Genomic DNA, 72,089 nt, shown 5'->3' with positions numbered 1-72,089 from the left:
GTCTCTCTTGTCCAGAAATTATGCAGCTAAATAAAGAGTTTATAGCTCAAAACCGAAAAATATACAGGCTTTTCATGCTTATTGTATGAAGAGTGTGCTGATGGTGATTTATCATCAAAATTAGTTACCTGTACTGTATACGTAGCCAGATTTTAACTCTTATTTTGAATGGTTAACAAAATATTGTACAAAGAAAAGAATTCTTTGGAAGTGCTCAGATGAGGTAATATTACATGATGTCATACTGTAGAATGAAAAAGGTGAAAATAACGAACAGTGATCGATCTCAAAATATCTATAAACAATACAAATCTGTGAAGAGGACATAAAACACGGACCCCTGGAAATTCCAGAGGTAGGATCAGGTGCCTAGGAGGAGTAAGTATCCCCTGTTGTATTAATTGTAATAATCAATATATATTTAAAATTTCTGTTTGGATTATCATGAACAGCAACTTCTTTTTTACCTTAGCCTATTGTAGGACTGAAATCGAGGTATTCTTGCAAAAACTTAGATCCTGTATCACCATAGAAAATTTGAAGTTTCTTTGTCATAAGCTTTCAGATGTTATACACACTCTAAGGTCTGACAACAACATCCATTCTAGGTTCACCTTGAGTTTGTGGAAAATAGTCTGAGACAGACTGTGATAAGTATCCTGATCATGTTCTTGTGTACACGCCTTTCATGCATTACTTATTTAATCATTTAAGTATCTAAAAAAACTTGAAAACTATAAATACTTGTTAATTTGTTAATCATAAAGGTGTGTTGAGTATCACTAGAGAAAGGAGGATGTCTTTGTCGCTAGGAAATTTGTAGCATTAGTTGAGGATCAAATTACCGGATGATAGCTAAGTTGGCATTCGTTCTAGGTGAAAATACTGGATGATTATAGAAAATAGCACATTATTTTTAAGATTATGTAATGCTTTTGAACTCTACCAATCGATAAAAAAAATAAAGAATACTTAAAAAATTCACAGTTCAATCATATTAGCATTTGCATTTGATAATTCAAGGATTTTGCCAGAAAGTTTAATCTTCATATTTTAATCAGTAATGAATTATGATAAAATGGAAAACTCTTACCGCTGCCTAAAGTTTGCATGGAATCTAAATTCAGAGTAGATTTTTTAAGTGTCTATAAATTGGAATCACTTTACTGTCATAATTGAAGGACTAGTGCTTTCAAAAAATATCTCCAAATAAGGCACTATTCTCGAAATAATTCATTGACAATAAGAATATCATTCAGATTTGGAGAAAAGAAGCCTGACGTACATAAGTTGACTCTAAGATCGGTTGGTGAAGATGTACAGTTATCTCATGGAGAAGGTTGTTAGGTTTTCAGAGTTCCAATCATTAACATCCAATTTAATAATATACTTCGGTCGCTAAGTATGATTTCAATGTGAAGACTGTGATGTGCACAAGGTTGTATGCCTCGAATCTTTGATTTATCTCCATCTTAAGATGAACAAGATAGGCGGCATTTACAAGTAAAGAACCTCTACATCATGAAATATATGGAGATAACGAACAGTATTCAAGCTCAAAAGTCCATTAAACATTACAAAATAGGTGCAGAGCAAACACGGACCTCCAAAACATCAGAGGTGGGATCAGGTGCCATGGAGGAGTGAGCATCCCCTGTCGACCGGTCACACCCACCGTGTGCTCCTTATCATGATCGGGAAATAACAGAAAAATCCGTCGATAATTCAGTATGTAAATAATGGCCTAACAATTAGTATGAAAAAGTCAGTCAGCATTTGACTCAGTGGTCATTGTATCGACCATAGAGCTTACGAAATGATGACTTTAAACGAGACTGCTGATATTCTTGTTTCATCAACTTGTTTGTCAATAATTTATCTCGTTTTGAAAATTGTACATATATAGAGCGTGCTCTTGCGTATCGAATCAACTGAGAGATATAAACCCCGTATGCAGGTGATGAAGGTATATTGCTGCATATGTAAGGGAAGTTGACGATTGAAAAGTTAAAGTCATCACGTTTATCATAAAGCTTGGTTGTTAGATTACCATTAACATCTTTTTCAAGGTATATTGCTGCATAAGAAAGGGAAGTTGACGATTGAAAAGTTAAAGTCATCACGTTTATCATAAAGCTTGGTTGTTAGATTACCATTAACGTCTTTTTCAAGTAAAATATCTAAATATGAAACAGATGTGTCAAACTCTGTAGTATCTTTTATCTCAAGCTCAACGGGATATATCGTATCGACATAAGAATGGATATAACCATTGTTAATTGACAATACGTCGTCGATATATCTAAATGTCGAGTTGAAGGCCACAGCAAGTGTTTTCTTCTTATCATTTATAAGATTTTAGACAAATTCTGCTTCATATGAATACAAAACAGGTCTGCTAATAACGGGGCGCAATTGGTACCCAGGGGAATTCCAATAGATTGTTGGAAGGCCTGGTCTCCAAAAACTACATAGATATTGTCAATCAGAAACTCAAGCATTTTTTAATGTCAACTGCAGAGTACTTGTGTGTACAATCAAAATGTTTTTTTAACAAAATAATTTTGCAAATGACCAATGACAAGGTAAGTAAATTTACGAGTTCCATTTTTATTGAAAAAGCAGATGTCAATGATATCAAAAAGCCTGGATTTTAATTTATCGTGGGGAATGGTTGTGTATAAAGTTGAAAAGTCGTAAGTTTTTAAGCTGTTGATTTGGTAAAATCTTGAGATTTCAAATTTTCGTAAAGTTCCTTGGAATTTTTGAGTATCCACTTCTGATTTACACTACTTCTCGAATATATTGTTGCACAGTTTTCTTGAAGTTTCCCCTTCACTACTGTTAATATCTTAGTGGGGAGTAAAGAAAGAGGCTTGGTTGAACATTTTCTGGAACCCGCAATGTATCTTTGTTTGTAAGGATTTTTATGAAGTTTCGGAATCCAATATAGATATGGTAATTCAAATTCATTTTGGTTGTCTGGAATATTAAAATATTCAAAACTGACATATGATTTTGAAGAATTTCTTCCTTAGAATGAGAACTATGAGTAGAAGTTGGATTACCACTTGTAGAATTTAATCCTAGTTCCTCTTAAATATATTTAATATAATGAGCCTTATAAACAAAGACATTGTTGTTACCTGCTTTGTCAGCAGGAACCAGTACGTACTGATCATGTAATCTATCTAATTCTTTTCTCACTTCTGGATTATTGAATACAGAAGGTCCTTTTTTCATATCTGGCCCATCGTCTGGCGTAATCCTCTACAGAATCCATAATATTTATGAAATTCCGACGCCAGTTGAAGGATCGGGGTTCCCTATATTTAGGACCTTTTAAAATTAGTGATCTATTATTATCTCATTATTAACTATATTAACGTCACCAGTAATAACGTGTCCAGCAGGACTATAGTTATAGGGTGAAGAAGAACATGAACACGATGGAGGAATATGTTTCAGATATTCGATATCCAGGCCCTGTAAAGTTTTTTTTGTAATTAAAAAGTTTGGAAGCAATAGTCGATGTATATTTGTAGGAAATACAAGGTGTAGTCTTTAACTTGAAATATAATGGAATACAAGACTGGACCCTTTTGTGAATAAGAATATTACTTATATTAACCGCGTCAATTCCTTTGTTGGCATATTGAAGTTAAGGAAAAAATGGACTGTTTTAGCTGCTTCTTCTTCAGTAAAACATGGGGGTTTAAAAAGCCTATGATTTGCAATATCCATAATCACAGATGCGAGCCTATATTCTGGTGTCGAGGAATCAAAAAATGGACTTTCCTTGACCTTTTCAAGAAGACAATGTAAAAGTTTCAAAGGGACAGAGTAAAGTTTGGTGCAAATATGATGTAGACCTAACTGTTGATTTACGTAAGGTAGTATTGAATCAAAAGAGACATCGTGTATTAAAGGTTTATTGTAAGACCGATGCCCACGACTACGCTTACGTCTCTGTGTATGGTTAAAACGTTCCACACGCTTTGAGCCCTATGTATAGATCAGGTAGACCGCAAAATTCGTCGTCTAATTAAGTATAAAAACAATTGCCTAACCATTGGTTTGAAACATGTCAGGCAAAACAAGACCAAATGAAAAGTTGTATTTAAAAACAAGGTCTTCATATGACCTGAGAATTTTAGGAATTCTAATATAAAAATCAAGGCTTTTGAAATCCCTGTATCATCAATGACTTTAAATAAAGGTTGTGACGATTACTCCTGGAAAGCCAATGTCGACTTCAGCTGCGTCTCGGTTAGCAAGGTTTCTTGGGGTGAAAATGTTCAATATTACCCTCAACTACATGAAATATTGATATAATGATATTTTCATAAAGGGAAGGAAAATCCATAATTTTGTCGCATATCTGAGATATTTTTACAGAGAATCATTTTTATTCTATGCATCAATTACGGTATTTCACTGTTGAAGATCATGATTATAACAGAATCAAATTATGATAGATAACCAATTTGCAATTGCACAGTATGCAAAAGTTTTATTTGAGAATAATTTTTTTAAAGAGTCATAACTGAATTTTCATCTTTCTTTCCTCAGACAAATTTAGATTGGGGATTTTGGTTTGTATTTTTGTGTCCTGAAGTTTTACTTCCACATTCACCAATTAAATATATGTAGTCCTAGATGTTGAACTTTTGTAAAGTGTAGAGCGGAACAGGAACACAGGACTGTTTTTGATTAATGTTTATTGTGTGAAATAATAGAAGATTGTACATAAAGTGCTTGTGCAAAATATGAATATACAATATCACATACAGCGACAGAATCTAACATCGTCAAAAAACTATGGTGCTATTAAGTTATGAGATATTGAAGCGTGCTGGAGAATTTTCACTCTTGACTTTAAACAAAGAATATATAAATATATCTCTAAATATTCGCTTTCTATTAATAAATAATAAAAGTATAATAATATACCATATTGTAGGTGTGGTTCCATCTCTAATTAATGAAATTCACTTGTTTATGTATATTGTGTTTATGTATGTTTTTGTTAGGGATTATCTACAAGTGTGAATCCATCTTCAATTAATAAAAGACTTTACTTATTTAATTGTTTACGATTCATAAACATAATTATCTTTTGTGTCATGAAATATAGGAATTTATCATAAATCTTTAAAGATACTGGTTAATAAACTTTGTCAATTTTCTATTCCGGAGTAAAAAAACTAAATGATTTTTTTTTGTATAAATTTTTCATTCAAACAATTATTAATATAAATCTAGAATGCATTGATATAAAAGCAGAGTGTCAATAAATCAACTTACTATCAGTGATTTTATAAAACACTAAGACAACTCTTTCATCAATGATAATCTGGACGTTCTGGACAAAAATATAAATGATTGGGTATTTTTACTCATTTTTTTTTTAAATTTATTTTCCGCCATTTAATTACAATAAGTATGAAATTATATAACATTGTTCTTACTTATTGTAATTAAATGGCGAAAAATAAATTTTATATAATTATGTAACATTGCAGATTTTTATTTAACATTCACTCACTGATCCTCTGTTCTCTCACTTTTTGTTACTAATTTATTTAATCAATTAAGGTGTACTTTTAAGTTTTGTGTGAGTTATTTGTGTGTAAATCACAAAAACTTGTCACGTAGGCATATTTCATGAAGCGAGCTATGCCTACGTGCAAGTCTGTGTGATTTACACACCAATAACTCACACAAAACCTAAAAACATTCCTTATATTTACATTTTACATGTTTAAAAGCACCAAAAGGATACTCAATGTTTGAATTATTCGCTGCCCTATATCGTTATATTTTATTAACGTCTCTGTAGCGTCATTGTGACGTCACTTTAGTGCGAGTTTCTCCATGCATATTTCTACGCGTGAGTATACACGAAAATGGCATTCAAATCAATTTCACAATTGGCTTAGTAGAAAAACACAGCAAATGTAAATATTGTGAAAAATTTATGATTCTTGAACTTTAGAAATTTCTAGATAGGGTTAGGGTTAGGGTTAGGGTTATTAATTTCAGGTAGCCTTTGAACCTTTTTGAATGATTAATATTTTATCAGACCTATCTATGGACAAAAATTTATGAAAACAAAAATATCACAAAAGCAAAGCGTCATTCAGAAAATTTGATATGAGATAAAATTATACTAGATTATTATAAACTGTAGAAGGTTAAATTTTACAAATATCTGTAATTTTCTGAAAACATTTACCAACTGCGTTCTTGAAATCCCGGTGTTCTCATTTCTGTTGCTGTTTCTGTTTGTATTTGGTGATATGGCTTTTGTCTGAGAGATTGTTGGAATGAGCACAGATCATCCTAGAGGTTCCTTGTCACTTGCTGACAAATCTGCAGAATCTTCCAGGATATGTCCCTGTAATCTAAAGGTATAAGTTGTCCCTGATCATAGTGAAATAGGGTATGTAGATCATCTAGAGCTGTTTGTGCTCTCAATGACTCTACGTATCTATAGCACAAGACCTCTAGCATGTGCAACATTATAAAGGATGGGACATATAATGAAGTCCCATTGTTTTGTAGAGAAGAAGACTGTTGTGCCGGTACTAATTCATTGATGTAATTGATTCTATTCTCGAGTGTGATATAGCATGCTATAGCTTGTCTCATCTTTGTAGACCAGGTCTGTCCCCCTACAGCTTCAATATACTTCTCTGCATCTACATTTGGCCTGTTCATCACATATGGCTGTGCTAATGTGACCTTCATCATCTCTATAATAGATAAAGCTTCCATGTATCTAAGTGTCTTGTAATAATACATGGCTATGTACATCATGTCAGTAATACAACCAAATTTGGCTGCTAATTTCAGCATGTGATGGGAGATTTTATTAGCTTTATACCTAAGTTTGTTTTCATGAGAGTAAGTCTCCATATTTAATATAAAAGCAGTTTGCTGTAGGAAAGAAGCTGCAAGTCTCTGTAGCATAATGACTTGATACTGTGTCAGGAGGGGTGAACTTATCATATGTTCTAATGTCAGTAGATACTTCATACAATCGTTTAATTTGAGTGACGAATTATAGGTACGTATTTCATAAAAGAGTTCGACATCAAACTCAATCTCAGAAATTAGAGCGTGTTCATTTGTACAGATGGAGAGTCTGGGGTTATGAAGGACATCAATAATGTAGGAACTGATGGAGGTAATGTATAACAGGGACACAAAACCCTTCTCATACAACCCATACAGTCTGATGAATAATAGTTTTTGTGCTTCACCATAAATTTTACTCAGAAACATGTTGTTATTTGGAATGAAAAAGTTAGGACAGACACCCTCATACAGCCATTTAAGGATGGTTCATTGTATACACAATTTTTTTTTCTGCAAGGGAGAAAGAAATTCTCCATTCATGGTCTTCATGTCTTCCTAACTTATGTCCAATTGCTACAAAGTGACATCCATTTTTTACTATATCATCAACAACATGAGGCTGGGGCCATGAGTGACATCTGTCTATCCATGAGGAGGCAGATGGAGGCCAAAAGTCACAAACAAAACAGTGGGCTTCATCATATTTTATTTCTCCATCAATCCCACTAACGCAGGGTCCATGTGGAGTGTCATTAAATGGTGATTCAGAACACTTGCTCTGTGTATACTTAGAACTAGATCTCTGTTGTTCATTCTAACACAGGCCCCCTCGATGTCTACGTACCTGCTTGGTGACAGTAAATATAACAAAGTAAATCCTAGTGGACTACCAGAACAGTCACAGAGGATCAGTGTTTCTATGTGTGTTTTGTAATATTGAGCTTGAGATAATGTCCAAATCACACGGTGATTATTTGGCCAGAAGATAGTATCCATATCTGATCCTTTCAGTCTAAATCCTTCTCTCTGACTTCCACTCAACATTTCACTGTTCTCATCACTTGTTCTCATTTGATTTTCCACCATTTCACTGATGTCCGCCAAATCTCTCCTCATCGCCACCAGTTGTGAGGTACCAACTTCATCACATAGTCCCACGAACAATGACTCCGATATATGTTGTATAGCTGTTTGACTGTCAATGATTAAAGTCAATTTTGTGTATTTTATTAGTATAGTATGCCATTTTTTAAAATTAAAAATACCTTTTATTAATAAATTTATCTATTTCTACTTAAGAAAAAATATTAGTGTAAATTCACTCGTAATCAAAATGAATTGTTTCCTCTGATCATCAGAACATAGCTTGCTTCTTCATCTAATCAGCGATGGCTAAATGTTCTTTCTACGTGCTTCATTTAATTATAAAGAATATTCTATGTGCACAGTCACGTCAGATTTCATAAAAATTAAATTTGATTAAATAATTAATAAAATTATTGACAAAATTAAATGAAAGAAACTTGTAAGATTATTTTTTGTGCATCATGGTTACTGGAAGTTAATAAATATGTCTTTTCGTGTACAGGCACATGTTCTATATTTACATTAACTTTCAGTACCTATGATTTGTTTTTGTTCTAAGAATTGTGAAAATGCACTTATTCAAATAATGCAGGTGGTTTTAAGAGTAATATATTGCTGTCAGTAAAACTTACACATTTGAAGTTGTATCAGAGTCCATTTTTACAAGGAAGATTTGAAAAATTTCAGGGGTTATAATTAGTGCAAAAAATCACACTATATTTACTTTCATTTTATCTAAAGTGTTATCTTTATTTGTCATTCATGATATGTACAATTACAAAGTTGGAATGGTATTTATTACCATCTATTGCATGTTTTCACAATCATTGAACAAATATTCAGTATATTATAAATAATTGAAAGTTCGTTTCTAGAACAAGAGATTTTTATTGCCTAGGTAAGCATCCCCTGTCTAAAGGTCACACCCGCCATGAGCCCTATGTATTGATCAGGTAGAAGTAGTAATCCGTAGTCAAATTAAGCATAAAACAATGGCTTAACAATAGGTATGATACATGTCAGTCAAAATACGACCAAATGATTTATGTACAAAAAAATGTGCAAAGTGACCTCCATTTTCTATAAAATCGTGAATCATATGAGGCCGGGGCCATGTTTTCCATCTGTCTTACTGTGAGATGTCAGATGGAGGCCAAAAGTTTGTTAACAAAACTGTGGGTATTATAGTATTTAATTGTTTAGTAATGTGTTGTGTGGAACACCTTTTCTATCAATTTAGAACTAGACACATAATGCATTCTATTCATTCTTTTTCTCTGTCTTAGAGAAAGAAATTCTCCATTCATTGTCTTCATGACTTCCTAATTTATGTCCTATTTCTACAAAGTGATATCCATTTTGTACTATATCATCAACAGTATGAGGCTGGAGCGATGAATGGCATATGTATATCCAGGAGGAGGCAAATGGAGGCCAGAAGTCACAAAAAAGAAAATAAGCAATAGACATGATCATATTCTAATGTTGCACAAATTCCACAAACATAGGGTTCCATGTGTAATGGAGTGATGTGATGTTACAGAACATATGATCTGTCTGTATGTAGAACTAGATATAAATTGTGTGTTATTCATACAGTGAAACAATTTGATATATATTGTATGTTATTCTTTCAATTTCTTAATTCTTTCTGAATTCTGCTGTCCATTGTTTGGAGACAGCAAATATAACAAAGTGAAGCAAAGTAGACTGTAATATCAGTCAGGGAGGATCAGTGGGTTTTTTTTCGTTCTTTGATGTTTCTTTAAACTTGTATCAATAAAAAGCTCATAAAAATAACAACATGTGCGACGTTTGACCCGAGACGAACAGGTGGTCAGTAAGGTGTCTACAGAGTGTTCCTTGAACAGGTTTGTAATAAAATATAAAATTTAAAGATTTTTCTCTCTTCTAGTTAAAAAGTTTTGCAAATAAAATTATAAATAAAAATAAAATAAAATTATAAAATTAATGCAAGTGTTTTTTGTAGATGGCAACAGCATTCGGTTGTCACCCCAAGGCAATTGCAATATTGTTCCACAAAAAGTGGGCAACCGGAGGTACTGTACGTGTACATAAATTGGTGTATTCAACATTTAGTACAATCACTGTATATAGAGTTGTTGGCGAACTCATAAATTAGCACTATACATGTCCTTGCCGTATATTGTATTTATAAATGATTTCTTAGCGGTATTCATGAATTAGCGCGTCGTTGTCTGCGCAAAAGCCGCTAAAATATGAAGCCCGCTTTTTTAAGTACATATACAGTATGTTGGTCTAGGTATGCACGACAAAGCACTAGGAGATAAAAAGGTGATATGATAGACAAATTGTCTTATATCATTTTATTTTTGAATGGAAGACCGCTCTTGTTACAACATCACTGACTACCACTGGCAACCACCAGCTTCATATCAGAGCAAAAATGGTGAGCAGTAGATTTTGAAAAATTGGTTTCCGGGCATGAAGGTCAGTTGACGATCTTGTCATTACACTAAGATATTTGCCAGTTATACTGAATTAGGCAAGAATGGATATCAATATGGATATCAGATTCACAGGACTCGATTTAGCAAATGTTCAATAAAATTATTGAGCTGCGCGTTTGCAATTTTATCCAGTGTACCTGTAACATGGATAAAAAAGAAATATATTTTTATGTAAACAATTTGCGAAGAAAGGCAGTATACACTTATGACAGTATTTTAAACTAATCTACTGATGCAGCCAAGAAAACAAAAATATTGATGACAAATAGGGTGCTTTTCGTCATGGAAGATTTAAGAGCAGTATAAAAAAAAATTTTCCATTTCATCTTTTTATGTTTGTTTGGACTTGCTATTTGGATATTATTATCGGCACTTCTATTTATTTTGATTTTTTATGAATAGAATAATTATCTGCCAATTATGCGAAGTTGCACTTCTGACAAAATAGAAAGATTAAAAATACTTTAAATAAAGGGACATCTACAAGTACGATGCTGAATTTTATATCCATCAAAATTGTTGAGAAATTTTCCTGGTTCATATTTCGCAACATTGTCAAGATGAAAAAGGTGAAGATAACGAACAGTGATTGGTAAAAAAAAAACTACAAACAATACAAATCCGTAAACTGCCCATGCCATTATATCAAAGCACTTGTAACACAGAATTTAGCAAATAAGGATTTGTATTTCATAGGGCTTTTTAAATGTACTTGCATAATGTTAATGACGTTATGGAAGAACAATGCAAGTACTTATTCCGATACAACAGGAAATTTAAGTTCAAAATACTGATGAGTTTCAAATTTTATCATTCTCTTTCGTTCGTTGCTTTACGCTTCCAAGTAATTTCAGTACTTTGATTACTTCAACTACTATTTAAAACGGCCTGGTCACAGTTGCATATCCGTTTTGTATGAGTTGCCGTTTTGGTATTTATTGCCATTTAGTGATATCACCTATTCAAAATGAATAGGTGATATCACCTATTCGAATAGGAAATATCACTTATTTGAATAGGTGATATCACGTTTTTAAATTGGTGATATCACCTGTTGGAAATAATATCACCCATTAGAAACCTATTCGAATGGGGGATAACACCTATTAGAATTGAATAAATGATAGTACCTATTCGAATAGGTGATATCAGCTTTTCCTTCTGAATCGGTGATATCTCCAATTCGAGTAGGTGATATCACGTATTTGCATTTCTGACAACATTAAATAATGAATGCTACCTTCCTCAAGGCAATCTATCTTCAATGCAAAGTAAAGAATGGAATTTTAAATGTCTTTCAAAGAAGTTTAAAGTGCTTAAAGAGGGGGAGGGGTACTGTTATTAAGGTATAATGTATATGTACACAAAAAGGGCCGTAGAAAAAAACCGATTTGCATATGAAAAACTAGATTTTTAGTTACCCTTAGCAAATTCGGGTTGTCCTTTTCCCCTGTGTTATAGTCTGAGACATTTCAAACACCATGTTATCGATCCCTGTGAAGTCATATGAATTTTACCTGCAGTCAGTTTTGCGTTATTTACTGAAACCTTTCTCTCCGTTATTATTATTTATGTACAATGGAACTGAAATGTTTATTTTCTGTGTAAAGTAAGTACACATGTATATGCAGTACATGTATAATATTGGGAGCAGTTGTTATTTCATGCATAATTTGAATAGGTGATATCACCTAATCGAAAAAATGATATCATCTATTCAAAATAAATAGATGATATCCCCTATTTGATTTGAAATGGTGATATGAGCATTTCGAATTGGTGATGTCATCTATTTGTTTTGAATAGGTGATATTACCCATTCGAATAGGCGATCTCACTATTTCAAATCAAATAGGTGACATCACCTTTTAAGGTGATATCGCTTATTCGGATAGATGATATCACCAATTCAAATTAAATAGGTGATATCACCTATTCGAAAAGTTGATATCACCTCTTCGATTAGATGATATCACATAATGGCAGTAAATACCAAAACGGTCCCTCATAGTTTTGTTTACAAATTTAAATTTCTACTTTTGTTAAAAAAAATTCAGTTAATAAATTAAACTGTCTTGAAATTCTTAAATTTCAATGAAACGGACATTCTTCATAATTTACATCAAACATCTTTGTTTGTAAACATTGTTATTGCTCACGTTTTACCGGTTTGATCAATTTGTTTACTTTGCACACATCACTGTACACGGAATGACAATACAAGTGAGATGGATTTGCTTTCTCCCTTTTTACTGCGAATTTTCTGTATTATAGTTTTGAATTTGTTCATTAAAACACAAAAAAATTCTCCACTTTCCTTAAGTATTTAGGATAAAGTTTACTTCGTCGATGTGCCAGGAAATGTGTCAATCAAACGCGTCCCGAAATTCGTAGCTTTAACGATTTCCAGATTACAGAAGTTTCTTAACACACATTATAACAACCTGGTGTGAAATGCTCTAGCAACATGTAGGTCATTATAATATACTGTAAATTTTGAAAATATTTACTTGAAATCTGTGTCCAAGCACCTTTAAGACGATGCATATAATGCGTAAATGTCAGTGTAACTGACCATGTACGAAAGTGCATGAAGGTGGAACAGTCCTCTGAAAAGAGAGATAGCTTCTCATCAACATAATGCTTAAGAACAAATGATACAAACAAACCTTTTTTTCAAAAATGATGAAAATAACAACTTTAATCATGTTGATATAAGTTAATTGAATAAGTTTTGTGTGAAAAAAAAGTAGGTTTAAAAAGATTGCATATATTTATATAAGGTGGTTGCAAAAAAGGTAGAATATTGAACATCATAGAAAGTTCACAATTTCTTAACATTTTAGAAATGTGATATTTTCCTCATTTACAACCAAAATAGGTTCAAAAATATATAATAGTCCAGGCATCCATTTTTGGGTTTGTATCATCTGTCCTAAAGCGTCATTTTCTCTTCCCAAAAGACAAGAAAAAAATGATAAACTTCATTATCTTAACCTATACACATGTTTGAGATTTATATAAATAATTTATTGATTTCATCGACAAATTTCCTGCATTCTCATTTCTGTAGCTGTTTGTATTTTGTTGAATGGTTCTTGTCTGAGAGATTGTTGGTATGAGTAAAGAGCAGCCTGGAGGTTCCCTGTCACCTGTTGTAATAATATACATGGCTATATACAGCATGTCAGTAATACAACCAAACTTGGCTGCTAATTTCAGCATGTGACAGGAGATTTTCTCAGCTTTATATCTCAGTTTGTTTTCATGTGTGTAATTTTTCATGTATTATATAAAAGCAGTTTTTTTGAAGGACAGAGGTTACAATTTTCTATAGCATAAGGACTTGATACTGTGACAGGAGGGGTGAACCTATCATCTGTTCTATTGTACGTAGATATCTCATAGAGCTTTTTACGTTAGAATTATATAATGTGTCATGGCTGTGTATTTCTTTACATATGTTTACATCAAACTCAGCCTCAGAAATCAGAGTAGTTTTATCCCTAAAGAAAGAACGCTTGGGGTTATGAAGGAGATTTATAAACCTAATGGAGGGACTGTGTAGCAGGAATGCTAAACTCTTCTCATACAACCCATAAAGTCTAATAAATAAATGATGTTGTACGTGCTTCACCATGAAGTTTAGTTAGAAACATGTTGTTACCTGGAATGAAAAAGTTAGGACAGACCCCTTCATACACCAATTTTAGGATGAGTTTAAAAATCCTCCAGAAGATTTTGTGGACACCAATGAGGTATTGTGTTCTGTTGAATTACCCACAAAACTGCTATCTTCCTTTGATAGGAACACAGAAATTTATCATCATCACCTAATCCGTTGTTTAACTATTTCTGTTAAAAACAATTTAAGTAAGCCATAAGTCGGAAACTGACAATGGTTCATTGCATACACAAGTTTTTGTTCTGCCAGGGAGAAAGAAATTCTCCATTCATTGTCTTCTTGACTTCATAGCTTATGTCCGATTGCTATAAAATGACATCCATTTTGTACTTTTTTATGAACAACATTAGGCTGAGGCCATCCTAATCAATGATTATAAATATATTTGATTGGTTAATTTTGCTTGTGGACTGCAGCAAGTTTTCAAAAAAAAAAAAAAAAAAAAAAAAAAATAGAAAATAAGGCATTTCCGTATGGTTGCAAAGACCACATAAATAATATAGGAAATCTTTCAAACCCACAGTGTGCGAATGTGAGGGTGATGGGACTTTTTAACAATACACCTACAGGCCCCGCCCCCCCCCCTCACCCCCACTTTTTCTGAGTATAGTACTTTCTTAAGGCAAATTTTCCTTTACATGCTTTTTGACCCCCCTCCCCCCCCCCACACACACACTTTTTGTTGCTGTAAGGTTGAACACTGGCAATTTTTTTGCTTGTCAGATTTTCTTTTGGAAGTTGCCCCCCCCCCTCTCCACTTTTGAAATCGTTGCAACAGGCCTGACCCAGACGTAAGCGTAACGGTCATTCAGGAATGTTTTTTGTATTATTTGGGAGCGAAATATTTTATACTTTTGATTAACATCTTAATGCAAACTTTAATTTTATCTATTTTTTATCTATTGCCGAAAATTTCAACTTTTTCCCTAGAAATTAACTTCTGTAACGATAAACTTCCGTAACGATTATTTTCCCAAAATTTTATTTTTATATCGAATTCATGCGAGATTTCAAAAATCATACTTAAGCGCTCTATACTGAACATCAGAAAACGAAAAATTCGTCAAATTCAGCGTTATTCAAAAAATGATAAGGCCTGTTCAAGCATTAACTTCCGTAACATTACTTTAAAACAAATGGTATATTGAAATTGTCGCAAAAAAATAACGATACCAGATTTGTAGATACATGTAATTTCTTTTCAAGTGTACTGATAGATTCTTTAGTGAATTATATTGTTCAACTGGCTATTTGAAATACTTATTTTTCATGTTATATACCCTGCATTGGTTCTTTTATCGTAGAATGACCGATTTAGATATATCGATGTGGTTTATCAATTAACAATATTTATTTTCATTTACACGTTGATTTTCTACATCCAATTGAACTTGAAATAAAAGACACCATCGAGTCTGACACATCCAATTCGTGTTTGAATATTTTACTAGATAAAGATGTTGATGCCAAACTAACAACTGCAGTTAATAATAATTAATGCAATGACTTTCCAGAGAAGCAGTGATGCCCGGGTTAGGCAAGTTTTACTGTTTTACAACTTCTGTGGAATATACTTATTTTTTTATTCTTTGTTCTCCTTTATTTGCGTATTTTTCAGATTTTTACCTATTTGTTATGAAATTTCAAGGTAATGACATTGTTTTAAAACCTTAAAAAGCACTTTAAAAATTTTTATATACTTCCTTTTTATGAGTTATTGATAGGTAGTTCTCTCTCATTCTCTCTCACACACACACACACACACACACACACACCTACACACCCTCACACACACACACACACATACACACACACACACACACACACACACAGGTTTGACAAATTGACAAATTATATTCGTCAGACAATAGCTACACATTGAATTTGTTTCACATTAAAAAGATTATCTTAAATTACTCATTTCCAAAGTTATAGAGGTTAAAAGGACAAGATAGGCTAAGACCTCCTTTTGGCCCCTGCTCTGGGGTATCTTTTAGAATGATGCAACAGTTTATCAATGAAAACCTAGCTGTTGTCACCCCCTGCCACAAAATAAGTACTGGTTCTAAGTTATGGGATACACAGAGGTCACAGGAAGGTAAGAAAATATGCCATTTTCCGAATTTTCTAATCTGTATGCAAATTTTCATCGATTTTAACACATTTTGTTTCAGAAAATAGAGAGCACAAGCTTGCCTATCTGCCAAATTTATATATTTCATACACTAGCATCAGATGCATCTTATATATAAAAATCTCAGATAGGCAAGCTTGTGCTCTATGTTTCCCGAAGTCAAAAGTATCTCAAATTTGACGAAATTCCACCAGAATTGAGGAAATTCGGGAAATTGGCCTACTTCTGCACCCTCTTGTGGCCTTCATGTAAGCTTTATATCAAAATTAGTGCTAGTGTTAAAACAAGTATCATTTTAAGTTCCTAACTACAAATTATCACAATTTTAACTGTTTTCTGATTTTTACATCAAATAAGGGGTCAGATTCGGCTGTTACCATACCTTGTCCTTTCAGGGAATTTTAAAGCATTTTTTTCAATGTTTGAAATTACTAGAACCACTAAATCATCTTATCAAACAGGGGCTGGCTCTTAAAATTTTAGATCATTTTAGCTCACCTTACCCCAAAACTTCATTGTCTTGATTTTAAATGCCAACAAGAGACCCATGGGCCATATTGCTCACCTGAGTCAATATGGCCCTGCTGCTCTTCATCAGCAGCTTTTTTTTCTAGTAAATATTCCTATGTAAAACTTTGTTCTCTTTCGTGACCCCACCCTACCCCCAAGTGTCATGGCATCAGACAGTACTTGATTTAGCCAAGGCTTGTTGGTCAGGTCGTTCAATAGAATTCTTGTGATTACTTGATCTTGGAAACTTCATACTACCTTAACTGTCAATTTGAGGAGTAATGGAAACATGCTTAACACCCAAACAAGCCAGAGCGTTGGACCTGATGTCATTATTATCATATTATACATTACAGGTTACATAACATTTGGCCATTCTCGAATGCATCATTCATGTCCAGCAAAACAGCAGGAATGAAGCTTGTAATGTCAACACTAAAGTATTGTCGAATGTCTTTATCAGATTAGTTTATGGATATTTATTTTAAATGCATAGTAAGTCTCTTTATCCCACCTTTCGATTTTGGGAATTTTTATGCCCCCGTATCGAAAATTCGGAGCTATATAATTTTTGCCCTGTCCGTCCGTCTGTCTGTTTTTCTGTTTATCTGTTTGTCCCCAAAAACTTTAACATTGCTCATAACTTTTGATTGGTTGGAGCTATGGCTTTCATATTTCACATGTGTATTCCTTGTGAAAAGACCTTTCTTTGGATACCTTCATATTTGACCTTTTGATCTTGACCTTGGAGTCTGACCCAGTTTTACAAAATTTTACCCAACTTTAACCTTGGCCATAACTTTTGAACAGTTGGTGCTAAGGTTTTCATTCTTCACATGTGTAATCCTTGTGACAAGACCTTCCTCCTGAGACCAACAACTCTGATCCTTTGACCTTGACCTAGGAGTTTGACCTACTTTTGGAAAACTTTAACCTTGGCCATAACTTTTGAACAGTTGGTGCTAGGGTTTTCATTTTTCACAAGTGTAATTCTTGTGACAAGACCTTCCTTTAGATACCAACAACTTTGACGCTTTGATCTTGACCTTGGATTTTGTCCTACTTTCAGAACACTTTAACTTTAGCCATAACTTTTGAACAGTTGGTGCTAGGGCATTCTTACGTCACATGTGTATTCCTTGTGACAAGACCTTCCTTTGAATACCAATAACTTTGATCCTTTGACCTTGACCTTGGAGTTTGACACTTTTGAAAAACTTTAACCTTGGCAATAACTTTTGAATGGTTGGTGCTATGGCTTTCATACTTTACATGTGTTATCCTTGTGACAAGACCTTCCTTTGGATATAAATAACTTTGACGCTTTGATCTTGACCTTGGAATTTGACCTACTTTTGGAAAACTTTGACCTTGAACAGAACTTTTGAGCAGTTGGTGCTAGGGCTTTCACCTTTAATATGGCTCTTCCTTGTGACAAGTCCTTCCTTTGGATACCAACAATTGTAATCCATTGACCTTGACCTGGGAGTTTGATCTACTTTTGGAAATATTTAACCTTGGTCATAACTTTCGAATGATTGGTGCTTCGGCTTTTATATTTCACCTGTGTATTTCTTGGAAGAAGGCCTTTCCTTGGACACCATTAATTTTGACCATTTGACCTTGACCTTGATGTTTGACATACCTTTTGAAAAACCTTTAACCTTTTCCATATCTATTCAATGGCTGTTGCTAGGGCTTTCATATTTCACAGGTATATTCACTTTGCTATCTGTAGGAAAGGCAATTTTAAAATATTTCCATATTATAAGATGCACAATGACTGTGAAATATCCAGAGTAGCAAAGGAGGACTACTTTATTAAATTATTAGACCCAAAACTTAACAGAAAATAATTGCTTCAGAGTCATTTTTCTATTAAATTTTCTACTTGTTTTTGAATTTTGAAATAAAATTTTAACTGCTTACTGCCAACTGCTCACTGTTTATTGGCAACTGCCAGATGCTTACTGTCGACTGCTCACTGCTTAATGCCAACTGCCACTGTTCATAGATGATATTGCCTGTTTTGTTATCTTTAATATCTTCAATACTCATGCTTGAATAAATCCTATGAGAGCAAGAATATTACAATAATAACAAAAATTGGTGGATTCGGGAATTTTTAAACGGTGAAGGCGAGGAAGGAATAAATAGGAGGAAGGTGGTATTTCTTCTTAATTGCGAAACATTTAATTTCTACATTTGCAGGTAAATAATTCAATAGCTTTTTTGACGGGGGAGAAATTGAATGCTTATATAACGTCAGAAAAATGGGGGAGGGGGGCTTTAAGTAGGATCCTGAGTAATATTTGTTGGTATAAGCATTTACACCATGCAGAAATACTAATGAAAAATCATAATACAATGCATTAATTTTACTCCATGTAAAAACAGTTGACCTTATAAGGCGAGGAATCAATTTCCGTGCGGGGGGGGGGGGGGGGGGAGGGGGGGGAGACAACCCAACAGAAATCCCTTAAGTTATGTATACATTAATTCGAGTAGTTAGTTTGCAAAAAAATTAGCGATAATTAGCCATATAATCGATCAAAATTTAGGCCCCGATTTAAGAATTGTCACGTACGTATTACTGTGACGTCATATACGACCTTGTACAGTAACTGTATATTATATGTTGGCAATTTATTGGGGACACCCACAACCATCTCCACTATTTTTTTAAAACAAATTACAAGATTATCCATTAAAACGATTTAAATAAGACACGTATAAAAAAAAATCACAAATACAAGTACCTTTCATAGGGTACCAAGTAGCACTAACAGATATTACTAGATATTTTACCCTAGGTAAAAGTGATGTTTTTTTCAGTAATATTTCTAGTATAAATACATATACCAACAAATGTAACCTCCAAATTATGAAGACCCTACTCAGGGTTTGTTCTTTTGTCGTAGGTGACCCCCCCCCCCCCCCAGCTATTGAATTATTTGCCAGCAAGGGAATATGGGAATTAAATGTTTTATTTTTAAAGAGGAAATACAAATTCTTTCGATTTACCGTTCCCTCCCCGTCAAGGTTCCTAAAACAGCATGTTTTGTAAATATTGTAAGAACTACACACGCTAACGCTAATTCCATTTACATATTACATCCATTTGATTCAATATTAATGGGAATTTGGCTATTAAAACTTGTTTGTACGAAAGCCCATTGAGCTCATTTTCGTAGATAAAAAAATATATTTTTCGCGTAATAACGCGAAACTTTCGCGAATAAACGCGAAACTTTCGGTTATAACGCGTAACTTTTGCGAATAAACGCGTAACTTTCGCGAATAAACGCGTAACTTTCGCGTTATAACGCGAAACTTTCGCGAATAAACGCGAAACTTTCGCGTTATAACGCGAAATTATACATATATAGTCATGTTACTCAGGAACCTGTGATCTTGACTGACAGATCAAAAACATGATCGACGCAGAGAGGGACTTCTATGAATTTATAAATGACATTTCTTCAGAAGATGTAAAAGAGAATTGATGCGACAAATGGATAGATTAGTGTTGATTTTGCATTTAATCTCCAAACCCTACTAATTAATTAAATGAATATTCCTTTAAAGATTTTCTTGTTTTTCACTTGTTGAATCCAAGAAATTCTGTAGACCAATTTTTTTTTTCTCAGGAAGATCTCCACTCGTTGCTTTCTTTGAATAAATTGTCAATGTTTTCGTAAGTAATGGTAGGACCAAATGATGCAACCTTAAAATACAATGTTGTATTTCTTCAGTAAGTCTATCGGAGATGAAATATTTGATACGAATATTTGTCATCCAATTTTCACATTAGGTTACTCATGTGATGTGAAACAATTGTTCCGTGAAATACAAATTTACCTCATTGTTGTCAATTTTCTGAGATCTTTTATTTCAAATTCTATATAGAGTGTTCAATCTAATTAAAATTAGACTTGTATTTTTGCTCCTCTACTATACGCTTCAACACTTGTATTGAACACCATTGAGAAAGACAAAATGTGACGGCAAAAAAGATTTAGAAAGAGGAAAGACACATTCAATGAGCTCAATGTGCTTTCGTATGTTTGAATGTAAAGAAGAGTAAATTTGTAATGGGTAATTTCAAAACCAGTGTCCAAAAGTATATTGCTCTTATTTACAACTCCTTTCATAAAGGGGGGGGGGGGATCTTTTTTAATTGAAATCAGGCTTCAAAACATCACAAGACTTTTAAATTCTCATGGAAATGGATAAATGACCTTTAATGTTTAACTTATGTAAAATTTAACATATCTGATTGATAAGTAAATGTTTTTACTTGTTATCTCATTTGAGATTGGTAACAAAATACATGTTATTGATGTAACTATTTTTATTGTTTCTGTCTGTAAACATAACCCCCCCCCCCCCCCCCAGTGAAACAAAAAAATAAAACAAAACAAAACAAAACAAAACAAAAAAACAAACAAACAAACAATTTGTTATGAATTTGTGAAATAACAATTCATAATACCTGTAAAAAAAATGTTGTTTCATTGGTTGGGGAGGGGTTTGAAAATAAATAACCGTTTTCCGTTGATTTGTATAGTGATAAACACAAGTTTTACCAAAATTATAGACTTAACTCTCTTCGCTTTTCCAAATAAATTATGTTTTATGAAAATTCACTTAAATGTCTACATAGATATAAAAAAATCATTCAAATGTGTTCATAAGATTTATTCAAGCATGCGTATTAAAGAAACTAAGATATCAAAAATATATATAAGCAATATCATCTATGAGCAGTAGCAGTTGACAGTAAGCAGTGAGCAATTGGAAGCAAGCAGTGAACAGTTGGAAGTAAGCAGTTGGCTGTCGTATATGGAATTCCATAGACATCAGACGTTTTTATTGGGCATGTTGATCAATCTCCTATGCAGAGTTGTCGTTCGTTTCTCTCTCAGTGAAGGTATGAGCCGATGGTGGAGGGAGTGCATTGCACACACATATAGTAGCTATGTTTTCTATAGTATTCTATATATCGGCAAAATTATTGGGAGGGGGGGGGGGTACGGCCGTAACAATGGCTGTCACGTGCCGCCCCCCCCCCCCTTCCCAACTGAAAATGTGTAAATTTACATCGGGTACGGTATTCAAAGAATACGCGTTGGGGCGGAGAACCAGGACAAGGCCGGGTGGGTGCAGACCTTTGTAACAGCGTGGTTGGTGATACATTAAGTTAAGTAGCAATAAGGTGAGTTAGTACTCTTACCAGTAATTGTGATACTAAGTAGATAAGTCAGTAGTACAGTATCAGAAAAAGACAGGTATTTATATCTTTGGTTTTTAGGTAAACGCGTTACCGGTGGTGACCATTCATAACATTGTAACAATGATTAGATAAATCGCTGGAAAATGTCATAGACATTATGTAAACAATAACATGTGCTTTGCTAACGCATAGAGCGTGATTTTGGCATGCATGTGATATCTGAATGATAAAAGAGCTAACTTGTTTAAGATTGATATGTCTGATTGATAATGAGTTGTTTTGGATCAAACACGGCCGATGATATATACACGACCGTCGTGCGCATAGAAAAGAAAGTCTATTTACACGACCGTCGTGCGAATAGCTGTTGCAAATTGCTGAGATATATACACGACCGTCGTGCACATAAGTAAGAAAAAATCTATTTACACGACGGTCGTGCAAATAGCAATCGCACATTGCCAGAGATATGCACACGACGGTAATAGATATTATCAGATTATGCATATATACACGACCGACCTGTGCTCGAAGACACGACGTTGTTTGTAAATAGAATTTGACCCCAGTATGAACATTCACGTCAACATTTTTTGGACATTTAAATACTATTATAAAATGGATATTTTTATGAACGGACATTTCTTTTCTTTTACACACATTAAATTAAGAAGACTTTGGTAAAATAAATATAAAAACTTATTGATAATTTAAAGAGATCCAATCCCGATGGGTGTTGCTAAAACGCGGAACGGAAAACGGAATGGAACGGAAAACAGAAAATTTAGGTCAAACAAATAACCTATAAAAAAGTCATATCTAATAAAAATTTATCGTAAACTATGATATATTCATTAATCATGCACACCCTCAGAACTGGCACATGTAAATGCGATGGTCTATAAAATACATACTATAACTAGACTCAAATCCTGAGTATCCATCTGAACGTTTCGTACAAATTCTTTTTTTTTTTTAAAAGAAAGCTCATTCATAAAAAATTATATTGTATTGAAATAGGCAGAAGGAAAAAAAGACTACTAGTATGAACATACATATATCTGTAAAGACAAAAGTAACTAGTTTTGACATTCAGATTATGCAAGCAGTGGCGAATCCAGGAATCTTGAAAGGGGGGGGGGGCAGTTTGGGTAGGGTAGGGGTAGGGGCCCACAGTTGGGTAGGGGCCCACAGCCACACCAAAAAATTGATTTATTAAATCTTATGTATATTTTGGACACAAAAAGGGAGGGGGGCGGACATTTTGCAACTTCTCAGACCTTTCCGATGAGCGGAAAACAAACTCAAATGTTTTACGGGGTCATTCATATACCCCCCCCCCCCCCACACACACACACACATGTACCACATATAAACAAACTTTAACTTCATTGAATGTAAAGATGCTACATTAAATTTACCACAGAAAAGTTTTCCAACTTTATCTACATGTATCCAGAATTTTAATAAATAGGAAGCGACTCTATTTTGTATAAAATTTTAACAACCAGTGTTACATTAGAGGTGTTTATGCTGGAAAGGTTTGCTCTAATCGTAATCTTAAGATTTTTTTTTACATTTTATTTCTCTTACCATGGTTTATCTAGATATCATTCAAATATTTGCCCCCCCCCCTTTTTTTTCCAGACATAACCTTTTTACTATAGAAATGTTCATTGAAACCCCCACACTTTTTGTTAATGTAATTAATGTAGTAAGTTAGTGTAAAAAAATAGTACTGAAAGATGTTGGAGATGGAGTTGGTACTTATCCCCCCTCCCGAATCAATCAATTGTCTTCTTTTTTTCGCTTTTCAAATTCTTTTCAGGTAAATTTAATTCCCCCCCCCCACTTTCAAATTTGATTCTACGTCACTGCTAAGTCAGCGATTTTCGTGAATAAGAGACTGAACATGACTAAATCAACTTGTATTTAATAATGGGGGATTGAATATTTATAAGATATATCGTTTATGATAAAATTTGTATATTTTAAGTGATTTAATCTAAAATAATATATTCCATTTTCCGTTCCGCTTTCCGTTCCGTTTTCCGTTCCGCGTTTTAGCAACACCCGATCCCGATCAGATTTGTGTGGAGTTCCAAAATCGCTTAACTTTGACATTGTGAGGATGAGATGAGCCCGTTTCTGGCTTTATGTGTACATTTAAATTTCTTTTTTTTTTTTATCATTGACAGTTTTTTTTTTTAAATAGAAATGCAAGCAATTGATTGTTTCACACGATAGTGAATATTACATTTATGTTGATATTAAAAAAAAATGTAAAACATATGAGGGATTGACACCTGTGTAAGATCTACACTCCACCTTCAGATAAAAAAAAAAAACTTTCGTGGGTAATCCCCTATCTGAATTGTAAAATACATAAGTTTAGAAACAGGATGGGGATAATAAATACCACATTGCATCAGTTTTAGTCCAACTAGACTGGGACACATGATCGTGCCCCCTTTATGGTTCTCTCTCACATCTTTAAGTCTTTCTAATTCTATTCTTTTCATACTTGAAGTTTACAGACTACTTCATTTACATATTTCTATTTGAAACTGAATGAAGTACTGTATTATGACCCACAACCATTTCCTTTCACACCCCTTTCTTTTTACAGTACAGCTTCTTTTGTGGATAATTTTGATTATTTTACATACATGTATAAAATATATGGACGCACCAGCTTGAGGATGGGTATATTATGAGCTATTCAAGTGTGCCGAAGAATACATTCAACCGAATCGTAATATAATTTCTATCAGTTCCATAAAAATGTAGATGAAGCAGTTTATTTGAGTGATAGAAAGAGAAAACAAATCTATAAAAAAAAAAAAAAAGAATAATAATGAAGATTTCAAATGAAAATAAAATTGGAAAGGGGGTTGATCACTCAACATCCGTTCTAAAAGAGAAGATGTGCAGATCACCAGGGATAGACACTAACTTTCACACTTGGCTAGGGATGATAGGAGGGGGGGGGGGTAAAAGTTAAATTACTGGGTTATACCCTCCTATATACCCTTTCGGCCCTCAACCACACAGTGCACTCACACATATGTTGTATTCTGGATCTGGCATGGAATTTCGATGATATATTGATGACCGTATTGATGACGTAAAAAATTGAAGGTGAGCAGTACTTTCAACCAATGTAATATCATTTGCGGATGAGTGTTATATTTTCATAGTTGCAAGTATGTCATATAACAGTCATTTTACTTGTTCAAATTACTCTAATTTTGGGACAAAAGATTTAGAAACTCAATAAAAATAAAACAAGCAGTTATGCAAAATTTAAAGAAATAGTTTAGACGTACTGTCTTTTCCCGAGACACTTTCAAAGTGTAATGTGTATTATGACTCTCTGAAACTATGTTTATTATAAAAATATTAAATAAAACGTATAAAAAAATACACATGGGAGAAAAAAAATTAAAAGAGCACAACTGGAAAAATCTTGAGGTCTTTGTCAACAGTTTGTCATCGTTTAGGTAGATATACCTCAATGTTTACCACATATTCCATACAAACTTGATGATTTTTATAATTATTATATAAGGGAACTGCAATATGTATTTACTTATGAATATCATTATTGTTTAATTTGAGATTACACGTGTGTAATAACGATGGTTGTATGACAAAATTTTGGTTAAAAAGTGTATTAAAGAAATCACTACTAGAGTAGGCAAAATGCTATAATCCAATGTTCTATGACTCTGTTTAATTGGTGGGATTTAGTTTGACATGCTTTTCCAGGAACATCAATAATCAAAATCGCTAAAATAAAAAAAAAAATAAAGCCCGGAAAACGTATATCTTGGATTAGGTTGAGGTGGAGGGGGTAAACCGCAAGCCTACCAAAATAGTAGGTAAACACTTTGTTATAGTGACGTGTATATATACAAATACAAGGGCAGTTCTAATAGAAACAGATTTACATTACACCGACCGGCCCATTGGATCTATATGTCACTTTAGCATATAAATTAACATTATGAAAAAGTTTTTCTAATGTTTTCTTACTAAAATGCTCCTAGGCTTAAATCAGGTAAGTCACTGCGTGCCGAACTTAACCGGGGACGAAACAACGAATGGCAGAATAAGTTGATAATGGTCGTGCGAACAGCTTATTAATAAATACATTACACGACGGTTGTGCAAATAGTCAATGAAAAATTATATACACGACGGTCGTGCAAATAGTCATTGAAAAATTATATACATGACGTTCGTGCGAATAGCCGATGAAAAAGTAAGTGCACGACGGTCATGCATATAGACACTGCCATCAAACACATTATCAAGTTGAGCGCACTTCCCTTATAAAGCAACTGGTACGTTAAAACTTAAAGGGTTTTTATCATGTCTCAAAATTTTTTGATATGACAAAGTTTACATGCTATCAAAATCATATATTTAAAAAACTTGGCTTGAAAATTAATATTTTTGATGTTTCAGCGATTCAAAGTTTGAATTTCTCAATATGCATATTTTGATCGCCGATGTTACGCGCCATTGCTCTGACGTCATAGGTGTCAATCCTGGTCAAGCGAAGTACTTATTGTGTATACAGAAGGGCTCATTTGTAGTGTCTATTAAACCTGTTAGAAAATAATTAAGAGATAATTGGATAATTGACAGCTAATAAGGTATAATTTAAAGCTTTAGGCCAGAGTTTTTTTATTTTCTGTTTAACGGGAATTTTTAAGAAAAAGTCGGGTCGAGGGGGCGAAATAAAATAAAAATAAAAAGTTCAAAATTTGTCGAGTCGAGACCATAAAAAAAATAAAACCCAAAAATGGTATGAATTTTTTTTTTATATAAAATGTTGAAAAATGAAAGAAAACACCATAAAATTTTGTTTATCATTTATTTGGATTTTAAATATGGAAAATAGATACAACTAACTATATGCATGTGTCATCCTACTGTGGTTAATTACACTTGTAAATTCTAGTATGAAAGCAAAACAATAAAATCTTATAGTTTGTATTATTATACAGCAAAATAATATTGGATACACGGATAACAGAAAAATCCACACTGCTTAAAAATTTATAGATGTATTCTGGTGGTCATCTCCTACTGTATAAAATTTATAAAAGTAATGATAAGAAATGTTTTAAACTACATATATTATGATTAAACTAAAGTCTTGAGAAAGAGATTGGGTTGATAGCTAACTTGACAATGTGTTCCTAGTATAGGGCTAACACATTCTTGAGGTTCAGAATGGAATTTGTCAGAAGAAATTATTTGATGAACAACAGCAAAGTCATCTTGGAAGTCTTCTGAACTCTTCACAAATTGTTGGGTCTCCACCAAGAAATCAAACTGCACAAAAATTGCAATGTTCCTTTAAGATACTTTATTAATAAAATCAAATACATGTAGTAAATCTTAGAAAGTAGAAGATAAAAAACAGTATTTACATGAGATCTTTTCTTTTCTAAATGAAGATACAGAACATTTTTTAAGAGAGTTTTTGATAATAACACATTTCTTATATAATAAATATAATAATTTTATTCTTTGTTCAATTTGCATTTAAAATATTAAATTGGACAATTTGTTGACTTAATTCTTTCTATCTCTACCTTTCCACAGGAAAATGTGTGCAACTCCAATTAGCTGTCACTTGTCAGCGTTAGTTATATTCTTTTCGAACTCTCGTAATTTTGTTGGAATCCTGGTCTCATTTAATTCAACCAAGCAGACATGGACTTGTATCTAAAATATTTTAATCGTCATTTTAAGTCCCTGATATAGTTAAATACCATTCATCGTAAAATTATATTTTACCGCGAATTTTACCTCAATTTGTTATGTGATCAAATTAAATATACAATATAAACATCTTTATAAGAAGAAAGAAAACGTATTAAAAAATGTTAACCATCGAACAACTGTAACAGAAAATTTATTACTTACCCCCAATTCTTTGGACACAAGTTCCACAGTTCAGTGTGCATCTGGTGTATTTAGGTTGTTGATGCCTTCACTCCAATTTCAGAATCTTTTTTGTCTTAATCACCAATGGATTTAATATTACTATCCCGTCATTTTTATCTATAAATGTCTCGAAATGACATTTTTGTTTGTTGATAGAACCCGCGAAATTGCAATAAACTAGTTCTTTAAACTGGTTACGATATCGTAATCAGCAAGACACTCGTAATAGAGTTTGATTAACACAAGCTATGTCAAACGTTTACATGATTCATTAAAAATATGGTGTACAACAAACCCGATTTTATTTCAAACCATTAAAAAATGACACAGTCGGCGGGCATTTTAAAAATAAAAGTGAGATTGACCTCTTTTATTTTTTTTCGGTATTTTGAAAAAATTGGGTCGGCGCTTCCCGTTAAACAGAAAATAAAAAAACTCTGGCCTTAGGATGCACAATTGTGCACAAGAAAGGAATTAGGAAGATTTTTTTCCCACATTTCCTGGACTTGATCGAAAGATGAAAGGGGGACCTTTTTCTGCAAATGCAATGGCGTTTATCTCCATTAAGAACAATCGTTTATGCCCGATCAATCACAATTTTTTTCTGTCCTATAAATATATATTTAGGAAAGATACCTTTTTAAAAAAAATAATAAATGACAAACACGCATTTTTTAAAAGTCGCACAGAATCTAGTAGGAATGTTGTGAACTTCGTAATGGCGTACGGCGCCATTGAAGAAGTGTCATTTCTAGAACATGATATTCAGTGCTGGAACAGATAGAAGATATACAGGATTTATTCATTAAAATAATAATGAAGGAGAATTTAAAATTCCTATATTTATAAATGTTTACGAGGTTAAACTTTAGTAATTCGTTCTATTATGTCGAAGTCCCAAGTTGTCAACGGCTTCGTCTTCGGTGACCTCTCCAATTGTCGGCATATTTTCTGCTTATTTCTCTCTACTAGACGTTCATACGTATTAGATTGACCGTCCATAACCAAAGGAATATAGCCGATGTCAAAATTTCAACCGGCCATATTGTATATTCTATTTATTTAGCGTAAAAATCTATTCAATATATTTTTTCTTACGATAAGCTTTACGAGTTCTATTGACCATTGACACCTATTACGTTTCAGTACCACGTGACCCCTATCTAATTAGTGGAGATTTTTACTTCGAGGACCCTATTTTACAGGCGTTTTATCGTCTAATTACAGCCGTTTTCAACAGTATTTCATAATTAAACGATAATTATATGTTTCAAGAATATAATAGTGTTTCATTTTTAAGAAAATTAGATACGTGATAAAAACCCTTTAAGGGAGTTGACAACTTAAGGCCAGCGCAGATGTGTATTACTGGATAAAGGGATGTATCTTGATATTTTATTTGACTACCCTTTTCATGTGAGGGGGGAAAAATGAGAATGATTGCTCTACATTAACTCTAGAGGTGTGAATATATTCAATGGGAGTCCAGGGGCATGCCCCCCGAAAAGAATGAGTGCACTTTAGTATGTCATTTTCAACCTTTTCGGCTATCCTTTTTAACGAGGCCGAGTCTAATTATTTCTACCCTAGATATTTTGATAAATTTTCTTGAATGAATTTTTACTATTATATTAATTAATTTAAGATAAAAATATCAAATGTTTACCATCCCAATTTTTAAGAAGGCCACCTTAAAAGTTGTCAAATTTTACTATTGGACCCTATGGGAATTTGTTGGAAAAGCACCAAATTATCACATTTCCCCCATATTTTTTGTATTTCTACCCTAGGGATTTCATTTTCAGTCAAATACATAGAAGTTTTTGTAAAAGGTCACCAAATTGTGAAATTTCAAAAAAGTTGACCATTTGGTTTGGTCAAGGAATTATTACAAAGTTTATTTTTTCACAATGCCCAGTACCTCTAAATTTGCCATATTGCAGCATACATTTTGTATATATTGGTGCAGATGAATTATTTTGGTAAAAAATTACGATGTTTAGATTGCTGGTATGTTTCTTTTGATATTCTGTCAACAGTGTTTAATAAAATGTCCATGGACGTCTTAAATACTCAAGCAAGTCAAGCGTCATTCTTCAGTGTCATGCATTGGTTACAGAACCGGAAAACTGTGACTTCGTGAAAGCCATTTCAGCATTTATTCCTAAATATTGTCTTAAAAGCACATTATAAGACCAATAAACGTTACAGATAATGTTAATTTTGTATTACAATTACAATACTTGGATAGGTGTTATGTTGCAGATACGACTGCATGAAAATAAAAAGCTGCGCAAAGTCATGCGCACTGGAATTTGACTCGGCCTCGTTAAGCTTTGATTTACAATATTTCGCTAAATTAATCTATGGTTATTGTGCATGCATGTGCGTTTGATAGTTATGCCTTGAATTTTTTGTCATACATATTTCTGTAATAACAGACAAGGTCGTTAAAAAGAACATGTATAAGCCTTAAATTCCGGAAATTTGAACTGGATCACTTTTGAATTTAAGGTACCTGCAAATAGGCAGAGACATTAAAATCGCATGGAAGTGGAATGTAAACATTTGCACATGATTTTTCCTTATTTTAAATCTATAAATGGAGAAGAGAGAAATTGTGTAGTTTCATGGTGCATAAATTATGAAAGATTCATGACCATACATATCATTTTCATGATTTATATCCATACATCTATGTTTGCTGCCTAGCACCAAATCAGCTCAATTTTATAATGTGTATGAAAATGCCCCCCCCCCCCCCTTTCTTTACTTTAGCTTAATCATTTTTCGTTTTATATGCTGAATGCTTTTCAATTCAAAGAATGAATGTATGTTCTAAGAAAGAGTCACATTTACATGACTTGGATGTCACACTACATTTAATCAATTTTCATAATACGTATACATGTAGTAAATGTATATTATGTAGTAGTAATACAAACATGTGTTGTGAAACAAAGTATACATGTAGTACTCAAGGTGATACATATTTTATTATGTGTATGCATGGTTAAATAACACTCGGAAATGAAATTAAAACTTTAACTTAGTTATCTAAAAAATTTGAGTTGTGTTGCAAAAGTTGCCAGGTTAACAACAAAATTCAAAGAAATATAAACTACAGTACAGTATCTGTAATTTTAACATTTTATTGAGGGAACAAACATATTTCATATTCAACAACCATGGTCAACAAAAGTTTTACAACATTACAATGCCCATAATCGATCGCATATGTCTTCAATATCTGTTTCATTTTGGCAATCCAAAACATTGTCAGGTATGATATTAGTGTTTAGGGTTGGGTTGTGTCTAAAGACGCCTGCAGACCATAATACAGAGGCAACATGAGCACAGCTACCTACTGATCATGCACCTTATATGCACTGGCAATACCAGGATTTCCTTCTTAATTCCCTAAACGAAAAACACTATAGTGAATGAAGATGATGTAAACTTTAAAATACTGATAAAATTCAATATTTTGAAGTTGGAAGTCGATAGACACTTCAGAATCTTCCAATGACAGACACAGTGAAAGTGTATTGAACAGTGGAATGTCATGTGAGTAAAGTTGATTATAATATCAAATAGGTCAAAATGGGTTGACACTTGGTGACCTGTTAATTTAGTAGCTTACTCGATCATGGTTTGGAGAATTTTTCAAAACATATTACATATGAACCACCAATTTTCCAACATTGCCATTTAGATATGTATAAGTTTAAGTACATTAAGTATTAAGTATTACATATTACATTAAGTATTCTATGCAAATGAGACGAATGGACAAGTTGCGGCTCGCTGTAAGCAATGTCATTGAAAACTGGTATGCATACAATTTTCAATAGAAATGTGACAAAACTGCTAGACCCCTATCGCAAAAGTCAGTGTCGCTCGGCATTATTTAATACTTTCATGTGATATATCAAACCCTGCTCTTATACATTGTTTAATAACTCTGATACAAAATTTTAAAAAACTTCAGAAATTTATTTTTCTCAAAGCACTGGGACCCAGCTCTCATAGCTTAAGTGCACTGATCCTTTTCAGATAAATGTAGCAAAAATCTACATTCTGAGAGCTAATCTGGAGTTCATATCTAGAACTGTTATAAATTAAAAAAATTTAAATTTTATATGAAAGTTTAATCAGGGAAATTTCTGTAACTTAGAGTGGAATTTTTACTTTTTTTTCAAAGTGAGTAAGGTACCTTTTACCCATAGTTAAATCAGCATTGATAAATCCTTTGGATATCTATTCAGTTTTAACTTATAAAGCTGTTAGATCTGCCATCTAGACTGTGACATCACATGATGTATGTTAGATGCATCACCATTTATTACAAAGTCCATCTTCGCTAGCCAAGGGTTTCTGATCCACTACTCTTCTCACAAAAAGTTGGGATTGTTTACAACACGTGATCTTGAATTTTCTAACATAAGCACAAATTGCTCATCGACAAAAATAAAAGGCATATTTAAAAATTTAAGTTTTTAAAAAATAATTAACAAGAAGATATCGATCAATGTTTATTTGTTATTTATCGTGCAAATCTACATCTACAATAAGATTCCTCGTCACAATATTTGTACATCAGCTTAAGATTGGATGACACCATATCTATTTATAGAGTGGCATGTTATCTTACGAATCATTGTTTACTTGTGTTTTTCATTGCCGAGGCTAAAGAATCAAGATATATCCCGAGGCAAGTATCATCATTTACAAAGGCAATTGCTGATTGGTCGAACAATGTCGATCAACTCCAATCACAACTCGAGAAAAAAAACCCCAACTTTCAATAGCACCGTATGCCAAGGGTTTGTGAGGAGAGTAGCGGATCAGAACCCTTGGCTAGCGAAGATGTACAAAGTCTGGAAAGTGCAAATTTTAACAAAGAACATTTAATCTTCTATATTTATCAACAATATCCATTAAATCAAGTGGTGAACTTTTGTTGTTACTGTGAGAATGTAGTTAGCAGCGAGATGCACTTGCATTGCAATGTGGGTCCAAAATTCATTCTGATCAATGTGCACAGTCCAAATGTTCTCTTTACCTAGGCGTTGCTTTAAGAGCTTATGACAGCTAGCCAAGATAAATTTTCTGTTAGGAAGGTTAACTCCTATCTATAACCCGTTTCTTTGTTTTAGTATAGCATAATAGCATATCATAGAACATGAAAAAATGGGATGCATTTAAATTAAATATATTCTCTATATATAATATCATTTATCTATATAGAGGAAATGAAAAACAGTAATATTTATATTTAAACATTTATTGTTTGGCGTTGTTGGTCGTGGCATAATATACATGTATAAGCAGCAAAGGGTCGCCAAGCAGGGCAGACCCAAAATTCAAGCAACAACATAATACAAAGCAAATCAATTATTTGGCTGTTCCAGGTTTACCGCAAACAGTCATTTACCTTTAAGCTTATTAATGTTTTTTAATTATAAAAAAGTTTTGAATAAATTCAAATATAGCAACAACAAGCATAAAATAAGCAGCACAATCAAGTACCGAACCCGATTTTGTACGCCGAACTCGAGCAAAAAATTTCCCCATAAGATAAAGGCATCTATATTATATTCATATAGATGCTGTTATATTAAGCAATTATGTTGCCATTAGGCAAAAAAAAATAATAGTCTTGTTTCCTGCTACCCGACCTACCCTATTTTTTTGCACCCGACCCTAAAGTTTTTTTCAAGTTTTGGGAGGAAAAAAAATCGGGAATTTCTGGAATTTCATTGTTCTGTCACTGTAATCGGTTTCCGTGTTAACACAAAACAAGCATTTCATGAAATTCTTGTTTTAAATATGGACTTTCATAAAATACCACTTGAGTTGTGCATAAAAGACATGAAATTCAATTTTAAAAGACAATGTTGACCTGTGACATGTTTAATTTTATCTTGTATTAGTTCATATCCAAAAAATGCCATCAGAATAAAATAAAATGAAAAAATAAAATAAAATAATTTTCCTACCTACCTACCCTATTTTTTTCAGGCTGGTAGCAGGAAACAAGACTATTATTTTTTTTGGCCTTATTTAAGGTAATGAAACTACATAGAACATACATAATGTGAAAATATGTGATGTATACAGAACCAAACTATAAACAACAGGGAGGAAATAAAACACCAAATCATCACTTCAATATACTTAAAAAATGAGTGACAAAAATTGCTTCCTCTGTTCAAACTGCAATTTTGCTTAAAAATATCTTATTATATGCAATTTTTAATCGATGATGCAACTTGAAGCAGCCAGAAATACCTTTGCAAATAATTTTTTTTCTGTTTGACGAATTCATAACACCTGCGTTTAGCATGTTTAGAATGGTTTTTTCACTTTTTTGTTAACATTTCAAGTTGTAATTGATTGAATCTGAGTAAGAATAACTTTCTATGAACCTTCAAAAATTATATTTACCTTGTTCGGACAATGTCATACAGCAGGAAAGCGTTACAAGTAGAATTCACGACCCGCTGTATTGCTTTTCTACTCATGAGTAAAAAATATCAACAGGTCACAACTTCCGCTAATTTAGAGTTATCGTTCTTTGCCTCCCCCTAGCATTCAGTAGAAATGCTATCTGTCGTTTGTTATTTTCAAGTAAGCTACATCGGATGCAAGCTTTTATTGACGTCATTTATTCGGCTTCTTTCAAACACACAACTGATGTTTTGAGAATTCTACGGTGAACCGTACGCACATGATTTGAACGCATGTGACATTTTGGTAATGTTACCTGTGGTCAAGTGTGTTGCTAACACTGAGGGTAACATTATGGAATGTTAAATGCGTTTAAACCAATCAAATTTTAGTATTTAACATGAAAGTATAATAAACAAACATAATTCAGCAATGAACAAAAGAGATAAAAGCGTTTAAAGAGTTTTAAATGTATTTCCAATGCACATAAAAAATAATTACTCCGAATTTGTCACACTATTAGAATTTATGTCCAATGCACACAGAATTAATCACTTGGCATTTTTCACATCATTAGAATCATGTTAAAAATGTACTTCCAATGCTCACAATAATTACAATTCCTCCGAATTTTGCGCACTATTAGACTCCTGTTGTCAATAAAATATCCAATACTTATCCGATGGTATTTTAACAGAATGTTTCCGGTCTTAAATTTTGAAAGCATCGCTTCTTGACACGCTTCTTGAATCTTGCTTCTTGAATCTTAATCCACATCACTTCCTTCGGCCGGCCCTCGGAGGGAATGTTTTCTCTAAACTATTCAGATGACACCATCTCAGTATTTATCCACTAATTAAACAACAACGTTTTTATTACTGTAAAGAGGAGAATTCCTTGTTTAGTATAACAAATATGCTATAAGAGAAGTGTGTTCAACCTGATTATCTCCAGTATCTGCAGGAAATGGCAGAAGCACTGTATTTAATTGATACATCGTAATGCTACCCATGGAAACAAGCCAATCTTGGGGTTAAGTTAATCAGCTGACAACTTTCTGTGTTATTTTATTTTTATATGAACATAGACACTTGTCTAATTTGTTTATGTACACTATGCACATTATGCAGTTACTATTCTATTTTAATTTACAGACTGAATTTATTGAATTTCAGATAACCATGGCAGGGCTGGTAAAGATGTACAATGACCTCATGGAAAAGGCTGGTAGGTTTTCATAGTTTTATTCATTATCAGCCAACTTAATAATTTACATAACAAAGGTTACAGTAAGTGCAAAGACAAAAAATAATAGAGATTTGCACTTCTTTGAAATCTCATGATATCTTGTGGCCCTGTAGTTTACTTTTTAGCTTAACTGAGCTGAAGGCTCAAGTGAGCTTTCTTGATTGAAATATATACCTGTGTTTGTCATCATTGTTTTTGTCATGGGTTTTATCAACATAGTCAAATTTGGGTGGGATCATTTAATTCATCTCAATAACAACTAGGTAACTTAAGATATTTTTATCACATGTTTACCCCTTTATCCCATGGATATCACTCATTGGATATTTTTTTTTCATATCCCACTTCTGTGATGTCACAGTGTGGTTTGCTGTTGAGTGGTTGACATATTATTTGTGTACAAAAGGGTGTTCAGTGTGGAACACTCCAGAATGTTTTGGGGCATACTCTTAAATGTATTGTTAACTCAGTGTTCAATAAAACTCCAAGATACTGAATGCTTAAATTCTTAAGACTTTTAGTAGTTTTTCATTATAGACTGTTTAATGGCTGTATAATAATAAAAAAAAAGACTGACAAAGAAAATCTGAAATCAGAAGAAATATGTTAGTAAATGATAAACTCTATCAGGTGAACTACAAATGTCTGATATTTAAGTTAATGAGGGATTCTATTGACAAATTCCCTGTATTCTCATTTCTGTAGCTGTGTGTATTTTGTTGAACAGTTCTTGTCGGAGAGATTGTTGGTATGAGTATAGAGCAGCCTGGAGGTTCCCTGTCAACTGTTGACAGATCCCCAGAATCTGCCAGGATATGTCTCTGAGTATTAAAGGTATAAACTGTCCCTGATCATAGTGAACTAGGGTCTGTAGATCATCTAGAGCTGTTTGTACTCTCATTATGTCTACATGTCTGTAGCACAAGATCTCTAGCATGTATAGCAGTATCAAAGATGGGATAAATAATGCAGGGAAACTGTTCTGTAGTGCAAACTGTTGTTCTGGTATCAGTTCACTGATGTAATGGATTCTATTATCAAGTATAATATCCCATGCTACAGCCTGAGTCATCTTTGTAGACCAGGACTGTCCCCGTACAGCCTCAGTATACCTCTCTGTATCTACATTGAACCTATAATACATCACATATGGCTGTGCTAACTTGACCTTGATCATCTCTATAATAGATAAAGCATCCATGTATCTAAGTATCTTGTAAAAATACATAGCTATGTACATCATGTCAGTAATATAACCAAACTTGGCTGCTAATTTCAGCATGTGACAGGAGATTTTGTCAGCTCTATACCTTAGTTTGTTTTTATGTGTGTAAGTTTCCATGTGTAATATAAAAGCAGTTTTCTGAAGGACATAAGTTGTAAGTTTCTGTAGCATAAGGACTTGATGCTGTGTCAGGAGGGTTGAACCTATCATCTGTTCTGTTATATGTGGACACCTCATACTGCTTTGTTTGTTCAAATTGTATAATGTGTCATTGTGTTGTATTTCCATATATAGATTTACATCAAACTCAATCTCAGAAATCAGAGTATGTTCATCTGTACAGATGGAGAGTCTGGGGTTATTAAGGACATTTATAATATAAGACCTAATGGAAGGACTGTGAAGCAGGAATGCTAAACCCTTCTCATACATCCCATACAGTCTCATAAATAATTGATGTTGTTTGTCGCCATGAATTTTACTCAGAAACATGTTGTTATCTGGAATGAAAAAGTTGGGACAGACCCCCTCATACACCCATCTGAGAATGAGTTTAAAACAGACCCAGAAACCCCCCAGGAGATTTTGTGGACACCAGTGAGGTATTGTATTTTGTTGAATCACCCAGAAAACTGCAGTCTTCATGTGATAGGAACACAGTAATTTATCATCATCATCTAGTCCATTGTTAATTATTTCTGTTAAGAACAATTTAAGTAAAGCATAAGTTAAGAATTGACAGTGGTTCATTATACACACTAGTTTTTTTTCTGCTTCGGAGAAAGAAATTCTCCATTCATGGTCTTCATGACTTCCTAGCTTATGTCCAATTGCTACAAAGTGACATCCATCTTTTACTATATCATTAACAACATGAGGCTGGGGCCATGAGTGACATCTGTCTATCCATGAGGAGGCAGATGGAGGCCAAAAGTCACAAACAAAACAGTAAGTGTAATCAAAATCTTGCGTTCCAATTGTTCCACTAGCACAGGGTCCATGTGGAGTGAACTCTGAACATGTGATCTCTCTGTATATAGAACTAGATATATAATATCTGTTATTCATTCTAACACAAGCTCTCTGGAATTTTCTGTCCATGCTAGGTGACAGTAAATATAACAAAGTAAATCCTGGTGGACTATCAGAACAGTCACAGAGGATCAGTGTTTGTCTGTGTGTGTTGTAATACTGAGACTGAGATAATTCCCAGATCACACGATGATTAATTGGCCACAACATAGTGTCTATGTCTGATCCTTCCAATCTGAATCAATCTCTTTGACTTCCACTCGAAATTACATTGATCCCTTCCCTTGTTTTCACTTGATTTTCCACCATCTCACTGATGTCGGCCAAATCTCTCCTCATGGCCACCAGTTGTGAGGTCCCAACTTTATGACACAGTCCCACAAACACTGTCTCTGATATGTGTTGTATGGCTATCTTACTGAGGATGATTTATCATAAATTTAATATACAATGTATAGTATATTAATTAAGTAAACAATTAATTGATAGTAATGAGCATGGCCACGATTAAAGGTAAATTCTTATATCTTATATGATATTTGCCACTTTGTTAAATCAAAAGCTAAAAAAATCAATTTCCCTAGTGTTACTCAAATTTATGTTGTGATTATTATTTCTTTCGATTTAAAGAATGTTTACAGTAGTAGAGTTGAAAGGATATAAAGAACATATGATCTCTCTGTATTTAGAACTAGATACATAAAATCTGTTATTCATTCTAACACAAGCTCTCTGAATGTCTCTGTCCATGCTTGGTGACAGTAAATATAACAAAGTAAATCCTGGTGGACTATCAGAACAGTCACAGAGGATCAGTGTTTGTCTGTGTGTGTTGTAATACTGAGACTGAGATAATTCCCAGATCACACGGTGATTATTAGGCCAGAACATAACGTCTACATCAGATCCTTCAAGCCTAAATCCTTCTCTGGTACTTCCACTCCACATCTCACTGACCTCATCACTTGTTTTCATTTGATTATTCACCATATCCTTGATGTCCACCACATCTCTCCTCATGGCCACCAGTTGTGAGGTCCCCACTTTATGACACAGACCCACAAATACTGACTCTGATATGTGCTGTATGGCTGTCTTACTGGCAATGATTAAAGTGGTATTTATATTTTTGTATAAGAAATGTGTCACTTCTGTAAATCAATAGTATAATTATCATCATTGATAAGTTTATATATTTATGTTTTATTCAAAATTTTCTACACAGTGTACATTTTCTATTTTAATAAAAAGATTTTTTTTACATACATGAATCATAAAATAAATAATTTTCCTTACTAAATCATTAATTTGTCAAAAAATGAAATAAAAGTGTGTTATTTATAGATTAATTGTTTTATACCAAATGTTTTAATACAATGGTATAAAAAGTTAAAACTAATTTTTACTGTCAACAAAATGCACTGATTCAGATGGTTTTGGCATAATTAGAGTTATACATTCCTGTCATTAAAACTTACATTTCTGAGCTTCTGATGAAGTCCATTTTTGTCACAGGTAAGATCTGAAAAGTTTCAGGTGCTATAAATAGCATAGAAAAATCCCATTACATCTACTTTGAATTCATTTTATACTTGGTATTATCGGTGCCTTTAAGATAACTATTATAAAATAATTTTTATTCAAGGAATAAAAAGCATTTAATCAGTAAATAAGAATATCTAATATGATTGAAAAATGAACATTTTTGTTTGTGTTCTTACCACTACAACTAGTTATGTCCTTATTGAGTCAATAAAACTTACCAAGTTTTGACAAATTATATATTGCACAATAATTTATGCGCATTTATTTGCATGATTTGTTCAATGATAAATATTATTCAAACTATTTTACGTAAAATCAGATTATATTTATTGCCATAAATATGATTAAGATTAAGGTGATTAACCAAAGAGTTACAATTCAAGTGTCAAAAGGTCAACTTAATTGTACCATAGCTCAGTAAGATGCACACTGACCCCCCCCCCCCCTTCCTTTTTCTATGCAATTCTAAGTCATGTTATATGAGTTCTTATCTAAAAATCCTTGATATAACCAATTTCATGAGTGACATACCTTAAGACTTACCAAGTTTTGACAAAGCTATATATAGAATGCTTTTTTTGAATTTGAACAGAAAGGAGTGTAATGGTATATTTGGTGTTCAGATTGTTTCAATTAAATTATCTTTGAACCATAATGTAAAAGGAGAAGATAACGAACTGTTGATCCAGTAAACAAAAAAAAAAAAACAAAAAAAACAAAAAAAACAAAACAAAAAAAAACAAAAAAAAACAAAAAAACAAAAAAAAAAAACAAATCCTGAACAGGGCAGAAAAAATATGTTTTGGAAAAATGTTTTAGAGGCCTGGCTATATTTTTCTAAAAAAATAAATTACCAGAACCAGAGGCAAGTGCATCTATGGAACCACTGTTTTTTAATAAAAATATCCTGATTGGTAAGAAAAGAATTTTTTTATATAAGAAATGGCTTGCAAATAATATAGTTTTTGTAAATGATCTATTGAAGAAGATGATTTCTTTATTGATGTAAATATGTTTAATTTGAAATATGGAAACAATGCAAACTTTCTTCAGTACAATGGACTTATAGCTGCTTTTTGAGAATGGATGAAAAGTAAAAATATTATTTCTATGCCAATTGCTTATATGCCATATCTTACACAAAAACTAGCTTCTCTATTAAATTGAATATCTCATTGCTCTTCAAATTAAATATTTTATCTATAGAATGTAGTGGTAAAAATTCTCCTTGAATGGACTGATATCTTCCATCAAAGATATGTATGAAACAAACAAGTATATTGCCTATAAGAACGAATATCGGGTAACTTTTGACGAAGCCTGGGAGCCCTGGAAGAATCTATTTATGTAAATTTTTCCACTCTCTCTTAACTCTCTCTTCTTCTGTCCCCTCTTTTCTCTCTCTCTCTTTCTCTCCCTCTCTCTCTCTTAAAAAATAATTACAGAAAATATAAATATGTATTGTAAAGTTATGTATTAGAATCTGTGAATAAAAAAAATTTCTCTCTTCAATTTTAGGTCGACCCATCTTATGAATAATTCAACAATTCACTCAAAATAAAACATGTGATCCGTATTTATTGATGATAATGTTCATGAAAACAATGTCATAGTTTATCTACAGTGTGGCACTATTTCAATGAAAATACAGATAGAGGTCATTTTATTTTTTTTTTCTCTTGATAAACTGAAGCAGTGCAGAAAAATTTGAACAAATCTACATGTATTTAAGAAAAAAAAATATATAATCAGATTTGAGAGCATTTGCAAATCTATTTTTTATTTTTATTCATAATAAAATGTGCCAGAATTTACATTAGAAATGTTACAATTAATTGAAATATGTTTGAGGCTCAATTTAAATGATTAAAGATGACATTTTATGAGGGTTTTGCAGGTGTGGGGGCATCCTCTGTCTTTACTTCGTATTGAGTTTTTGTTTTAAAAACCAATTTCTTCAAGCTCTCTATTCTTTTGTGAGACACAAACCTTCCCTTATATTTCATTGCGAAAAGGTTTTGACAGTTTGTAGATTGTGACACAATTTTCTTTTTTAAAAATGCATACTGCTGAAGTTATTTTTTGCTTGTTTGTTGTTTGATACTGTAAACGCAGTAAGCTTTCTACATCAAATCATATTGTGACGTCAGCAAACGCGTGATCTACCTTAAAATGACTCCACAGTATTTATTTTCAATTGAACGTTACACATGATGTAAATAACTTATTGACAATGGCTGCCATTATCATGATTATTCTGTGTTATGTCTACCATTGATTCGTTCTTTTTCAGATCCACGAGTGGACGGATGGTTTATGATGTCAACTCCCTGGCCCAGCCTCATCATCTGTGTCGCCTACTTTGTGTTTGTTAAGTTGGGCCCCACCATTATGGCCAACAGAGAGCCGTTTGAGTTGAAGAAGATTCTGATTGTCTACAATTTCTGCATGGTTCTGTTATCAACCTACTGCTTTGTGGAGGTGATTTTATAAAATCAGTTCTGGCTATTACTGTACATTAAATTCTTGATAAAACTATTTTACCATTTTCAAGGTCATTTACCTTCCATTTACCATTTTCATTTGAAGTTTTACAATTTGAGAGGAAAGAAAAAATATGATCTATTGAATCTCTTACATTTAAATAAGAAAGACATTTTAAATATTGCATTTAGTCAGAAACAAAACAAGAATCCTTCTTTAAGATCAAATTTTGGCCAAAAAAATAGATAAGGTTCTGGCTTTTGTCTCGGAGATGCTTACAAATTTTGATGAGAACTTGAACTTTTTTTTCAGTTTCTGCTGGCTGGCTGGCTCAATGGGTACAGTCTGAGATGTCAACCTGTTGATTACTCAGAGAATGGATTAAGGGTCTGTATCATATGAAGGCTTTAATGCTGCCATTTTATTTATCTTGTCTAATGGTTTGGGCCATGGATATCGGTCTGGATATCTTAGTTGGTAGAGCACATAACTTGTAATGCAGTGGTCCAAGGTTTAATTCAATCAAATGTATTTTTTAGGTGACCTGAGTTTACTCTGGTGACCTATTGCTATCAGTTTTCATCCGTCATCGTGCATCATATGTTAACACTTAAACTTTTCAGCTTCTTCTCTGAAACCACAGAACCAATTTCAACCAATTTTGGCATATAGTATCTATGGGTGTAGAAGAGTAAAAATTGTGAATTTCATGCCCCCCCCCCCCCCCCCCCCCCCGAGCCTGAGGGGTGGGGCTAAAATCATCCAAATACATGCAATCTTTAAAAATCTTCTTCTTTACTCCTGGACATCAAGCAGCCAAACTGTTGGCATGATTGGAATCAGCATTGAGCCCTCTACCAAAATTGTGAAATTCATGGCCTGGTCAGCGTTTCTAGTTCTAGGGTGGGGCTCTAATGATTATATAGTGAAAATGCATTATTTCTTATATTTTTAGCTCACCTCGACAAAGTCGAGATGAGATTATGCTATACCCCCGGCGTCAGCGTTAGCGTCAGCGTCCCGGTTAAAGTTTTAGGAGCAAGTCTCATTACCAAGTAACTATAAGCCCTATCTGGACCAAACTTGCATGGATGATGCATCTAGGGATGAACACTACCACACTTGCTTCGGATGCTGGATCTGACCTAGATTTTCCAGATGAGTGACCAGGTTAAAGTTTTTGGAGCAGGTCCATTCCCAAATAACTATAAGTCCTACCTGGACCAAATTTGCATGGATGATGCATCTAGGGATGGACACTACCACACTTGCTTCGGATGCTGGATCTGACCTAGATTTTCCAGATGAGTGACCAGGTTAAAGTTTTTGGAGCAGGTCCATTCCCAAGTAACTATTAGCCCTACCTGGACTAAACTTGCATGGATGATGCATCTAGGGATGAACACTACCAAACTTGCTTCAGATGCTGGATCTGACCTAGATTTTCCAGATGATGACCAGGTTAAAGTTTTTGGAGCAGGTCTATTCCCAAGTAACTGTAAGCCCTACCTGGACCAAACTTGCATGGATGATGCATCTAGGGATGGACACTACCACACCTGCTTCGGATGCTGGATCTGACCTAGATTTTCCAGATGAGTTTGTTTGTTTGTATGTGTTTAACGTCCCTCTCGAGAATTTTTCACTCATATGGAGACGCCACTGCTTGCCGGTGGAGAGCTGCAAATTTTGTCCTATACTCGGCACTTACGGCCATTGAGCAGTGAGGGATCTTTTCGTGCCAGGACCTACTGCGACACGGGACCTCTGTTTATACGGTCTCATCCGAAGGACCGGTATCCACGTCCCACAGTGGGATTCAAACCCGCGACGTAAGGATCAATTCCTTACGCCGCGACTCCAGAGCAGACGCTCTAACCACTGCGCCACGCGGGCGACTTTTCCAGATGAGTGACTAGGTTAAAGTTTTTGAAGCAGGTCCATTCCCAAGTAAGTATAAGCCCTACCTGGACTAAACTTGCATGGATGATGCATCTAGGTATGGACACTACCACACTTGCTTCAAATGCTGGATCTGACCTAGATTTTCCAGATGAGTGACTAGGTTAAAGTTTTTGAAGCAGGTCCATTCCCAAGTAATGATAAGCCCTACCTGGACCAAACTTGCTTGGACGATGCATCTAGGGATGAACATTACCACACTTTCTTCAGATGCTGGATCTGACCTAGATTTTCTGGAGGAGTGACTAGGTTAAAGTTTTTGGAGCAGGTCCATTCCCAAGTAACTATAAGCCCTACCTGGACCAAATGTGCATGGATGATGCATCTAGGGATGTACACTAACCAACCTGCTTCGGATGATGGATCTGACCTAGATTTTCCACATGAGCGAATTTTAGCCATATTTTAACCAAATTAGCATGGATGATGTATCTAGGGATGGACACTTCCAGACTTTCTTTGGATTCTGAATCTGACTTACATTTTCCAAAACATTGTTTTTTGAGCAGGTCTATTTCCAAGTAACTATAAGTCCTGCTCAAACCAAACTTGCATGGATATTGATCTTGGGATGTACCCTAACTAGAAAAAAAAATATGATGTGAAATTTGCCTTACTTATAGATAACATTCGTCGAGGTGAGCTTCGTAATCTTTGATTACCTATGTTTTTCCTCTGAGCCTGGGTATTAAACCAAAGATCTATGTACATAGTTATGATTAGGAAGGATGCCTCTCCCAAAATTTTGAATTTCATGGCCCCTGGGTCAGGGGTTCTGGTGTTAGTGCAGGGCTCTAATGATTATATGCTGAAAATGAATCAATGCTTTGAAATCTTCTCCCTGGTATTAATGAAACATTCATTATGAGCAAGGGTGCCTTTTCTTAAATTGTGAAATGTGTGGCCCCAGGGTCAGGGGTTCATGTGGGGTGGGGGCACTACTTATTATTGCTGATTATAACTGATGAGTGAAATGCATTTTTCCTCTACTCTGTCTATGGGTATTAGGTAACCAAACTAAGCATGCTAAGTTAGTTATGATGAGCAAATGCGTCTCTTTCAAAATTGTGAATTTCATGGCCTCTGGTTTAAAACACAAACCAAATTCAATTGTTAGAAATTTGTTACATTATGCTCAGGTGATCTTTAAGGACCATGGGCCTCTTGTTCTCATAGAAAGTTTATTCTGTTTTTTTTTTTTTAGCAAAATCAAGGTATGAAATGCTTAACAAATACCTAATATCACATACTGTTGATAGGTCTTAAGAGAAAATGACAGAATTTAAAGATTTCGACCCGAATAATCAATTTCAGGCCTCCGTCATTTGTTTCTTTTTTCTGATATTGGGTGTCAAAAACCGATTAAGGCGCAAACAGATGCAAAACATAGTAAAAACTTGAAATGGATTGTACCAAGACAACTTATTAATGTCTTTCATTTATGGTTAATGTTTTTCATTCTCATTCTCATTTTGCTGTCGACAAAAAATTAACTCAAATAGAAAATAATTTTCTGGCCCAGGTCCATCATGTCATTAATTTTTTCACGTCCTGCCCTTGGCCTCATAACTTATTAACTTTTGACTGACAATAACGAATACCAGAACTTAAACTTGTGTAGTAATTGAGCTTTTGTTTATTTTCAGATGCTGAAAGTCTGTTGGATGTTTTATTTTTCTAAATTTATTGAACTTTTTGACACAGTAAGTTCTCTTCAAACTTCAACTTGTAATTCTAGTAGATTTCTTATCATACAAGTTCGGTATTTCAAAAATAAAATGAAAATCAACAATCTAATATCTGAATATAAAACTGAAGTGATATTTTTCAGGTTTTCTTTGTGATGAGGAAAAAGTTTAACCAGGCTTCATTTTTACATGTTTTTCACCATGGTATTATGCCCTTCTCCTGGTGGTTTGGAGTCAAATTTGTAGGAGGTAATTTGGTAAATTTATTATTCTCTCTGACTGTTGTGCATAAAAATCATAATTTTGAACTTAGTTAGGCATAAATTTTTAAAATAGACTCCTAAATTCATAGATTTGAAATGTTTTGTGTATATGCACTATAGGGGAATTCTAGAAAGGCATTGATTTGTCGACTTTTTCAAGAAGTCATCAATTTCCCAATCAATGGGGAAATATTGCAAGAAATCACATACAGTCAAACTTGGATGTCACAAACAACAAAAAAGACCTCGAACATATGTAAATGTTTAAAATATCATAGTTAAAATTTGCAGACTCTAAGAAAGGCTTTTGACGTATGAACTAGTCCTTGACCTCATGTATTTGTCCTTGAAATAATTTATTATTATCTTTGATTTTATGTAGCTTTCCTTCACCCTGTGAATGTGAATTTTGATTTTTAGGTGGATTTGGAACCTTTCACTCTATGCTGAATTCCTTTATACATCTGGTGATGTACACCTACTATGGTATGGCAGCCCTGGGTCCTCAGTACCAGAAATATCTCTGGTGGAAAAAATACATGACTTCTATGCAGATAGTAAGTGGGTCACAATCAACTAAAAAATAAATAACATCTATGCAGATAGAGAGTGGGTCAAATTCAACTAAAAATACATGACATCCATGCAGATAGTAAGTGGGTCACAATCATTTTTACATCAAATTAAAAGCTCATAATTAATTTTTCGTAATGTTAAGACTTCCCAGTAGTAACATTTTTATGTTAGATAATGTGACAGTAACATTGTATTAATATTATCATGGTTTGATAAATTGTCAGTTTCTTCTAATCCATAATTTTGTTAATTGATTGTTAATGTTATGAAGTTGACCCTCTTCACACAAATATACATGTTTACACATTTGTAAGGAATTTTTTTTTAACCTACAGACCCAGTTTATCCTAGTAACGATCCACTCTATACAGCTACTGTTTATTGACTGTGACTATCCCACACTGTTTGTTTACTGGATTCTAGCCTATGCTGTTATATTCCTCATCATGTTCGCAGACTTCTACCGAAATGCCTATAAAAAACCAAAGACAAACGGAACTGTTACCAATGGAGTTAAAGCCAAATCTAATTAACACATGCTTTAATTAGAAACATAACAATTATTATTCTTACCATATCCATTTGTTTATTTATAGTATTTTTGTTAGCAATGTTTTATAAGTTATTTTGATATTTCACCCATTTTAAACAATATACCAATGCAGAAATCATTTGTGTTCCAAGAACTTGCGGTGTGAACTCCATAATCTGTATGCAGAATTAGAAATACAAACATTTTTAAGTACACTTTTTGTTCAAGATTTTCAGACCCTTTAATTTGATAATGGCAAATCAGTTTTGTAAAAGTTTCTCTGAAAGTGCAGATACATATATGTATAATTATATGATGCTGTTTTTATAGTTTGTAGAAAACCCATCATGTAGACGTAACTTTACCACATGAATTCAAAATTATTTTACTTTTGCCATACAAATATTTATGTGTGTTATAAGAACAACTTTGTAGGTTCAATACTATTATTGATTGTGATACAAGTATTGGAGCTCAGACACACATTACACCATAGATATACCACCAACTATTAAACTGTAACCAATGTGTGTAGCATAAATATATAGTATTAGGAAATGGACCAATTAGCTACCCCTTTTGTTGATTGGCCATGAGAAGATTGTTAGGGAGAAGTTTTACTGGGATTATCTAAGAACCAATCAGAACTGTTAGATTTTCTGATTTTTGAATGGTTCTCAGTGTACTCTGGATACTACTGTGATTATTTGTTGTTGAATGAGTGTTCAAGATTGTAATCAGGGTATCAGAGAGGCTTTACCATGTCTGTTTTTTTTTATACTTCTAGAATTTTCAGGGATTCATTATAAGTGTTCCTTCTAATGTATTTGTCTGATTCTTGATTAAAGCAACTTATGAATTAGCTTTTAATTATTTTTCTTGAACTTGGAATTGCTCTGGGATAATATGTCTTTGTTTGTAAATGTTTCTTTATGTACAGCCATAATACTAACAACAATTGACAGGTTGTTTTTCCATATTGATTTTATATACAGGTCCTTATTGTGTGGGAAACCATTGTACCAATCCAAAGTTAATTCTGAGGTTGATAAAACTGTTGTTATATGTACTATTTATTAAACTGTAAAACTCTTAAGTAATTTTTGTTTTACAATATAAGAACAGGCATACAATATAATCTCTATATTTTTATCTGAGTTTTGTACAGCTTTGAACAAAGAAAAGTATATTAAAATCGGCATAATACTTTTAAAAAAATATATTTTTTTTCTATTCTGTGTTAATGCTTGTTGAAGTCTTTATCAAAAGTAAAAGGGGACTCTTCCTTGTGGGTAATTGATCATCAATTTTTTAACCTATGAAAAGATTCCGAATTTTAGAGAAGTAGAAGTTCTAGGAGATGATTTTTTTGGTAATCCAGATATATTTTCTTATTGCTGTGCCATTTTTAAACTGTAAGCACACTTCATATGGCAGAATTCATTTGTGTGATGTTCAGCAATTACCATACGTATTAAATGAAAAAAAAATTAAATTTTGATATTGCTGTAGATTTTGTACTAAATTTTGCTATATAAAGGAATATTACAATTTATTTAATAATGTCAATGCTTTTTTTGTTTATACATTAAAAGAATCACATACAATTCAAGGAAAGAATGAATGCACTATAGTATGTCATTTGGAACCTTTTCGGCTATCCATTTTAATCTTTGAATTACAATATATCGCTAAATTATTCTATGATTATTGTGGATGCATATGTTTTTGATATTTATGCCTTGAATTTTTTTCATACATATTTCTATAATTAAAGACAACGTCATGGAAAAGAACATGTGTTTATGCCTTTAATTCCGGAAATTCGAACTGGACCATTTTTTAAATTAAGGTACTCGCAAATAGGCGGAGACATTTAAGGTATCACACCGGTAATTGACCAATCAAAATGAACTTAGTCAATTGTAGTTCCATACATAATAAAGAAATATTTTTTTGTTGTGAGAATTTTTTTTAATTTCCCTTATTCTATTTTTACATTTTTGGTATCTGTGCTTAGGATATTTTATGTACTTTGTAAAATATTAAAGGTTTTTGACAGGAACTATTTCTTTCGGGGCATAGGAGGCCACTTCCTGGGGTGCACACAGGATGTTTATAAACACATTGAATACACGTGGTTTTGAGGGTATTCCTGTTTGCGGATGGAAAAAATCAGAAAATGCCGTGTAGGTACCCTATTTTTTGGTGTCAGCTGATGTGACTGGTAACGTTTAACACTTCCTGCTAAATATTTTTTCATGAATTCGAATACCTGATTTTTAATGATTTTTTATTCTATATAGAATTACATAGTGAAAACAATTACCGGTGTGATACCTTGAAGGTGATTGTGTAAAATCATCTACACCCATATTAAAGGCAGTTTTAATTTTATAAAGGCATATTTCAACAAAATATGTCATTTTATGAACTTTCTGTGTGAAAGCACATATTTTTAAATTTAGAAGCAGGGTTGACATTAATTTATACAGATTTCTATGTAAAATACTAATAATATGTCATGTTTTAACCTCAAAACTCCAAATTATGACTTTCAAAAGGAGGATTATGCATCTGACATGTAGAAAGAAGTTAGAAAATGTTGGTTTTTTATTTTATATGACTTTAAACTCTGTGCACCACATGACCGCAGTCAATTATAGTGTCTACAGACTTTGCCGTAAAAGCACTTTAGGCTGATTTTTTTCAAGAAAAGACTAATTCTGGGTTTGCGAATGAGTTTTCAACAAAAGCGACAACTGCGATAAAATGTGAAGAAGTAAAACATGATTTTAAAAAGTGTTAAATTTTACAGAGACTGGGTTTACTTTCATTTTATTCACCTTAAGTGATTCATTTATTACTGGAGTGGAGGAATAGAAATAATGAAATGAGTTAAATTTGTCTAACAAAAGTAATGCACAAATAAAATTTATTAAGAATTTTTCAAAAATAAGAAGCTTATGACCAAAAATGCATAAATACTGTCAGGGCATGAGAGTGAATACTTATTCTGAGTCCCAACCATGCATCACACATATAGTACAGAATGTCACTTAGCACCATGGTATGCCTGTTATGGTTCTCTAGACTTTTTCCATGCTTTCGCAGCTGACATTCAAGATTTTTCAGTTTGCCGGAGAATGTTTTTTGTCATTTTACCACTTTTATGTAGGTGTTGACCCTCTCTTTTAAATTAAGTCTCAGTCAGGATGTTTATTTTAGCATGATTTGTTAAACACATTAATGTACTGAAATATTAATAAATTACAAATTAAAGTGATGAAGAAATTTGACATATTTACACAATCAAAATATCAGAATAACCATAATTCAGCTAATAAAGTGCCATGTTCTTCTTTTGTCACTTCCTATAAATTTTATCAGCATTTTTTGTACACCCACCCACCTCCAAGAATCATGGAGGATGGCCTGATATTAGTTTCTTTGTTGCATTTATTCACATTTAAAAGTGTTAAGACCCATAAAAATGTTTAAGATTTATATTTTTAAATTTAATTGTTGAATTTTTATGTAAATTTGGTGAAACAAAAAGCTGTAATCTTGAATTAATCATGCAAATTCATCAAACACCTTTGAAATTCCTGAGTAATTCAATGAAAAGAGGATAATTATGTATGTTCAATTGGAATTTCATGGCTAATTTGTGTCTGCAGAGAAAGCCAGTTACATAAATCACAACAATAAATTACATCTGAATTGTTTTCTCCATTTTCTTATCATCAAAGCAAGTTTAATGGAGTGTCAGAGCTGTCTAGAACCTCCCCAGATGCCGATATCATTTGGACTGCCCTGTGTTACAACACAGCTTTTAGATAAACTTCTGCATAGCAGGTTGTAGACAAGTACCTAGGCTTTATTTGGAACATAAATTGACCAGATGCAGATTTTATTATCAGCCTTATATTTAACAATTTCTGTAAATTTTGTCATTCTTAGGAGGGTAAAATGCAATTTTGTTATGTAATAATTGCATAATGGTCTCCGACTTGTGAATTATTTTTTGTTTGTGGTGAAGAACAATGCATATACTCTCCACGGATACAAAATTGGTTGCCAGGCTTAGTCTATTAAGGATGAAATTCTGCTTCAAAATATGCACAAAAAACTTCTGTCAGAGTGCTCAGTGTGTTTTCTTGACAGCTCTGGAGTAAGGGAGATAAATGCATCATATCTCCAGCAATAATGGGAATTAGATCCCCAGACTTCAGGATGTTAGTGACAGTTATTTAAGAAATCTCAGGTGCAAAAATGAAAAAAATCTGACAACTTCAAAGGTCCTTCAAGGTATCACACCGGTAATTGACCAATCAAAATGAACTTAGTCAATTGTAGTTCCATACATAATAAAGAAATATTTTTTTGTTGTGAGAATTTTTTTTAATTTCCCTTATTCTATTTTTTACATTTTTGGTATCTGTGCTTAGGATATTTTATGTACTTTGTAAAATATTAAAGGTTTTTGACAGGAACTATTTCTTTCGGGGCATAGGAGGCCACTTCCTGGGGTGCACACAGGATGTTTATAAACACATTGAATACACGTGGTTTTGAGGGTATTCCTGTTTGCGGATGGAAAAAATCAGAAAATGCCGTGTAGGTACCCTATTTTTTGGTGTCAGCTGATGTGACTGGTAACGTTTAACACTTCCTGCTAAATATTTTTTCATGAATTCGAATACCTGATTTTTAATGATTTTTTATTCTATATAGAATTACATAGTGAAAACAATTACCGGTGTGATACCTTAAATCGCATGGAAGTGGAGTGTAAAGATAAGCACATGATTTTTCCGTATTCAGATTCCACACTATGAATTTAAATGGAGAAGAGGGAGATTGTGTAGTTTCATGGTGCACAAATAATAAATGATTCTAGTGTTTAGGGATGGGTTGTGATATCAACCAGGTTAAAATGGGTTGACTCTTGGGGACCTGTTAATTTAGTAGCTAACTAGACCGTAGTTTGGAGACTTTTTCAAAAAATTAAATATGAGCCGCAAATTGTCCAACACTGTCCTTTGGAATGTATGAGTTTAAGTCACAATACAAATTGTGAGAAGAGAAAACACAGGCCTCTAAAAACATCAGAGAACACCTGTAATGGAGATTGTGAGAATTGATCTTGAGTGGACTGTGGATGAAGCGTTTTTACAGCATATTAGAATAACAGTGAATAATTTTATTTTGTGAGTGCTGCTGCTTGTGAGATTATGCAATAATAAATTTCTTGCATATTTACTGGAATCTAGCTATCTTTTCAGTAATCCTTTAGGGTTTATTGTTTGAAAGTTACGTGTAACTGTCTCAAAGAACAGGACTGTCACTGCAACAAGTAACAGCTCTATAACTGCCAAAAAAGTTACTGTTGTAGCCACAAGTTACAAAATTTCTGTTTATGTCACAAGTTAGATATATCGACGACGTATTATCAATCAACAATAGTTATTTCCATTCATATGTTGACACAATATGAAATTAAAGATACCACAGAGTCTGACACAACTGTTTCATATTTGGATGATTTATTAGAAAAAGAGACATTAATGGTAAAATCTAACAACAAAGCTTTATGATAAACGTAATGACTTTAACTTTTCATCCTTGAAATTCTCCACATGAAAATGAATGGGCCCAAATTTAGTTTCACTTAGAACATACGTGATAGACAATTTTTAAAATCAGAACCAGTAAACGTCTGTGGTGACATATGTTTACGATAATCATCTTTCCTATTTTAAACAAAATTTTTTTCTTGGGTTCTTATCTTACATGACCTTTCTCCCTTAAAATACACATGCTAAAACAATCATTAATTTACCTTTGATATCATCAGTAAGCTTGTTTCGGAGCCAGAAATACACCATCAGGCATTTGCTGTAAGATCTATATTTTCGTGGTTCTGGTTATCAGGTTCCTCAAATCGACTGGATCCGTCTTTGTTTTAACTCATTATTTGTAACAAATGATGATACTCATGCTCTTCTTATTTTAAAAGAGGTTACTCACCATGCTTTAGGATTTTGAAATTGATACGGATAGTACACAAAGTAAATTTTATCTACGTGTACAAGTGTGAATGTATTGTACATAGTAATGGCTAGGGGCAAGGGTCACAAGAAGGGAGAAATTTATTTAGTAAATATCTCCTTTGAAAACCTGAAAACCCAATTTAGTTCACTACAGTAAGTTGTGTTGAGTTTATGGTCCTTGCCCCCCCCCCCCCCCCCCAAACACACACAGACACACACACATCCCAGGGTTGTTGTCGGTGATCCAGAATAAAGATCTTGGTGGAGATCCATTACCTACATAAACTTGTGTTGAATTTTGACTAAATTTGCAAGGACCCAAGTTTAAGGATAAAGAAAACGTAATTATTGTAATGATGATTAAAACTTTTAATGTGTTAATAAAAAACTGCAAACAAGTTTAGAAGATAAGAGGGAAGTATAATCTGAAGCATGGGTGTTTAATTTTAATTGAATAGCCATGTTAACCTTCTTGAGTAGCCTTACATTTTACCTGAACAGATAAAACAACTAGATGATATTACTAGTATTATGGATCAGCATAATCCGAAATACCAGGAAGAATGAATAACATAATCTAGAATTTAACAATTTACTTACAATAAACTATAAATATACAACGGAAAATTACAACTCGCAGCAATAATTAAGGTTTCACTGCAGAGTTTAACAATCTGTGATTAGTGCATGATTATTGTTAACATTCCATTTTAAATGATGTGCAGTCCACATTAATAGATATATGTATACCCAAAATAGCATGTATCGGTCTGTGCTAACCAGAATATATCCAAGTTATATACACATTTAAGTACAACATAAACCTAGCACAGTCTGTTCTAGAAATGTTAAGGAAATAAATATAAACACAGCCAATTACTAAACAGTTTAGAAATTACACTCTAAAGAATACTCTAGAAGTTCAATTGAAGTTGTTCATCACAAATCCATTACATATGTATACTTTAAGTTTTGTTGATTATATTCAAGAGATTTAGACATATTTTGATTAGCAGGTTATTACTTTTGGATAAAACTGTGTCCATGCTTTGAGTCTATTTGATGATTTTCAAGGCCATTATTACATAATGAGTCTTTACTGAGTTTTTGATTCCTCTCACTCAATATCCAATATTCACATCAGAGGTATAATGAAGACTTAGAAAAGAAAATATAAAATGAGGATATGTAAATGATAATCTCTATCAGGTGAATCCTACAAATGTCTGACATTTAGTAAATTCAGGGATTTCATTGACAAATCCCCTGTATTCTCATTTGTGTAGCTGTGTGTATGTTGTTGAATGGTTTTTGTCTAAGAGATTGTTCATATGAGTACAGAGCAGCCTGGAGGTTCCCTGTCATCTGTTGACATATCCCCAAAATCTGCCAGGATATGTCTCTGAGTTCTATAGGTATAAGTTTTCCCTGATCATAGTGAACTAGGGTCTGTAGATCATCTAGAGCTGTTTGTACTCTCATTATGTCTACATGTCTGTAGCAAAAGATCTCTAGCATGTATAGCAGTATCATGGGTGGGACATATAAATCAAAGTACTGAAAGTACTGAAAGCCGGGCTTTAATATGTTCGAGTGTATTATCTTATCCTAATTTAGTACATATTTGAAAATCTTTCTTTCTGACCATTGATATTTAACAGGTAGAGTTTGTATGATTATGATTAACAATAACCCATCTACCAATAATTAAAATTAACGGTCCAGAACCCAACGTTAAGACCCCGGGATAGGACTTGGTGATATTTTTAATGAAAATACATTTATACCTTTCTAATTATTAAGCTCACCATGGTTATGCATGGTAACAGTGCACTTTGAGTGGTTTTGCTGATTCATACAGGCATATAGTATCGGAGGAGCAAGGGGTGTCACCATTTTTCAAACATAAACTTTTACAATGGACAATGTACATTGAAAGGTTGATTGACTCTTCGCAATCAAATTTTGAATTGGAACTTTCAACTCACTCTTCGTAATATAAACCAGGTGTTTACCACGAGCGACGAACAGATTTACTAAAAGCAAAATGGATAGTCTAATTTTAATTAGATTGTACCCATCATTTTATTGCAGCATATTAAAATTACGGTAATTTGGTAATGAATTAATGAAATTCGAAATGTGAAAGTAAGTTGTAGCCCACCCCTACTCCTTCTCCAACGGAATAGGATTTTCGGGTTTCGACAATTCTCCTTTTTTTCTCCTTTAAAAATGATACTACATGCCTGTATTAATCAGAAAAAAAATTCTTTATTTTTGGTCCTCTAGGAAACCAGCTGCACGAAAATTATAATTATCTAATCTTTATGACATGAATATGAGTCTAGTTCTAGTTCCAGGTTCGGCCAAAATGGTCATTGCCTGAGAAAATCATGATATATTCAGGTCTTTATGGCTCGTACATAGATGGCTCTTCATTCTGAACAGGAAATTTTGAAGCAAAGACTAACCAACTTTTTCTGAAAAATTATAATGTGTTGTACTTAGATAAAGACTAATGAACATTTTTATATGTTGTTTTCTTTTAATTATATATTAATATAAACGATTTTTATTTCCCAGCACCCTTGAGAGCTTGCATGTATTTTAAGACTAATTTTTTTGGAATGCGCACGCACGCTCAATATACTGTAAAGCGCTTTGGGAGCACATACGAAATGAATCCAAGGTGAGAAGTCTCGAACAAAATTTTCACATTCAAAACAGTATACCATTGACTTTTCACTAAAAATTTGATCTGAATTTGTAAACATAAAAATTTTCGACGCTAAATTGGTTGTTAATTGGGTATAGATAATTTATATATTATACATAAACATATTCACATGAAATTTCTATCTTAAAGTTTACATTTTTATTTATTTATATTCCATGCTTCACAGAACATAAATCTTTATCCCAGTCATCTAAATTAAAACTATTAAATTAAAATATTAACCAAATGGAATCGCATTGTTTATTTCATATTATGAAAGAAAATAAATAGTTTTGAACTTCATTTACATCACCTTTACACAAGATCTTAGTCGCCCGCGTGGCGCAGTGGTAAGAGCGTCTGCTCTAGAGTCGCGAAGTAAGGAGTTTATCCTTACGTCGCGGGTTCGAGACCGGTCCTTCCGTTGACACGTATAAACCGAGGTCCCGTGTCGCAATAGGTGCTGGCACGAAAAAGATCCCTCACTGCTCAATGGCCGTAAGTGCCGAGCTCGAGTATAGGACAAAATTTGGAGCTCTCCACCGGCAAGTGGTAGTGTCTCCATATGAGTGAAAAATTCTCGAGAGGGACGTTAAACAACATGCAAACAAACAAACACAAGATCTTATCCATAATAAGGATTTGTTCGAAATTATTTATTAGAAAGGAGAAAGTTATTTTAATTGCATTCAGGGTTATCGAAGTAATACCGTATTTTCAAACCCTTTTCTTTAAACGCATTCAAATTTTAACTTTTTTATTTGAGTAGTAATATATTGGAAACATTTCAGCATTACCAGTATTACAAATGTAAGATTAATCTTCATGAATATTTACATACATACATCATTAGGCTAAAAAAAATTTGTTTGTTTCCGGTTATAACCGACTGACCTCCTACACATTTTTTTTTCAGAAAATTACGAGTTTCCGTAACTGTCTTTGTTTTACGAAATCGTAATGGCGGCGCACTTGTTTGCTGCAAGTAGTCGGTGTTCGCTGTATTTTATGCCGTTAATATAATCATAAAATCATCCTTTTCAAATTATTTTGAAAGGAAAAATTTAATAAATTGTCTCCTGTTAAGCCGGTTTCACAAGATCAACCCTGAAAATATCAAAAGGAATTAACACGGTATCGTACCAAATTACATCTGATAAATGAAAACCGATATTTTTAAAATTCATTATTACATTAAATTTCTTGCAATTCAAGACACCTTAATGCTATACTGATCTGAAAAACACTTACAGATATCACGACATTGTCACTGAGCTTACTGTTTATACAAGCATTACGGACGTAAATAAATATAGGTCAGACTAATTATACTATAATATCAGTAAACAAACAAAAAATGTCATACAATTTTTTTTAATTCTACCAATAACATATGGCCAGTAAGGGGAATATATAAGTCATTTGTTTTATTTAATGTCACTAATTTAAACATTTAAGGTCACTAATTTTAACTTTTAAAAAACAATTAATTTTTTTACAAAAAATATTTGTCTGTCAATTGCCAAACTTTTTTAAAAAGAATGTTGAACCATATGGTTTGCTGATTTTTCTTTAGATAGATTTGAATTAGAATTTAATTTAAAAAAATTAAATTCATATCGGTTTAATAATATAATTCATAGTTAAAGAAATGCACATATTTTGAGAGATATTCTTAAAGTTTCAAACAAACAGTACTTTTATCGCCGACTAGATACACCAGATACACCATGTACAATTGTCAGGCGACTTAATTCAGGCATAACGCACATTAATAAATTCTTTAAACTCCAATTTACTTAATCTATTTATTTGCTGAAAGACAAAACAGAGAATATAACCACTCACATAACATCGACGAAAACGATATGAAATTCTTTAACAATTCAATATAGGCAACCTGTCGAAAAACCCGCGCTTATTGAAAATAGTTCGCTTACAATATGCATTCAGTAGCGTATGTGCACAAATTGTTATATCACGACTACCCTAATAAAGTAAATATCTAATTCCTCTTTTAATTTAATTCTCAAACAAAAATATTGATCAATTGACAATTCCGTAGATTGAGATGTAAAAAATATTTGTTTAAGTATCGTTCAATGTGACTATTTTGTTTATCGGAAGCGTCTGCTTTGACGCTGTTAGGCTTTTTGTTTACTTTTCTGAACATGTGCTATTTATAGTAAGGCAGTCGATCACGATGCCTACAGCCAGGACTTCGCTTTCAGCAAAGCCCGGCTAAGGTGGCAGAGGATAGTTTTTTTTAATGCCAAACATGTGCCGAGGGGGTACACATACACATGCGATCCATAAAAACATGTACATGGGTACAGTTTTCCAGGGGCTAATTAATTACACTTCATATGCCCATGGCTCACAAATTATGTCAACAAATTACATGTAATCTGCCTATTGGAGTGCAAATGTACCAAAAATGCACCTGGGGACTCCCCAAATTTTGGCTTGTTTTTTTCAAGATTTGGGCCTCATTCACACCCACACAACCCACACCCAGGCCCGAGCGAGCAGGATAAAACACCCAGTAGTCTGTAAATCAATGCATGCCCTAATAAAAATTCACCAATTGATATGGGGCCATTCACCTTCCCTCCGAGATACACACCTTCTTCTAAGGCCTACTGCTTTTCAGCTGAATTTCCTCTGCAACTGACCACGTGTCTTAGTTTCGCATTTACAACTCTGTATATGATAAGCGTCATAGTGACACCTACATGTTGCACATCATTTTTTTCAGCAAGCACTCTGCTACACTGCAAATGTGTCCCATAATTATTCTAATCATTTTTCTACATAAAATATCACATCAAACAGGGGATATCTCAATTTTTTAAGAAATTTGACCGGGTCTTTAGTACGAAACTATCCCCTGCCACCTAAAAATGGTAACCTTTCTGTAGATTAGACTGTTGTTCTGGCATCAATTCACTAATGTAAAGGATTTTATTGTAAAGTCCGATATCCATGGCTACAGCCTGTCTCATCTTTGTAGAAAAGGACTGTCCCCCTACAGCCTCAGTATACATCTCTCTATCTACATTTGACCTATGCATCACATATGGCTGTGCTAACTTGACCTTGATCATTTGTATAGTAGATAAAGCTTTCATGTATCTAAGTGTTTTATAATAATAAATGGCTATGTACAGCATGTCAGTAATGTAGCCAAACTTGGCTGCTAATTTAAGCATGTGACAGGATATTTTGTCAGCTCTATACCTCAGTTTGTTTTCAAGTGTATAACTTTCCCTTTGCAACATGTGTATTATAAAAGAAGTTTGCTGAAGGACATTAGCTGTAAGTTTCTGTAGCACAAGGACCTGATACTGTGTCAGGAGAGGTGAATCTAGCATATGTTCTATTGTATGTAGACACCTCGCACACCTTTGTAGCTTTAATATGAGTATTGTGTCTTGCCAATATATTTCATTAAATAGGTTTACATCAAACTTAGTCTCAGAAATCAGAGTATGTTCATCTGTAGAGATGGAAAGTCTGGGGTCATTTATAATATAACACCTAATGGAGGGACTGTGTAGCAGGGATGCGAAGCCCTTCTCATACAACCCATACAATCTGATAAATAACTGATGTTGTGCTTCACCATGAACTTTACTCAGAAACATGTTGTTACCTGGAATGAAAAAGTTAGGACAGACCCCTTCATACACCCATTTCAGGATGAGTTCAAAAAAGACCCAGAAACACCCCAGGAGATTTTGTGGACTCCAAAGAGGTATTGTATTTTGTTGAATCACCCAGAAAACTGCTGTCTTCATTTGATAGGAACACAATAATTTATCATCCTCATCTAGTCCATTGTTAATTATTTCTGTTAAGAATAATTTAAGCAAGCCATAAGTTAAGAATTGAGAGTGGTTCATTGTATACACTAGTTTTTGTTCTGCCAGAGAGAAAGAAGTTCTCCATTCATGGTCTTCATGACGTCCTAGTTTATGTCCAATTGCTACAAAGTGACACCCATTTTTCACTATGTCATCAATAACATGACGCTGGGGCCATGAGTGACATCTATCTATCCATGAAGAGGCAGATGGAGGCCAAAAGTCACAAACAAAACAGTGGGCATCATCATATTCTATTCTTCCAATAATTCCACTAGCACAAGGCCCATGTTCAGTTGAGTTAATTATTGATGAAGAACGCAAGATCTGTCTGTATTTAGAACTAGATATAGAATTTCTGTTGTTCATTCTAACACAGGCTCTCTGAATTTCTCTGTTCATACTTGGTGACAGTAAATATTACAAAGTGAATCCTGGTGGACTATCAGAACAGTCACAGAGGATCAGTGTTTGTCTGTGTGTGTTGTAATACTGAGACTGAGATAATTCCCAGATCACACGGTGATTTTTTGGCCAGTACATAAAGTCTGCATCTGATCCTTCCAGTCTGAATCCTTCTCTGCGACTTCCACTCATCCTCTCCCTGTCCTCATCACTTGTTCTGGCCTGATTTAACACCATCTCCCAGATGTCCACCACATCTCTCCTCATGGCCACCAGTTGTGAGGTCCCCACTTTACGACACAGTCCCACAAATACTGACTCTGATATGTGTTGCATGGCTGTATCACTAGCAATGATTAAAGGCAGATATATACTTGTGTATTGTGTATAAAAATTGTCATTTTCAAATTGATAAACCAGTACTAATCACCATTGATAGGTTTATTTTATGATGTTTCACTCAAATATTTCTAGTGTAAATTCTCTATTATACTTAATTTTTTTTAACATTGAATTCGTAATTCATTTTTAAGTTGCCCGTAGAGCAAAGCTACACTTGCAGATCTTTTTACCCAGGGTCTGTCTGTTTGTCTGTCCGTCCGTCCGTCTGTCCGTCTGCCACACCTTATATCTCGAGATTTGTAAGACGTATGGATTTGATATTTTAAACATGTATTGCTTGGCCTTAAGGTTTTTGTAAAATACAATGGCTATCGATCTCTTGACCTTTGAACTTGACCTTTGACTTACTTTTCAAATGAGTATATACAGCCGATATCAACTTATTTTGAAATTTCAGAGGATGTCTGTGCTATTTAGCATGTGTACTGTTTGTCATGTTATTATTAAAAAATAATAGCTTTACAGTCCACTTGACCTTTGACCTCCTTAGGAAAAATTCTTCGAACAGTTAACAGTTGATTTTAAAAAAAATGTCTTCTGAATTTTCAGAGGCAGATTAGGTTCGATAACTAACATATATTTTACATGTCTATAAGTGTGTAACATTGTACTTTGAAACTGTATTATGTACAGTTACCACACAAAATGGGATTTAAATACTATGAAAATACCGGGATAGGTATCCCAAAATGGATCGCACTTCAAATAAAGTTGTAGAGTGAGAATTGCAGTAAGGACGGACTGAATTCACTTTAGGGATTGTGGAAGAAACATTGAATAAAACTAGAGCAGAGCTCGTTGCAAAGCAACGAGTAGGTCTTCCGTTGGAGCTGCGAACAGGAAGAAGTGACCTTGAGTCAAGGTCATGCCACATTCTAAGGTTATAAGCAATCTTGTATGGGGTATCAACTTGCAATGTCTCACCAGTAGAAAGACAGTTAAGGAATGTTGTTTCTCCGTTGATGACCTTGAACTCGTTCAAATGACCCTGCATCAAACCATGACACACTCTGGTTATAAGCAAACCCCATCTATGTGTTACCGACTCGACAAGTTAACACATGTTCTTTCAGACCATTCATCCAGTCAAAACATTCTTTCCTTAGTGACCCTAAATTTAATCAACATGGCCGTAGGAACCGGGGGAGGGGGGGCACGGGGGGTGGGGGCGCACCCCCAATAATTTTGCCGATATATAGATTACTATAGTAGACATAGACATAGACATAGATACTATAGCTTGTGCCACCTCAATAAAAACGTTGATAACCTTTTTTTTTTTTTTGCTTGTCAAGGAATTTTTGGTAGTTGGTGACCTTTTTTTTTTGCTTGTCAGGAAATTTATGGTAGTAGTGCCCCCTCAACTGTCAACTGAAAATGTATGGCTGCCCCCCCCCCCCCCCCAAAAAAAAAACAAAAAAAAAAAACAAAAAAAAAAAAACTGAATTTGCTTCCTCGTTTCATTAAAAAAAATCCTACGTGACAAGTTTGTGTGATCACACCAGTAACATTCAAACACCACTATTTCATTTTTACACATTTAAATCGACACAATCAATCAACGATAATATGTTGACGGTGCGACCGTTCGGGGGAGTGCATTGTTCACTTAATTTTAAGATCCGCCTCTTCAAACAGCACGAGACATTTGGAACGTCTAGACTGTGACGTCTCATGACGTATGTTAGCTGTATTTCCATAAACGAATTTTGAAAAGTGCAAACATTTTAACAAAGAACGTTTAATCTACTATATGTATGCAATTCCATTAATTAAGGTGATTTTTTGGGGTGAATTTTTAGTTGTTACCGCGCGAACGAAGTTAGCAGCGTCGCTATAAACAATCTAACTCCTCACTCGTTTAATTGTGACGTCACAATCGTGAAACACGACATTTTGTTGCAGGGCAAACATGATGGACACGTGACTTTCTCAGCCAATCAAATTCTATTTTACTAGTGATTTTTCACTTGTAAGCTAGTTTTCACAGAGGTATAATAAACGTTTTTTAGACCATATATCGAAATAAATTATCATAATTTCTATAGTTGTAATTTATTAGGTTCAACTCACTGCTTTAAAGGATCATTGTAAATGTTTTATGCCCGATTTGGATACTGAACAACGTGTGATTTTTGAAACACTGATGCCCCCATATGGCATCTTATGGCGAAAGTTAAAGTTTCTCAAATGCAAGTCAAACTCCATGGTCAAGATCAAAAGATAAAAAAAATGTTATTACCCAAATAAAGGTCTTGAACAAAGAATATACTGTGAAATATATACTAGTATGAAAGCCACAGCAGCAACAGTTTAAAAGTTATGGCCAAGGTTAATTTCTTTAAAAGGTCAAACTCCAAGGTCAAGGGATCATAATTGTTTGTACTTGAGGGAAGGTCTTAATTGTTACAAGGAATACACTTGTGGTATTAAAAAAGCCTTAGCACCAACTGTTCAAAAGTTAAAACCAAGGTTAAAGTTTTTCAAAAGTAGGACATACTCAAAGGTCAAGGTAAAATGGTCAAAATTATAGGTATACAATGACAGGCCTTGTCACAAGAAAATTACCTATGTAATATAAAACCCCTAGTACTAGTCATTCAAAAGTTATTGTCAAGGCTAAAGTTGTTTAAAAGTTGGTCAAACTCCAAGGTCAAGGTCAAATGGTCAAACATATTTATACCCAAGGAGGAGACTTATCACAAGGGATACAGATGTGAAGTATAAAAGCCATAGCACCAACTGTTCAAAAGTTTTGGCCAAGGTTATAGTTTGGTAAAATTTTGCGAAAGAGGATCAAACTCAAAGTTCAAGGTCAAGAGGTCAAATATGTTGGTACCTGAAGGAAGTCCTTGTTACTAGGAATACACATAAGAAATATGAAAGCAGTAGTTCCAACCAATCAAATTTTATGGGCATAGTTAAAGTTTTTGCGGACAAAGAGGCTAACACAGTCTAACAGACAAATAGACAGGTCGACAGGACAAAAACTGTATGCCCCCGGATCTTCGATTACAGTAGCATAAAAAAATGTCGGCGTCTTTGGGTTTTTGCATTGGCCTTAAATCTGAAAATCCAAAGGATTACAAGGTGCATTACGATACGCTTTCACATCATGTTCTATAACCCAGAGCATATATTGTCTGCAAAGATAAATATTTAATTCAGTATTTAATTAGCTATGCATAATTATCTATGTTGTTTTAAAAAGGAAATATAAAAAAAAAAATATTTGTTTTATATTTTTCGATGTAGAGATATACAGAAAATGTTTTCCAATTTTAAGTCCTATCGCAATACACATTTAAAAAAAAGTGTGTGTTGGAGGGGGGGGGTCATTACATTTTTGCTGGGATTCGCCTATGTATGACCGTAGAGAGACAAAGAGTGGGGAGGGGGCAAGCAGCAACTAAATCAAAATTTACATATTAAAACTACAGCAAAAGACTATTTTCAGAAGGTCTGCCCCCCCCCCCTCCCCCGTACAATCCGCACAACGGACCTGTGAAAAAAAAATACTGATCCTACATTCAGAGTCCCAGGGCACCAGGAAAGAGTGGCAAAAAGAGAATATCGGTTTATTTCAGTCTATAAGTCGAATCAAAATATCTTTTCCTCAAGAGTCTTCTTTCTTTGAGTCCATCCCAGTGATCGTGTGATTTATTTCATTTATTTTACGTTCTGTACTGGACTTGGAAAATGAGGACATCTTTAGGTTCATGAGCTGGCCTTGAAGCCCGCAGAACAGATTTTCTGCTTTATGATAAATTCAAGTGATATGTAATTCGGTATTAATTTTGTGTTGATTTTTTAATGTTAATTTCATCAAGAAATATGAAAAATTAATGTTTTAACTGTACATAGTGAGGCATTTTTGTGTGGAACGATTATTTTGGGGTTTTCACGATTTTTTCATATGGTACACATGATGAGTAAGTGCAATAAATATAATTTGTGGAAAAAATGTCCAACAAGCCCCGGGGTTGAATATCGGGGGGGGGGGGGATCCTGTCCACAAGTACCTGTGGAAATTTCTTGATACATAACAGAATCTAAAAGCATGTATAAGACATCAATTGAAGGGGAGAGGGCACGGCCGTAATTAAAAGTTATATAGAGACTAGGAAGGAATGAACTGTCGTTAAATTTTAATTGGTTAAGAACTATTACCTAAACTCTTCACTTTCACATTTTCAATTACAGATTCTTGTTTTTTTAAAAAAAAGCTATACATGTACATTTATATGTATCTATTAGATGCACAAATTATGTTATTAATCATTTTATCTTAAAGGAAAAGTAAAAATCTCAATCAAACTTGTTCTGCACATTATGCTCTCTGATTCATTATGTTGTTCAATTATAATGGCAAATTTGCTGAAACACAGAAACATTTTTCATGTCAGGGTAAAAAAGCTATGTATGGTGTAAATAGTAAAACCAGGGATTTGCATTTTAACGTAGAAACACAATTAGCAGTATTCGATACCTATATTAACAGTGTAATGAGTTATGGAGCTGAAGTATGGTGATTTCACAAGGGTCAAGATATAGAAAATGTTCACTTAACTTATTGGAAAAGAGTTTTAAAAGTCAGACAAAGCACCAGTAATGATGCAGTTTATTGTGAATTAGGTAGATTTCCACTTATACTAGAAAGGAAAAAGAAAATTTTGAAATATTGGGTGAAATTAAAAAACAGTGATAATTGTATTTTACAATCATGTTATCAAGATATGGTGGAAAATAATGATGAATGGATTGTAAACATTAAGAAGGAATTTCAAAGGCTTGGTTTAACTGACATGTATAATAGCAATTGTATTGATAATAATTCTCTGAACATCGTATTTCAAAGAATGTATGACGGTTATAAACAAGATATTATGGCAAGAATTTGTAATTCTCCTAAATATTTTTATATCAACATTTAGTGGATAATGTTGTACTACAGACGTATTTAAGAAAACCATTACATTCAAAGTATGGAATACCTATTAGTCGTTTAAGACTATCAGCGCATGATTTAAAGATAGAGAGGGGAAGGTATTGTAACATAGAAAGAAAAGATAGAAAATGTGAAATATGTATATCAGATGAGATAGAGGACGAATTTCACTTTCTATTAAAATGTCCTCGATATGAAGAACTAAGAATTAAATATAATTATGAAGAGTCATTATTTTAAAAAACCATCAGTATTTAAATTAGTACAGTTACTGAATTCCACAAATACTAAAGAACTATGAACGCATTCCAAAATCAAAACAGAAAATCTTTTTTTCTGTTTTAGGCATTTTGCCCTTAGGTATTGACAAAATCTAACAAAAACACAGTTTTATAAGATATTTATTGATAAGTTTGTGAAAAATCAGCATTTTTCTAATGGAAACACGATCTAGTGTCACAAATAAAATGAAATGTAAATATTTGGAGGAAATATTGACAATTTAGCAAGACTCTACGGGGTAAATTTCCCCCCAAAGAAAATCACTGATTCACATCTTAAAGATAGCAAAAACCTACAGGGTAAATTTCCTCTCAAAAATGACATTGATACAATTAACCTACAGTAATTCAAAGCAAACGCAACCATTTTTTAGATAGTAAGACTTTACGGGGTAAATTTTCCCCCAAAGAAGGTATCACTGATGCAGTATTCACTACTCTTATAAAAAAGGGAACATTACACTTTGAAAATCGCAGAACTCTACAGGGTAAATTTCCTCTCAAAAATGACATTGATGCAGTTTACATACAGTGTTTGAAAGCAAAAGCAACCATCTTGATGATAGCAAGACTTTACGGGGTAAATTTTCCCTCAAAGAAAATCAATAATACAGTATTTATGATTCGCTAACATCGTTAAGATGGCAACAATCTATAGAGTACTTTTTCTCTCAAAAATAATATTGATACATTTTATACACAGTATTTCAAAGCAAAAACACCAATCTTGTAGATAGGAAGATTTTACGGGGTAAATTTCCCCCCAAAGAATATCACTGATACAGTATTCACTCTCTTATAAAAGCGAACATTACACTTTGAAAATCGCAGAACTCTACAGGGTAAATTTCCTCTCAAAAATGACATTGATTCAGTTTATATACCGTGTTTGAAAGCAAAGGCAACCATCTTTTAGATAGCAAGACTTTCCGGGGTAAATTTCCCCCCAAAGAAAATCACTAATACAGTATTTCTGATTCGCAAACATCGTGAAGATGGCAACAATCTACAGGGTAATTTTTCTCTAAAAAATGACATTGATGCAGTTTATACACGGTGTTTCAAAGCACAAATATCCATCTTTTTGATAGCAAGACTCTAAGGGGTAAATTTCCCCCAAAAGAATATCACTGATACAGAATTTATGCTCAACAATATCATGGAGGTAACAAAAATCTACAGGGTAAATTTCCTCTCAAAAAATATTATTGATACAGTTTATCTTATACGTAGAAAACGCGAACATAACACTTAGAAAATCGCAGAACGCTACAGGGTATATTTCCTCTCAAAGATGATATTGATACAGTTTATATACAGTAATTAAAAGCAAAAACATCCATCTTTTAGATAGCGAGAGTTTATGGGGGTAAATTTCCCCCCAAAGAAAATAACTGATATAGACTTTTTGATTCACAACATCTTAAAGATAGCAAAAATCTACAGGGTAAACTGCCTCTCAAAAATTACATCGATACAGTTTCCATCTATTAATTCAAAGCAAAAACACCAATCTTTGAGAAAGTAAGACTTTACGGGGTAAATTTCCCCCAAAGAAGGTATCACTAATACAGTATTCAATACTCTTATAAAAGCGAATATTACACTTTGAAAATAGCAGAACTCTACAGGGTAAATTTCCTCTCAAAAATAACATTGATACAGTTTATATACAGTGTTTCAAAGCAAAAACACCCATCTTTTAGATAGCAAGACTTTACGGGGTAAATTCCCCCCCCCCCCCCCCCCCCCAAAGGATATGACTGATACAAAATTTATGCTTCGCAATATCTTGGAGGTAGTAAAAATCTACGGAGTAAATTTCCTCTCAAAAATATTACTGATGCAGTTTACATCATACTTAGAAAAAGCAAACATTACACTTTGAAAATATCAAGTATGTACAGGGCAAATCCTCCCCAAAGTGTATCAATAATACAGCATATATTATTCAAAGCATGAACAAACATTTCAACTCGATGATAGCAAGACTTTACGGGGTACCCCCCGCCCCCCCCCCCCCCCAACAAAGCATACATTACATCTTGATGACAAAAAGACTCGGGGTGAATTTCATATCAAAGAATATGAATAATATATTATTTTTATATTACAAACGATACTTTTATCTAAATATCATGCAAGCTGGAAAAGCTAAATATTAAAGTTAACATAATATTACGCCTTCTAAACATAGAAAAACATAAAAAAAAACCTCTGGCATCTTTCTTTCTCTGTTAAAAGAATACGATTTCTTTGTTTAAACAGCGTCCTCCTTTACTATCTTTGACCAAAGTTCCACTACTATGCTTTTCTCTTGGCTGATACAATAGACAGATTGTAGAGTGCATTTTCCGAAGGAAATCTGGCACCATATTCTGAACCAATCCATAGTCGCCCTATGGGTGAAAATTTTAAGTCTCATAAACTTCAATTTCCCAAAGCCTTAGGCATTTATATAATTATGATTTCTTGACAGATATGACTGGTTTAATATTGCACACTAGAGTAGATCTAGAGCAGCAGGTGCCTGCTCCGAATTTTTGTAAAACAGTCTTTCAGTTTATATTGTATGGAAATTGCATTCATTTAAAGATCCCCCCCCCCCCCAACACACACTCATATACACACATACATTTATAAATGTTTCTTTTGAGAATGATGTTCATTCGTGATATGGGTCTAAATAGTAAGATAATCAAAAATGTTAAATGCACTTACTATAGTATTGTACTTGTGATAAGAAAAGTTCAGACAGGACATATAATTACATGTGTTACTGATACCCTCTAGGTCCATCGTGGACTTTTTTAAGGGGAAGTGAAAGAGGTAATTGATAGCATATGCAGATAGTTTTACTACAACCTAAATGTTGGTTAAGGTGTTTAACATTTCAGCTTCAGTTATTTCACTAATAAAGAAAACAACCAAATTCCGAAATCCTTATGCTTGGGCATTGGAATTGTAGATCAGGAACGAATTCAGATACACATTCAGAATGCAGATACTTCCTAAAACATACATATATCGTGACATATATAAAATTGTATATTTACCTTGATTGTTCAAGATTCGGACTTGAATTTGTATTTCAGTTCCAGCACAAAGCAGTCTCTTTTGTATCGAAAGTCGATAAAAGTATACTTTTGAAACACTCTTAAACTACTTGCGTCCACAAAACTGAGAGGTCATCTAGCCTGGTTTCCTTTCCCTAATTTGCGTGACCTTTGACGTGGATAAGCCAGGGAACAAGGCTAATGAACGCTGGCTATATCAATACGGCCAATAATATTTAAATTCCCAACTCACTATTCATCATGTAGTGTATATTACAGGGAAACGGACAAAATCAACTATACGCATTGCCTTCAAGGAAAATGAGTGAATTTATCAATGGGTGGTTGCGAGAGAAAAATTGAAGTGATCTCTTTATCATCACTTTACTGTTTACTCTTCCGCTGCGTGAATTCCAGATGTTAATCAACCCTCTTACTGGATAGCATTGCGGCCATGTCATAAAACTGACCTAAGTTAAGATAATCTCTCCATTTTCTCAGCATCCATATCTTGATCTATAAAAAGCACAGGTTGCTCTCCTTAAAACTTGGTGACATTTTACATATACTCTACTGCAATTGCATCATCTATTCATGTGGCAGTTATTATTACTTTACAAAATATGTGGTTTCAAAGATGTGAAAATCTTATGAACAGTTATTCTTTTTTCAGTTGATCTTTCTACACTGACACAACCTTAGGTTGAAAAAGAGAAAAAATAAACTAAAAAAATAGATAATGAAAAGCAATATTGATAGAACGTATTCTTGACTTTAAAACTCGAATATATTGTACATCATTTTAAAAATTGAAGAAAAAAAAATATCCACCTTCTAATTACTTTCTATATGCCGGTGTCTATCTTTCCTAGCTGTATTCTTTGCGGAGTATCAGACGTCAAGTGCAAAAATTAATGAAAGAATGATAGACAAAAAAATTAAACATAAGATTTTTTTTCATGTACCATAATTACAGTGACGAAATCTATCTACTTCTGTTTATATTTTTATCTTTACATGTCTTTTTCCGAAATTATAACACGTTATATTTTGTATACATGTACATGCGTATATGTACAGATTAAGAGAAATGTACATGTATAAAAAAAAACCTTAGGTATACATGGTAGAGGCCGTGTACCATTATTTTAAACAAGCTCGTATCTACATTTGATAAGTAGAAAGAAGAAAAAAGGAATTTCCGAGTGGTTTTCGAGTATTAATCTCATCTAACTTCTTATTATAACATTTTTTTGTGATTAATTTTAATAATTGAATATTTAAACACTGCACATATAGGCAGAATTATTTATGAAAATTTTCAAAGAACAGAATTGTTACTTAGCAGACATTTTCGACAGTCGATTATGCCGGAAAGGTCCGAGATGATTGCGATTGTCATAGTCAGGGTCATTCTATTTTAGTTCAAAAACGTATCGTTTACAATGACTTTCTCTATTCCATGTTATACAAAACAACCCCGCGCAGCCAAGTATAGATGGCTATCAGATTTTCAACCCATTAGTTAACGATTAGTAGCAATGTATGCTCAGCATGTATGCTTTAGTACTCAAAGGCAATGATATCGCATCGCCCATCCTGCAGAAGCCATGCAATTCAGTCAATTAATTTAGAAGAAAAAAAATTCTTTTACACTTTATTGCTTAGCATGGTATTACACGATATAAGGAAATACACAAAGAATGCAAAGGTTTTATTTTAATGTTAAGAATGATGTACTCATAAATCATTTTTTTTTAAATTCGGAATTAAGTTCTATCAATATTGCTTTTTTAATATCTATTTTTTTTTAATTAATTTTTTTTCTTTTTTAACTTAAAGGAGTAGCAGTATAGATAGATGAACTTTCTTAGGAAAGGAATAACTGTTCATGATTTTTGTTACATTTTGAAAAAAAACAACACATTTTCAACAGTGCAATAATTACTGCCACGTGAATGAATTATGCATATGCGTTTGCAGTAGAGTACATGTAAAACAAGTAACTTAGTATAATGGAATGAAATTCAATGACCTTAAAAAATCAAATTCAAAGAGGGCAGCTTGTGCATCCCAAGAAATCCCGTCCGATTTAGCTGTGAGCTGAACCCAATACAAGTGCTATTAACGCTAATCACTGATATTCCCCTAAGAGTGATTTGAGACAATTGATGGCAGAATCTTGGAGAGGTGGATCTAAAGAAAAAAATTACTTTTACAAATATATTCTTCGGATGACATTGATAATTTTAGCATTCATTTCCTTTGATATGATTAATTATTTTGCTACCACGCATTCTTCTGCATTTTTGCATGTGGAATTTATTTCAATTTTATTTAAAATTAGTTAAATTTTTTTTTGGAATTTAGCGATTATTTTTTTTATTATAGCCTTTAAATATTTCTGAATCTAAGGAAATTTCATGATGTGCAAATCCCTCTAGGACACAGCGAGTTACATGTACCCCTTACGATGCATATTTCACTTACCCCTTGAGAAGAAGGTAAACATGACCTATTTACACCCTTCCTACTAAGCATTCAAAGGCAACATTTCTCAATATTTCAAGTTTTAATTCCTTTCACTACACACTCTCCCTCCGTTCTATACCCTTGATTCAGCCCAATCAACCCGTATACATCATTAGATATTTAAGGAGGAAAAACTGTGTTTTTAATTGGCAATACTTCCGTGGTCAATGAAATGGGGTAAATTAAGTAACCTATGACATATTTATACCTTCTACCATCAAATTAAGGGTTACAAATTCGAACATTTATTTTAATTTCCTTTTAGTTTTACTTTGTTTATTGTTAACTCGTTTATTTCCTATAATTATATGCTTCATTTTAAATTCATTATTATTATTGAGCCCGTAGGATATTGAAATCATGCCCCCCCCCCAAAAAAAAAAAAATAGGGCCTCGAATTGTTCTCTAATTAAGTTTTGAAGCTTTAATTTTAAAATCTGTAAAAGTTTTTGATCCTTCCCTCAACACTGCTGATATCATTTGTCTCGCAACACTCGCATGGGTAATATAAAGATTAGCGTTAATTGCACTTTGATTAAATTCAGTCTAAAGCTACACCTGAGCAAATCCACAGAATTTCTTCCAATGCTCTTAGGTTTGATAGATAACAGATTTAGCTGCTGAGAAAATTTAGAAATAACAGCCTAACTAAGGTCAGATTTATGACACGGCCGCAATGTTATCCAATACAACGGGTTGAATAAACAGGACTTCACGCAGCGGGAAAGTAAACAGTAAAATGATGAGGGACAGATCACCTCAATTCAATATGTTCAATAATTTTCTTGAAAGCAATGTGTTTATTTTAATTTTTGTGTGAAAAAAATTGATTTTGTTCGTTTCCC

At 33.4% G+C, this 72,089-nt stretch overlaps 3 protein-coding genes and 1 pseudogene across 3 annotated transcripts; 1 reads left to right on the top strand and 3 right to left on the bottom strand.

The window, feature by feature from the left end:
• Positions 1–6,345: 6,345 nt before the first annotated feature.
• LOC133174900 (uncharacterized) lies at positions 6,346–7,290 on the bottom strand. Its single transcript, XM_061309997.1, has one exon. It carries the CDS (start codon positions 7,288–7,290, stop codon positions 6,346–6,348), a length of 945 nt encoding a protein of 314 aa, XP_061165981.1.
• A 14,661-nt stretch (positions 7,291–21,951) lies between these two features.
• Positions 21,952–48,778, top strand: LOC133175084 (elongation of very long chain fatty acids protein 7-like). Its single transcript, XM_061310210.1, has 8 exons — positions 21,952–21,989; positions 35,603–35,654; positions 41,771–41,958; positions 42,274–42,348; positions 45,570–45,626; positions 45,755–45,860; positions 46,295–46,431; positions 46,786–48,778. Exons 2-8 carry the CDS (start codon positions 35,609–35,611, stop codon positions 46,981–46,983), a joined length of 807 nt encoding a protein of 268 aa, XP_061166194.1. The 5' UTR covers positions 21,952–21,989; positions 35,603–35,608; the 3' UTR covers positions 46,984–48,778.
• LOC133175089 (uncharacterized) lies at positions 36,210–39,051 on the bottom strand. Its single transcript, XM_061310215.1, has 2 exons — positions 38,656–39,051; positions 36,210–37,983 (listed from the first exon to the last, which is right to left on the bottom strand). Exons 1-2 carry the CDS (start codon positions 38,950–38,952, stop codon positions 36,346–36,348), a joined length of 1,935 nt encoding a protein of 644 aa, XP_061166199.1. The 5' UTR covers positions 38,953–39,051; the 3' UTR covers positions 36,210–36,345.
• A 5,412-nt stretch (positions 48,779–54,190) lies between the features above and the next one.
• LOC133175088 (uncharacterized) lies at positions 54,191–60,365 on the bottom strand (annotated as a pseudogene).
• Between the last annotated feature and the right edge of the window lie 11,724 nt (positions 60,366–72,089).

The sequence above is a fragment of the Saccostrea echinata genome, unplaced genomic scaffold (assembly GCF_033153115.1).
Source record: "Saccostrea echinata isolate AGI-Se365-2 ecotype Australia unplaced genomic scaffold, CSIRO_AGI_Sech_v1 ptg000060l, whole genome shotgun sequence".
NCBI lineage: Eukaryota > Metazoa > Mollusca > Bivalvia > Ostreida > Ostreidae > Saccostrea > Saccostrea echinata.
Note: the sequence above shows the minus strand (reverse complement) of the source record. Positions and strands in the feature narration are given on the sequence as shown.

Bases quoted from the DNA above. Each gene is read 5' to 3' on its own strand.
- LOC133175089 (XM_061310215.1), bottom strand. From the start codon at position 38,952: ATGAGGAGAGATGTGGTGGACATCAAGGATATGGTGAATAATCAAATG. The intron at 37,984-38,655 runs GTTAGAATGAAT...AGAAAATTCCAG, and splicing joins GAGACATTCAGAGAGCTTGT to AGAGCTTGTGTTAGAATGAA.
- LOC133175084 (XM_061310210.1), top strand. From the start codon at position 35,609: ATGGCAGGGCTGGTAAAGATGTACAATGACCTCATGGAAAAGGCTG. The intron at 41,959-42,273 runs GTGATTTTATAA...CTTTTTTTTCAG, and splicing joins CAACCTACTGCTTTGTGGAG to TTTCTGCTGGCTGGCTGGCT. The intron at 46,432-46,785 runs GTAAGTGGGTCA...TTTAACCTACAG, and splicing joins ACATGACTTCTATGCAGATA to ACCCAGTTTATCCTAGTAAC.
- LOC133174900 (XM_061309997.1), bottom strand. From the start codon at position 7,290: ATGTTTCTGAGTAAAATTTATGGTGAAGCACAAAAACTATTATTCATC.